The 70719-nt window shown below is 50.0% G+C and overlaps 1 protein-coding gene across 1 annotated transcript; it reads left to right on the forward strand.

Annotated features, from left to right (window-relative positions):
- The first annotated feature begins 17769 nt into the window (after nucleotides 1–17769).
- TBX4 (T-box transcription factor 4) lies at nucleotides 17770–54834 on the forward strand. Its single transcript, XM_044430501.1, has 8 exons — nucleotides 17770–17925; nucleotides 20950–21044; nucleotides 35301–35420; nucleotides 36196–36343; nucleotides 44835–44987; nucleotides 49810–49898; nucleotides 50381–50622; nucleotides 53903–54834. Exons 1-8 carry the CDS (start codon nucleotides 17770–17772, stop codon nucleotides 54520–54522), a joined length of 1623 nt encoding a protein of 540 aa, XP_044286436.1. The 3' UTR covers nucleotides 54523–54834.
- Nucleotides 54835–70719: the final 15885 nt, after the last annotated feature.

The raw sequence follows: 70719 nt of genomic DNA on the forward strand, positions 1-70719 counted from the left end.
GAGGCAGAGGGCAACTGAGCACTGTTGAAGATGGAAATGCTGTCCTAGGAGGCTCTTTTATGACCTGGCAAGTATTACTTTACATACGGGTGCCCCTAAAACAGACTAACATGAAATTATTTTATGCAGTTGTGTGTAAACATGCAAATCACTTTATAAGATTGGTTTTTTGGACAGCTGATGTTGGTCAGGGAGGTCCAAAGATGGAGGAGACTAGCGTTGCCGTGGTTCAAGCATTGCAGATTCCATTATGCCGCCGTGGGCAAGTCCTTGAGGGCGGGCCTCAGTTTTCCTATCTGTAAAAGGGATGCGTTTTCCCCACAGGTGCTGTGATATTTCTGATCTCTCTGGAAAACTGTTTTTGAGCAAGTTCTGTGTAGTAACAGACAGCAGAGCTGAGAATAGAGCGTGGAAAAGGGGCAGCTGGAATGACCCAGGTTGGGATGGCTTTCCTAGAAAGGAGGGCTGGAAGAAAAGTGTCTTAATTTAGATAAAAGAGAACTAATAGTGAAATCTAATGCCTGTTTGCTGAGACGAAATTCCCACTGGGTTCCATAAACTTATTCCAAGTGGCATCCATGATAGAATTTCCTAGAAGTATGAGCTGCTTGTTTCCTGCACTTTCTTTTAATAATACTTGGCCTTAGGCTCATCCAGTGGAAATAATTAGTCCAGGACTGACAAAAATCTTTCCTTGCCCACACCATAGTAATTAACTTACGGGATTCACACCCACACCATAGTCATGATGGCCCCAAGCGAAGCCAGCAGTTAGTGAGTTCGGATGAGACCAATTCTTGGTGGAGGAAAGCTGGTGGTCGTGAGCGTGGAATAGAGCCTCCATGTCTCCGTGCAGTCTACCTCTCTCATACCAGGTGCGGTGGGCGAAGAGGGGGGAAGCATTCCCCAAGTCCTGTGGTTGGCCACTCTGGAAAAACCGTCCGCCAGGCCCTTCGCGATAAGCACCTCGTTCCAGATGTCTGCCTTTAAGCAGGACACTGCTAGGCCCGTGACAGCCAGCTGGCAGGCGAAGCCACACCTGGCGAATGGCTGCCTCCCGCGCTCTCCTTCAAGGAGCTTTCCCCGCCGGGGCAGCCGCCGCGTCCGAAAAGGGGAGAAGCCCCCCTCTGGCTTGCCTCTTGGGGGCTCCTTCCCTGGGGGGGAGGCGAGAGGCCGCCTGCCCAGGCCCACGGCGGGCGACCTGGCCCCGCGCCTGCCCGCACGGCCTGCTCGCCCGCTCGCTCCAGAGCCAGGCCTAGGCCTTGGCGCGCCCTGCAGTGGTTCAGCCAGGATTATAAGCGTGTGACCTGGGCGGATCCTTCTCCGCCGCACTTTCCAGATGTACTTTAATTTAAACCATGGATGTGAACCTCCAGCCGCCCTCCCTTGCTCCAAGCAGAGCCCAAGCACTGGGAGAGTCTCGGCCAGGGGCTTTGGGGGGGGGTCTCTCAGTCCTTGGTTAGTCCCCAGGTTTTCTGGGCAGGGAGGGGGCGGCCAGTTTGGGGAAGGGGGCTCCAGGCTGGGGGAGAGATGGGCGCGAGAGCGCCAGATTTTGGAGGATCCTATGGCGAGGAGCTGGGAGAGCCCTGGAGACTGACAGCCGCGACGTCAGCGCCGGAGGGGGAGGGCAAGGAAGACTCCAAACCGAATCTGTCTCCTTTATTTAATGGAACATTTTAAAGAGGAGATCCGAAGGCTGCTTCGCCTAATCTGTGGGAGCAGAACAGCGCTAGACGAGGTGTCGCTTACTCCTGAGGTTGCCTCCTTGCCTGCCCGTTGGGAGGATCCGGCACGGAAATCAAATCGGACGGCGTTACCATTTGTGCTCTGGGGTTTTGTTTTGGGTTTTGGTTTTTGGTTTTAATTTTTAAATAGATAGATTTTTACCTGATCCTTTTTGTTTTCGTTTTATTTTTATTTTTTGCCAAGGATTTGGGAAACGAGGGGGCCTTTTACAAGGATGCTGGGTCCCCTTGGATGCTTTTGATGAGGCAGAAAAGGACAGCGGCAAGAGCTCCAAACTTTTCATTCCAGCTTTGAGCCTCAGGCGGTTACTGTAAGTCAAGAACCCCCCCCCCACAAACTCTAAACTCTTGCAAAGCAAAGACCCCCAGCCAGGCTAAAAGGGGATGGATGGACGGAGAGGGGAGGCAGCAGCCAGATCAGACGTGTTTCCAGAAGTTGTGAGATGGGGTGGGAGGACCAGCTGGAAGGACTAGGATTTTCGTCTCAAGCCAGCCAAGAAAGAGGGAAGGGCGCTCAGGTTATGTTCAGAAAACGGAGCACTGCCTGATGGCCAGGTTGCATTTCCGTTCCTGTGTAATCGTGTGTGTTTGCTTCCAACTTGCTTTAAATTTCTGTCACCCTTCCTTCCTTTTTCCAAAAAGAGAAAGAGAGAGAGAAGACCTACAAGCAGCTTACTGCCTCCCTCGCTAATTTGGGGGTGTATGAGCGGCTTCATGCAAGTATTATGTTTTAGGAAGCAGAGACTGTGGGTGTTACTTGGGGGAGGAGAGATTGCAACTCCCATGGCTTCTATAAAAGCGGGTTTTACCCACATGGGTCAAAGGCCTTAATCCTCCATGTTTGGGAAGGTTGGGGATTGCGGGGCTTTGGGGATGACATCTGTGTACATTTCTGGGGGAAAGAAAACGGTGCGGGGGGGACCCTTGATTCACAGGGCGGAGGGTTTTGTTTCGGTTTGTTTTGGAACATCCGAGCTGCATGGTGTTGTTTTTTTCACCCGCATAAACAGCTCCTTATAGGATTTCAGTCTGGACTGCACATAAAGCCTCACCCGCATTCCTGGACTGGCTTTATTGGGAATAAGCCCCTCTGAACTGCAGTGGCTTACTTCTGAGTAGACACATAGAGGCTTGTGCTGTTAATTTCAAAAAATCCCATATCCCTTCTGCTTCACAAACACAAACTTCGTACCCCGGCACAGCAAAATCCAAATTTGGCATGGGGAGGGGGACATTTTCTTCTTCCAAATAATTTTTAACAGCTTTTTGGACCTGCCCCCTGGCATAAACTCTTTCCCTCTTTTAATAAACTCACCTCCTTGAAGTGAAATATGCCTTCCAGCTCTGTCCTTAGGTATTTTGACCTTGAAGTAAGGCCTCTTGAGTTCAGTAAACTTGGAGGGCAGTCCCACACTGATCTACTCGGAAGTAAGCATGGCAATTCAGTTCAGTGGGGTGACTCACAGGGAGGCAGGTATGAAGGATTGGGGACTTAACTGCCTGACCAGGTTTGCAGTGGAATGTGTTACTTTGTGCAACAGAAAAAGGGCCCCAGAGGGTGTCTTTATATCTGTTTTAAGTGAAACTTCGGAGGGCGTTTTTTGATTAAACAATTTCAGGGTCTTTTAAAAAAGTCAAACTTACTGCAAAAGAGGTAGACTTTGGGAGAAGGGAACACAGACTAACCAAAAGAGGGGACCAAAACAAATACGCTGAACAAAATTCTGGATGTAAGGCAGGACAAAAACATCTATTTTCTCTCTGCAACAACCTACAGCACGTGTCACCAGACTGCTTTGGTGATAACCAGAATGTGTGTTGTGCTTCAGACCTTCCTCTCCAACCAGAGGCCGGGCACCGTCCTGGCCTTCGAGGTAGCCGCTCTGCACATTCTGCAGAATTGCTCCCAGCCCATTTTTTAAGGTTTTCTTCCAAAAACGCCTCCTCCTCCCTACACTTCTTTCCCCGTTTGCTTTACTTAGAATGCGGCACTCTGTTTTCCAGCCCTCTCTGGATAACCTGTACGACACCTTCTCAGGCACTAAACGTATGAAACGGACAAGTATGTTTCCCAATCTCTCTTGGTCTTGGGCGCATTGCAGGTGCCCATTGGAGGTGAATTTGTGAAAATACTGTGCTCTTTTGGTGTGTGCGAGTAAAGGAACTAGGACGAATTAGGACTGCGTGTGCATAGAATTGGGCCTCGCCGCCTCTGCCTTTGAACTTCAGACACCACCGCCTCTGGACCGCTTTGCATCAGGATGTAGGCAGAAAAGTGCGTAGCAGAGAACAGTTGTTCAAGGATTATTTTTTAACGCATCAGGTATCTGAGGGAGAGCAAGAGAGATTCGAGGCAAGCAGAATTTCCCCCCGGAATGTAAAAGTGTGGCTTGGGCGAATGGACCAGCCTGAAATTATATTTTAGACTTCGCATGTGAGGCTGCTGGGGAGGCAAAAGAAACAGCAAACAAAACACGGCTTTGAACTGCTCCGACGTTGTTTCTCGTTCCTTTGGCAGACTCAGAAACACAACTGAGAGGTGTGTGCTTGCATTTTGGTTACTAAAACCCAGGAAAGCAATCCCTCAACTGTTGGGGGAAGTCTACGGTCCAGAAGCATAGATGGGCAGGCCATGTTGGTGAGGTTGGGGGAACGTGTGCGTGGGGAAGGGAAAAGCTCTGGACTCAACGGCTTATTCCCATTCAGTGTGATTAATGAATATTAATATTTGCAATCTTAGTGTCGTCTTCTTATCCAAAAGACCCTCTGCTACAGTAAGGTCAATGCCACTGTTCATCATCAAGAGCCTCTTCCCGGAGGCCCTCTCTAGTTTCTCCGGTGCTTGTCCTTTCAGGGAACGTAAGTGGCATGAAGTTACTCCTATTTTACAGATGGGGACACTGAGGCTTCTGGCAAGGCTGCCACAGCCGGATTCATTTGCTGAGCTTTTTTTTTTTTTTTTTTCCTTTTGGAAATGGGGTGTTTTTAGGATCTGCAATGTTTTGTGCACTTAACGTGGGAGCAAGCTCTCTCGAAATGAGGGGGTTACCTCTGAGTCAACAGGATAGGCTCCGTCTCCCCCCCCCCTCAACCTGCATGGCCACAATTTGGGAATAAACAGATTAACTTGCGGGCAAACAGCTACCTTCCCTCTCACAAATTAGGAAGTTCAGCTCCCCTGTAGGAAAAACTTTTATTAGTGATAGATGCCTAACTTTGTAATTTTAGGTGACTTTTAAGTACATGATATGAGAAACCAAGGTTACTGTTTTCCTTTGAAATTCTGCTGATATTTTAAATACCTATTTCATTTTGCCTTTCTCCTGGATTTTTTTTTCCAAGTCTGTTTTGACTTCAGATTCCCTACTTGAAAATGTTTGCTAAGAAACAAGCCCTTGGACTTCCATTTTTTGCAGCTTTGCTTAGACCCATGTTCCACTGATCTGATTGCAGTGGGTTTGCTCTTGAGTAAATGCTGCAGCTTAAGAGAGGCATCCTTTCAGGGTCTACTTAGAAATAAGTCCCTCTGAGTTTCCCAGGTAATACAGGCAGGTAAGCGGGCACCAGATTGCAGGCTGAGAAATCCCGTGTGTCACAGAGAAGCCCCATTGGGTCTAATGGGATTTACTCTTTGGCAAATTTGTAGATTAAGTATTCACTTCCAGCAGGGTCTAGAAGTTTGCTTTTACAAGGTGGATTGGTTTTGCTTCCCTCTTTCTTTCCATCACCCGCCCAAAAAGCAATTATTAAAATGGCTTGGATGAATTGATCCTATAATTTCAAATACGTAATTAAATGCAGAACCACTCTTGTGTGTGGAAATGTCTCTGCGTGCATTATACCGATTCCTATTAAAATCACCTTTAAAATCCTAATTTGGGGTGGGGTAAACTTGCAGGGTCTGTTGTCACCTCTGGGACCCTCAAAGGAAGCGCTGCCTGGATTTCTTTCATTTTTTTTCTTTTCTTTTCTCATTTTTAAAATGGGGTTTTAAAAGAGAAAATACTGATTTCAGAACTGCCGCCCTGGGTCACATTGCAAAACCAGCTCTCCCAGTGCCCTGAAATTGAGGTGCTGGGGGTTGAAGCCACCTTGGGCTGGCCGCAGCCAAGGGGGCTGGTACCCCAATCTGAAATATTTTTTTTTACAAACTCAGGGGTGAACTCTGCATTTTCTACCTCCACATGGCAGAAGACTCTGTGCGCATCCTAGAGCTCGAAGGAAGGGTACCTTGAGTCCTGGGGCCATGAGTTAGTTCGGCAGTGGCGCTCTTAAAAATGACTGTATTTGCAGTAATACATTGATGGGAATTTCAGGACAGTTGGACTAAGACCCAGGGAATTTTGGATGTAGGATTTCAGATTTTATTCCACATTGATGTAGAACATCCCTAGGAGGATTGAGTTACAACTGAGCACTTTCAAGACCGTTCAGTTCTATGGGAGAATGAGGCTGAAATTCTCTAGTCACGTCCCCCAAACTTGGTGGTGTTTATGTCTCCGTCGGTGTGCCAAGATTGGGCCTTGAAGCATCCTAAACCTTAGCAGGACTTAGAGGTGTGGGAGGGTTGGGATCATATTTTTATTTTGCCTAGCTGCATATTTGATATAGCGATGCGGTGGCGCAGTGGGCTGAGCCGCTGGGCTGGTTGATCGAAAGGTCGCCGGTTCGAATCCGCAGATGGGGTGAGCTCCCGCTCTCCGTCCCAGCTCCTGCCAGCCTTTCAGTTTGAAAGCATGCAAATGCAGGTAGATGAAAAGGTGCCACTTCGGTGGGCAGGTAACAGTGTTCCGCGCACTTCAGTGTTTAGTCCTGCCAGCCACATGGCCACGGAGACTGTCTGCGGACAAACGCTGGCTCCCTTGGCCAGGAACTGGAGAAGAGCACCGCCCCCGAGAGTCAGGCATGACTGGACTTTAATGTCATGGGGAAACCTTTACATTTGATATTGAAGAAGCAAAGGTGGCTGTATTGAAGAACATGTGATTGTAATTTCTGCAGCACAATGGAAGTATTTGTGGCACTCCGCATGTACATCCATACGCAAAAACAACTCTGCAGATCACTCTACTGAGCAACATGTAGAGTTGTTTTAACCACGGGAATCTTTTCTTAATTGCCTGTCCAAGTTGCTAGGCCTCATTGTGTGCATTGCTGTATGGGAGAGATCACACACGCCAGGACTCTGACTTCCTAATTCAAGTGACAATCCTAAACATTCAGTCAAAGTTAAATTCTCTTTCCCCCATCGCTTCCCTCAAAGCAGATTCTGCAGGACTGAATTCAAAGTAGGCATCGATTTGGATGCTACAGTTTTGTACACAGACTGTGTGATTTTGCATGTGTACTGCAAATTCATGGGTGTTGAATGGGAGGTGAAGCCTAGCTCGTATTCAGAGGAGGGCTTACTCCTGATTAAATGGCATTTTGTATGCAACTCTTATTTTAAAATATTGTTTGATAGGGGATTTGGGGACTTATGGGTCCTGTTAATACACTATCTTTGACTGATGGGAGGCATAGAAATGTTGTTATTAGTGGTGCCGTCACTGTTATTTCCTATTACGGTTTCTTCTTGGTTTCTTCTTGCCGTCTTCATTGCTCCTTCTCAAAGCATTTGGACATCTGAGGCCTCTTAAAACGTTTGAAATGGGTAGACTCTGCACCGTGCATGCAAATTTGGAAGAGGACGGAGGTGGCCCTTTGCTTGAAAGGCAGGCAGATTGTTATTTTGGTGCTAGTGAACTTGTAACGCCAGAAAACAACACCGAGAAGAGCAGATGGCTTGCAAACAGGGATTTATTTCCCAGAAGGGCAAAGGAGAGTGTGAGGGTCCGTGGTCAGCCAAGGGGGATGTGGAGGGCCTTAAACCGTGGAGGCAGGGAGGCGCCCCCAAGATCATTTGGGGGCACCACCCCATTATCCCATGCGGGCAGAAAAATCCGTACAATTCCCCTTTCTTCCCAGGATGACTAGCTGGGCAACCTTGGAAGTCACAGGACTCTTTTCTCCCCCTGCCTGAATGGAGGCCCAAATCTGGCCCATGTTGATGCTGCTGAAAACCAGGGGTGGCTTTTCCAAGAGGGTGTTTGTTTTCTATCTTGGTCGGTCCCCGTTGCTGGTTTATTTGCAACTTTGGGGGTGGGGTGCCTCTCCTGTTAGCCCTCCGCGCGGCAAAGACCCAACCAAACTTTCCCTTCGGTCCCCCCTCCCCTCCCTTAAACTCACATTATATAATTTGCCACGCTGCTGCGAGAGTTCAGCTAACTTGCAATTAAATTTGGGAGGCCACTGTGTACTTATTTCCAAAATACTCCCACGCGGGATTTGAATGGAGTCCGGCCCATGTGCCTCTAGGTGTGTTTCCTCAGAAGTAAGCCTCACAGGCTGATATTACTTCCAGGTCAATCGCATGCCCGCTTTCCTTCAGAGTAAAGGGAAAAAAGCAGGGTGGGAGCTAATTTTCCTTCTAAACACGAAGGAAGCCCTTCGTGAAAAAGTTCAGGAATTTTAAAATCCATATGCACTTGAAACTAAAATATGCAGAAATGTGTTTCTTTTGTTTCAGTAACGTGCATGAACCGGTTTAAATTCCTGATCCAAAAGTTAAACTGAAGCTTTGGATGGGTGTATCGTCTCCAGTGCGGTTTGAAGGGGCTTTGAACCCTGGTTTTCTTTTGAAAAGGGCGGAATCGCCCTCACTAGGTCTGGAATGCACAGGCCTTCTGTGTTTTGGCTTTTCGGGGATGCTCAGATCCACGGTGTCTGAGCACCTGGGAGGGTTTTTGGATCGGGCTCAGTGAGTGGCAGCGGAGGGGTCCCATGGCCATGCGTGGCCCCCGGCACCCGATTCACACGGAAGAGGCAGCAGCACATGGATTTCAGTGCGGCTGCCTGGGCTGAAGGAAACGCTCCTTCTCACTAGTAGGAGCAGAACTTGGCAGCGGAAAGGCCGAGTGGGTTTTTCCCCGGAAAAGGTTCTGGAAAACAGTCCAACCGGAGCACATGGACAATGCCAATTCCAGACACCAGCCTCCGTGAGTTCAAGGGGGCGTGTGTGGAAACCAGTAGGACACGATCCATGCAAGTTTACTTAGCCTGGCTTGCTCCCAGGTAGGCAGGCCCAGAGGTGCAGGCAAAATTAAACATTCCAGCGGCAAGTGAGTGTGTCTGAGTGTGTCGGCTGGCCTGAGCCCCTGCTGCTACTCTAAAGTAGACCTCCCATGGCAGTCAGTGGGGCGTATACTCAAGGCCTCCTAGGATGGCACAACCTGATCCTACACGGAGATCCTTTCTCTGGTGTTCTGTGCTGTTTACTCTCAGGAAATGGCATAAAGGGGAGCACTAAGCTGCTTTTATTCCTATAAATCTTGCTATTATCCAAGAGTTGGAATCTGGTTAAAAAGGATATCGCAGGCATGACTTTCCTGGAAAATCAAATCCTGCAGAAATGAGAATGGCTTGCTTCAGGGAAAGCTCAGCTTTCCCCCTAGCCTTCCAGCTGGGTTGGACTACAGCTCCCATCCTCCCCAGATGGCTGAGCCACCTCACTCGGGAGTGAGCCTCCATTGAAGAATCTTATCCTAAACTTCCAGCTAGTTAATCGGGTCATGATCTTCCTGGTTAGAGCACAGGCAAAGCTGTGCTTGAGCGTTAAGACCAGCCCCACATTGAAATGAATGTCAAATTCCAGTTTTGTGACTGGAAACAAACGAAAGGGGGTGGGAGTGTATTTTGAGGGCTGGAGGACCAGTTAGAGGGGGATCCTGCAACATGGACTATCCAGCACCCACCCCAGATTGTCTCGCTCAGTGGCAAGAAGACAACTCGAATGGATTTCCGGATAGTCAGTTTCCAAACCGAAGTGTATGGCCAGTACTCAGCTGGGCTTCCTTCTGAGTAAAAGCATATAACCAACTGCTCAATGGCGCTAATTCTTTGGTAGAAGGAGTTGGCACCCCACACAGAGTCGGGGGAGAAGGCCACCCCTTTTGGGGACTGTTTTTGATGTTGATTGGTAAGCCAACTCACACCTTACTCTCAGCAAGGCGAGGTATAAGCGCCCGCCGTGAAATAGAAAAATGCTAACTTCCAACTCCTGTTGCAAGAACTCCGGAGTTAAGCAGTATTAAGAGAATCTGAAGACTTTTTTGTGGTGTGGGGCCAGGACTCACGGCAGAGCCTCTGTGTGTTGCGTTAAGGCTGCTTGGGGCAAACGCTTTGTGTGCAACTTTTCAGGAAATTGACCAGCCCGAGCCGAGCCGGCTTGGCTGAGCCAGCCGCCTTCGCCGAAAGAGTCAATTTCACGGCGGCCTGGGGAAGCGTGAAGTGGGGCCTCACTGCCAGTCCTCCTCCCCCTCCCTCGCTTCATCTTTATTGCTTTTTTCCCAGTGTCTGTCCAAGTTAAGAGAACACTGATGCTTTTATCTTAACTGAAGCGCACGGTTCAGATGTTTACACAGAGCATCGTCTTGGTCTGCCGTCTTAGTACTTGACCCAAGCTAAAAATGGATCCTAGATAAGAAATTTGAGGGCAGAGAAGACAATATTGCCCTGGCAGGAAGGACTTAACCCCCCCCCCCCGCCCATCTTCCCAGGGTCAGCCTTAACTCCAATAAAATGATTTAATGAAGGGGGGGGTGTACCTCACATTCTTTTTCTTAAAGGCGGGGAAAATGCCCTCCCCCCCTCTTCAGTTTCCATATCCAACAGGGTTTACTCCAGAGCAAGTGACTTGCTAGGTGAGATCCTCTAAATGTTTATTGGGAGCCGAGCTGAGTTTACACAGAGTTCAAGAGGACTTGCTCCACAGGTAAACACACCTGGGGCCACAGTTGTAGGGTGTGTATTTTGTGTCTTGGTGTCGCAAAAGGTACTCTGAGCGAGCAGATTTGGGATCGGAAGGCAGGGGGGCTTGTGCAGAAGTGAGAGAATTAGTTCAGGTTTGTAACGAGATCGTTGCTGGAGTTCGTGTGTGGGGCAGGCTCCCAAGGTTTGTACAGTTCCCACAGGCAGGCCTAATTTTAAAAATACATTGTATTGGGAAAGCTCAAAGTCGTGTGCCAGTGGATTTAAACTTTGAGAAGGGGCTCGGGGATTGCATTGGACCCTCATTCCAGTTCCTGAATCTGGTGTTTGTTTACTCTGAAGAAAGACCCCCGAAGTTCAGCGGGATTCCCAAGGAAGCCTGCCTAGGGGTTTAGCATCGTAAGGATGTGATCTTACCGGCGAGACTGAACTAGGCAGCTTCCAAATGTTCAAGTCCTATCTGAAAACAGTATTGCTCCCTTATTATTGGAACATTTCCCCAGCTAAATAGTGTCTGAATAAGAAAAGGCAAAGGAAATTGGAAGACGTAAAGAAAGGCATGAGATTGTGTTGCCCAGACTTAAGTATTTAGAACAGGTTATAATCCTAAATGTCCCTTCCTGCACGCTTCAAAAAATTAAAACTGAGCAAGAGAATTTTAAGAATAAGATGGAGAAACATTTTGAAAGAACAGCTAAAGAAAAGTATATATTTCGAAATAATAATAAAATAAATATTTTGAAAGAAAGAACCACAGGAAGTTTGTTCTGTTCCAAAAAGAAAGGTGGAAGAAACTAATGACAATTTCGTAATGTATACAATGAAAACTGTGTTCAAGCAGCAGCGAAGAGGGGCAGAAAGAGACATCGGCATACTCTAGGCAGCAAGGAAATTGTTAGTCATCATCCTCTCCTTTGAAACCATTTATTTGGGAGTAAGTTGCATTGGTTTAAATGCATCAACTCCTAAAAAGTTGCAGTCTTATGGGAGCTCACTTGTGAACCGAGTGTGCCGCTTCCGCCTATGTGTTTATTCAGAAATATTTCTAGCTTCCACGGAGCTGTAAATTTCACCAGTTTATTTCTAGATCAGACTTTCCTAGGATCAGGCGCTGGATGATCTTAGGAACCTGTGCTGCAAACCTGGGCGCATTTGCTAGGGTCTCAGTCCCCCCAGATAGAGAAGGATTTACTCTAGAGCAAGGTGTAAGTGCATTGGACTGTGTGGCTTGCGTTAGAAAGCAGCGCCCAAGCCTCAGTGGGGTTTTTAAGGTCGTTCTGAACAGACCCAGGCAGGGGTCCAGCTACATTCAGAGTCCTTAAACCAGAATGTGTAACGGCTCTGGTTTGAATTCCTCCCTAGTCGCCCTTTCCCTGTAGCGGGACCTGGACCTGCTCCGCTCCTGCTCCTTTTGGCCCAGCTGCAACTTCCAGCAGCTCTGCATCCTTTTTGCTGCAGCTCTGAATCTGGAAGATTGTCCCAGTGTGTGGATTTGTACACATCACAACCTGCCGCAACGCCGCAGAAATAAAAAAAAAAATGCTTTTTGGGATTATGCCGTGTGTTACAGTTGAAGTCTGCCTGTGGTTGGGACAGCATTTGGTGGTGGAAGAAGATATTTTTGTTTAAAAAAAAAAAGCCCCTCAAACCCAAGGAAGAATTTTCCCTACTCATGGAAATCAGGTGGAAAGGGGGAGTTAAGGGGAAGATATTATTATTACTTAATATTTTCATTTAGAGTATTTTTATTCCAACCTTCCCTTTCAGCAGCCTTCCCCAAGCAGAGTTTTGGGACTACAACTCCAAGCATCCCCGAACATTAGCCCTGCTGGTGGTGCTTACGAGAGCTGACGTTGAAAAATCTGAGGGTACCAGATTTGAAAACGCTACAGAAATTATAAACATGCATGCACATTTTTAAAGAAACCAGCGCAACATAACATCAACAATAAATCACAGAGATCAAGGGCAGAAAACAGCCAGAATCCACCAACTTAAAATGCCTGAGGAAATAACAAGGTTTTGACCTGGTGCCCCAAACCGTACTTTGGTTTGTCCAGTCACACCACCAAGAGGAGGAGGTCTCTACCAAGAAGCTCCCCCCCCCCATTGAGAAGAGAGTCCCCTGAGCACGTTAAGGCACCAACAGGGTGTTTAGAGAACCCCAGGAGGTATTGAAAGTTGCCTCTTCTTTGGATGCTTGGAGGTAGAGGAATATGAATGCTAATTAGGAGGGGAGGGGAGGGATAGTTCAGTTCCTATTTTAATGCAAACTTAAATTTGCACCTTTGAACCCGATATGCATCACACAACTGGGTTATCTTGTGGAATTTGCACTTCTCTGAATTTTGCTGGGGAGTTCCTCAACTAAAAAATAGAATAATGAGTGTATGATGAGAAATGATATTTAAAATGCCTGATTATAGGTGAATTGCCAGCAAAAGACACCAGTTAGTCAAAAACAGATACCTAAATGCATGTATTATGGGAAATGGGCACAAAAATGTGAAACCATTTTCTTGCAAACATAATCATTTTTTCCATCGAAGTCTGAGATGCATTGAATTTAATCGGGGGGGAAATGAGAAACTGGAACTGACGGATTTCTGTCCTTGGTGCTATCCAAAGGCTAGGATATTTCCTGCTTTGGATGGAGGGAACAGCGGGAAAACATGGCAGAGCTGTGAGTTTGAACAACATCTGGACACCTCCCCCCCTTCAGTAAAAGTTGTGCTCTTGAAAGCCCTAATCTGGAGAGCGCCTTCAAGAGCAGAAAGGACCAGATAAGGAGTTGGGTTTGCTTGAGTAAATAGACAATTGACATTTATTCCTGAAAATGGAAATGTTGGTTGAAGAAAGATGGGTCATTGTGTCATTTCACTTCCGCCGGCCTTTGACTTTTAGAAATCTCAAGTTCTTTTCATCCCATGTGTGAAGGAATTTGTGAATTTTGGTAAACTCTTAGTTAGAATTCTGAAGTCAGGATGTGTGTTCAGGGAGTCACAGTGACATCCCGTTGTTCGGAGTGCCCCAAAATAGATTTCGAGGGAATTCTGTCCCTCGGTGTCCATGATATGTTTGAAAGACCTGAAGGGTGGCTATGAAAGGACCTTGCAGGAACTTGCTAAATGGAGACTTTCAAGCCACTCCCTGGCTCTTCATCCGGTCCTACCTCGCAGGCTTGTTGTGGGGATAAAATAGAGGAGACCAGGCAAGATACAAATGTGTTTTGTCGCAGTGTTGCATGCATGCAGGGCTGTGGAGGCCTGTGGTTTTTACCCATTAGATAGTTTAGCCACTTCTGTGGCACAAGATCAGACCGAGCAAGTCCCCAGCTGGCTCTGGCCAAAAAGAATGTGGAAAGATTGGGAACCAAACGCGGAGGGAGCCCGGGTGAATGAGGTCATGCTCTTTGGAGCCATGCTCCAGCATGCATGGACTAGGGCCCCACAACCAGGGTGTGCGCGTGCGTGGTCTCCCATTCCCCGTCACTTACTCACAGGTCTCATGACGCTGTGCTGTTCTGCGGCCTGGGCTGGGTGCGCAGAGCGAGACCGTTCTGGGGAGAGAGCAGCAAGGGGCTGGGGAAGCGTGCCTGGGTTGCGGAGCAGCCCCGGAAGATGCCGGATGCCCTCCAGGGCAGGGGAGGGGGCCGTTCATCCCCCACGGGCAGGAAGAGTTAGCTGGCCGCCCAGCTGGCTCGACCTCGGGCAGCCAAGCATCCGTGGCCTCTCTTGCTTTGGAGGGGCTCGGCCCCTGCCTGTGATGCCAGCTCAGGCCTGCGGACGGTTTCTTCAGGACTTGTCCGCTTGCCAGCGGGCTCCCTCCGCAACGGATCTTCCTCTGGGTTGACCCACCCCAAGCAGTGGTCTCTGCAGCGCACGCTCGCATGTGTCTGCTGGGGCTGATGGGCACTGCAGTCCGGTGACGTCTGGGGGAGATGCGCCAGTTTTGTTAAATCTCTCGTTTCACCGGCTGCCGTGCTGTCCTTCGCTCTTTGGCGGAATCAGGTTTTGGAAAATCGGCTGCGACAAGTTGTAGCGATGGCCCCCAATTTGGAAGGTTTTAAAAGGGGGCGGGATGGAGGAGGACGCTTCCTGGCCTGGGAACAGCAGTTGCTGGGGAACATGGGCAAGGGTGTGTGGTGGGATTCCTCTCCCGCTCTTGGAAGCCCGTGGGCAGCTGGTTTGCCTCTGTGGGCAGAAAGCTGGACTAGGTGGACGGTTTGTCTGATGCAAATGGGCTTTTTTATGTGCTTAAATCAGAGTTCAGTCCTATTGGTGCTCATTTGCATTAATTAATGTGCCTTATTACAAAGCCCTCCCCCACCAGTCCCCGAAGTCCACAGAATCCCTGTGATGGAGGGACGTGCTCCATGGGGGAATTTATAGTTTAGATTCACAGACATGATTCCCCTTAGCCATGGTAGCAAAATGGAGATTCCTCACACAGGAGCAGTATATCTTAGAATTAGCAGCTGCCGGAGACACAGCAGCGAATGTCCGCTTATGGGCATCTCACTGTATATTGTTAAGCAATGCAGGACTGGATAGCCCATTGCTCTGGGTCCTCCCTCTGACCCGTTACCTGATTTGGCCTTGCCTCTTCAGCAAGAAAACAGTATTCCATCTGGCTTCAGGGAGGTGAGTTCCTTTGAACCATCCTTCAGGGTCACCGCGTGTGATGGTAGAACAGCAGATGTGTTTTGCACGTTTTCACCATTGCTCACGTCCCTCTGCCGACACACTTTGGCCCCAGGCGGTGGGCCCATCTTCCGGTGAATCAGAGCGCTTGAGAAATCCGACGCAGTTTTGCACCGGAATTTACGGTCTGTGCTTCCTGGAACTGAATGCAGACGTGACCAAAACTGCAGCTGAACCACATACATTTCTTAGCTTGTGAAGGGATATGCAGAACAAAAACGAAAACGCAAAAAAAGTGTATGTTCTAATTTAAGTGATGGAAGAGAAATGTGTGCTTTTTAGAAGTGTGTACAGCTGCGGCGCATGTTTGAAAAAAACGCGTATAACGTTTGTGTGGAATGCAGAAGTCAGCACTCACAGTCTGATACGGACGAAGGTGGGGTACAGCTTCCAAGTAGAAGGCCGAAAATCTCAGTCAACTGCCCACCGGCTACTCATGAGTCAGCGGCAGTTTGGGAGGGAAGATGAGGAACATGGGCAATGGCCGGACGTCCAGTCCAGTCCAGTTTTGCCACCCGGAGTCTTTTCTAGTGCTAGGTGGACATGGCCCTTAGAACATCTTGCGTACCAAGCAAGGTGCCCTTCCAGCCAACGCTGGCCCTGGGTGTGTAAGGCCACCCCTTCTCACGGCATCCAGCGATGGATCCCACGGACGAATGTCCCACGAAGAACGCGTTCGTACAGGCCGAGCCATTGCTCCAGCTCACTTCGGCTTGCGGGCCACCCTTTCCGACCATGACAGTTGATCTGTTTGGCTGAAGTGACGTATCCAAATCTGTGAATGAGTGTGTGTTTGTGTATGAATGGTATTTGTTATTATTTAACCTGCACCTCTTCCTTGTGCTAAAGCAGCCCTGGGAGGTGGATCGCGTTGCAAACAAAACGGCCCGTGAGCTTAGGCTATTATTTTTCACAAGAGTACAGGCTAGAAGAGAAAGATAAGTAGTCCAAGAGAAAGATAAGTAGTCCAAGTTTTACTCATTCTTGGATTGGAGCTGGATCTCCAGAGCAAGTGGTTAAAAAGACATGCCAAGCTCCAGACTCTCCTGGAAGGAATTAAATTTATTTTGTGCATTCTTTGCAAGCCACTGCCAGATGGGAGCCTGCAACTGTCCGCAGCCGTGCCCGGGAAGCAGCTCCCATTCGCACAGCCTTTTCTTAACCCACGGAGGCTGGCACACGACCCTAAAAGTCAGGTGAAGCTGATGAGCACCTGCGAGACCATGAAACGGTTGCAAGTTGTGCGGGCCAGATTCGCGGACGGACGTGATGCACCTGCGGCCCTTGACAAAAAAACAAGGAGTAACTAATTTTGTGTTGGTCCAGCCAATGGTGCTGGGTGAGTTTTGAAGTGCTAGCACTGATCTGTCGCAGTCCCCCTCGCTGCGCCTCCAAGCCCAGTCCAAATGTGCAGGCAGTCCCTTGGTCTATTTTGATAGGAAGTTTTATCTGCCAGGGACTGGCTGTTTGTAAAGCTCATTAATTAAGCTTCTGAGGTGGCCTATTGAGTAGTCGTTGCGCTGAGTCCGCATTTGCTCTGTGGTGTTTTCCCCTTGTGAAAAAACAGGACCATCTTGGCTCCCTCCACTGGGTCTTTCCAAAATTCTTCTCCACTCAAGGCAGGCTCCATCTTGAGGAAAGTGCATTTGGTGCTGGCAAGAGTAGTGTGGGAATGAGATATTCTCCATGTTGGAGAAGATACTCGAGGAGGGACAAGAAAAGACGGGACTGGAGGGGAACACAACTGCCGAAGAAAGCTCCTATCAGATTTACGCCAGATGAGTTTGGCATTATTATTATTATTAGAACATTAGAACATTAGGCATGGCTTCCATACAAGACCCTTAGGAATTAATTGTACTTCTGCAGTGGCTGGCTGAGGTTTCTGTGTCCCCCTTCATACACAGGTTCCCTCTCTAGGAGTCACAACAGGTTTAAAACCAGATCGGACTCGTAGCTTAGAGACCTGTTTGGATGTGGTTGTTTACTGGAACCATCCTAGGACAATTTGGTGCCTGAAAGTACAGAGTTTTTTCAGAGTTAGCTTCATATTAGGAAAACTGCTTGCAAAATTGTATTCAGAAATGCACATATTATGAGATGTGGCTGTAAAAAACATATGCATTTTTATGCAGTTCTTTTACCAAATTCCCCAAGTTTGAAACTATCTGAATGTAAGATTGGAAACATTCTCAGAGTCTGAGAAAGGTAGGAATTTACGGTGGGTGCAGGGACTGAAACAGAGAAATCACAGGAGATATATTGTTCCAGCTGTACTTTTAATGCCACAGGCCGCTTTGTTGGTTTGCTGGACCAACTCGCCTTCTGGAATGGAATTCACATGTTGCTTTCGCAGGTTTGGAGAGGCAGGGAAGGGTTGGAAAGCTTAGTGCAATCCCCATTCTTGGCCTCGCTGTCCTCCGTAGGGGGACGGCTGTTGGGACTGTGCGGATCCTTCTTGGCTTGTCCAGTCCAGAAGGGAGTACATTGCATTTTCTTGCTTCTTTAAGGAGATGCTCCAGGAGAAAAGCCTCTCGGAAGGCGAAGACGGGTTTGCCGCCCCCCAGGCCCCTGGCCATGCCGAAACCGCAGCCAGCTCTCCAGTCCTCGGCGTAGCGGGAGTCAGCACTGCACCCCTAAACAGTCCACAGGTTCCTGATCCAGAGCAGGTAGGTGTCCTGTTTACACATGCCAGTTTGAGCTGGACTGGGGAGAGACAGCCTAGGAACATCAGTAGCCAGTCCCCCAGGTAATTATTTTGCAGCTTGCTTGTGCACAATTTGGAGGTAAGGAAGGGGTGATTTTCTGGCGGGGCTTTGATGGAGCCGGTTTGTTGCTGGAGGGAGGAAGGTTGGCCAGGGAGTGGGGCTAAGTCCCCTTCTTCTCCATCCAAAAAGGGCTCGTGTGGGGCCTGGAAAGCCACTTGACTGGGAAACGCTGTAGTCGCGGGACACAGTCCTGCTTTTTCCCTTCCAGAAGCAGGCCCTTGTGTGCTAGGTCCTAAACCAGAGCTGTGGGCTCGATGCTCTTGAATATTTCATTTTCTGTTCCATCCCTTTCACTTCTGCACTGGCCCACCACCAAAGCTTGCTTGGTGGCTTACAAAAATGGCAGAGCGCTGATAAAAAATGCATCATTGCAGCATGCAAAATTTAAAAACCATTCAGACACCGGAAAGCGGTTGAAATTAGATTGGAGACCCTAGTAGACAAGAACAAGAGGGCTGTCTTAAGCTGACGGCAAAAAGATGGCCGTGCTTGGCCCGTGAAAGCCCTTTCCGTCACCACCACCCTCTGAAGTTCCCTCGGAGAAGAGCCTCGGACTGGCCCTGGCGTACGGTAGCAGGTTTTTGGCAGAAGTGTTCTGTCGGATAGCAACACTTTATGCAGAGGAGCCCAAATTTAATGTTCGTAAGACCGGTGAGGAAGGCCTTGCCATCTCCCGGTCCCACCACCCAGCGATGTTTCGGTGGCTTCCTCCGTGTTGTCCTTGTGTTCTTCGGCACTAGAAGCCTGAAATGCCTCTCGAGACGGACTTGGGAGTGGCAGTAAAAGCGTCCAGCTAGAATGTGCTGGGGTTTCCTTCTATTTTTGTCCTCTCCCCTGTCCATGTGGCCCTAGGAGCTGTGCTGGAATTGGGCCCTCCGAGTTCTTCTTCACCCCTGCAGTAAAGGCTGCGTTCCGCTTTCCGTGGTAGCGTGTGCGTGTGCGACTTAGTCGGCTGAGTCGGGTTCTACTGGTCCGCAGGCAGGGGTCCGTGAGGCCGGGGGGGCACTCCGCCTGGCGGCTCCCTTGCACAGCCCTGCAGTGTTTGATTGCAAACATCTTCTAATACTGTCTGCTGAAAACAGCTTTCTAGAACACACTTTCCCCATATCATATATCATATGCTTGGAACGTTGTTTTCCTGAATATACAAACTTTGGCCCACAAGATGCAGAAACTCCGTTGCAAAGCGGAAACTTAGCATGATTTCCAGTTCACGTACCAGATCAAAAGTGCAAAATGAGTTAGGAGAGTAATTTTTCTCCAGTCCCGAACTTGCAGCGTCCCTGATTGTTGGCTATGCTGGATGGGGCTTACGGGAGTTGTAATCAAAACCTGGAGGGTGTGACTGCACCACCTTGTCTTCCACTGTGCCAGAAGAGTGACCTATCTCTTTAATTTAAATTTAGGAGGTCCGTGAAAATTGGCTTAAGACAGGTCCCATCTTCCTTGGTTTGCTTTTTAACATAGTGGCTCATTCCACTAATCTTGTGAGAAGAACCCAGTTCTGACCACACAGTAGTTTTATGTGCCAAATTATTTCAATAGCACTATGACTTTTTTTTAAAAAAAATGAGAGTTATAGATCCTGCCATTTTTATACAATAATTAAATATAATTATGCACCTTTATGCCAAAATAGGGGGGATGGTTGTAAATTACCTTGCAAATCCATCATGCCTTCTGATTGGCTAAACCTGTTTAGTAAGTGTGTTTTTATAAAGTGCTGACAACTTTCCAGTATCAGAATTATAACTGGTCATATAATAAGGAAACTGAGATGTGAAGCTGGGGATTGGCTGCATTGGCCGTTGAAGCTTTTTTTTATAAAAAAAAAACCAGTCCTATTATAAACGCAACATGCATTTAAGTAATAACAATTATGCCTCAGGCCTTTGCCTCAATTTTTTCTTCTGTTTGCCCCCGTGATTGATAGACAATCGGGGAGGAGAGAAGCAATGACAAATTGCTAGCAGCAGGAGGAGGGAACGTGGCCCGAGGCCCAAGAAAATTCATCTTTGAGTGAAAGCGAGAGCAGTGAGGGATGCCGGGGCTCAGGAGACTTCGGGCCAGCCACAGACTACCTTGCAGGGTTGTTGTGAGAATCTGCTTGAGAGCAGGAAGGAGAATTATTTATTTATTCTTAATTATTTATTGATTTTAACAACTTTGGCCAGGATGTCTCCAACTGTATTTTATTGTACTAATGATATTTATTTATTTGTAAGCCACCCCGAGGCTTAGGCGAATGGGGCAGCATATAAGTCTGCTAAATAAATACATAAATAAGTTATGTAAACTGCCTTGACTCCCTCGGAAGGAAAAAAGGTGGGATATAAATACAATGAATGGATGGATGCAAAGCAGCCGCATGAAATAGAAAAATCAATCAGATGGTTTCGTGAGCCATGAGCAATATGTGTAGCTTCAGGTGAGCTCTCGACCTCAGAGTCTCCACCTGCTGTGTGGGTTTCACATAAGAAATATTCAGAATATTTAAATGAGATGCATATAATATTCCTTCAGAACCCGGTATGGTCCTGAGGAGGATCTCCTGGTAGATCGTAGGGTGAGTTGCAGCCGGTCAGCCCAGGGTTCTAGATCGGGGTGCAAGAGTGATGAGAGAAAAATTGGCAGGAGTCCCCGGGCTGCACCCCGCTCAGCCCGTATGCAAATCCGGCCCTCCCAGATGGTCTCTAAACTATACGCACATCAGCATGTCCACACCTGGGCATTTTTGCCCCATGGTTGAACTGAGGTGTCCTCAGTGCCTAGAACCGGCCCGATCAACCGCTAGATTTCTGGGCCTCTCATCACAGGCTGAATCGGCTCCCCCTTCATGGCTGTTGGCCTCTGGCTCTGGTGTCACCGGCTCAGCAGGCGCTTCCGTGGTCTAACGCTCTTTTTGTTGTTTCCCGGCTGCTGAAGACGATCGAGAACATCAAGGTGTGCCTGCACGAGAAAGAACTATGGAAGAAGTTTCACGAGGCCGGCACTGAAATGATCATAACGAAAGCTGGGAGGTATGTTTTGAAATCCTGTTACCTTCACACGCGTCTTTCTGGAAGCAAGTTTTAATGCTGGTGTATCCTGCCTCGTGTCATTTGAAGAGGACCCTACGGCAGGGATGGCATGTCTGGCTAATTTTTGCCGCCGGGTCAGGTTTTGAAGTCAAGCTTGTTCCACCACGTTTCTATACCAGGTTCTGGTTCTTCACCTTTTAAAAGAGGACGTTATATCTTTGTGGGCAGTTTTGTTACTGTTCATGTTTTCGAAGGCACTTGATATTGCTGAAATTCTGCTCTGCACACATTCTTCAAATATATGCATTCAATGGGCATTTTCCTTGAGGCCAACTGGCTTGGGACGCATGCAGAAAAGTGGATTTCGGAGCAAATTGTTCTGCCTTGGCCTTGCAGAACGGCTCAGGGTGTGCAAATTGGGTAAAGCCATAAAAAAAACAACCCCAAACCTTGTTGGAGCCTATTCATGATCCATCCTAAGCTCAAGAAATTCTCACCTGCAGACCAAGCTCAGTGCTTGGCTAACAGGGACACAGACTGGCGGAATTTAGTCTGGTCAGAGCTGGGCCTGTTGCGTCGAAGAGCGGCAGGCTGTTGAAGCGAGAGCTAGAGCACCAGATCTGCCTCCGCTTCAGCTGGAAGGGTGGGCCAGCCAGGGATGGCAAAGGCTCTTCTCAGGCTGGTTGGATGAATAACCTCCTCCCGAGCCAGGCTGCCTTTGCTGTCCTCTTGCCTGCAAGGAGCTTCGTGCTTCTGTGCAAGCACGAGTCCCCGCCTTCAGAAATCTTGCGAGATGGACCAGAAGCTTTCCTTCTCCCTGCGAAATCCCTCGGGTGCTTCAGCTGGGAAGGACTGTGCAAATTCTCACTCGATTTGTCTGGGGAATGAGCCCTGGGCCAGCCACTGCGGATCAGTGGCCGGTAGAAATCGGTGTTGGGGAGCGGCAGGGCTAGCTTAAGCAAAGGAACTTACACTGCCTCCTTCGGGGCTCTTCTGGACTGAGCCCGGGACAACCGGGGCGGGGGGTGTTGTGTGGTCCTGGGGCCAGAGAGTCCCAATCTTCTGGCTCTGGGCTCTTGTGAGATCTTGGCACATGGATGGGCCGGCCCGGGGCGGGATCCTAGCACCACCCCAGGGCTGGGAAGATCCAGGTTCCAATTCGCGATGAGCTGCGAAGCTGACGGACCCTCTGTGTCTGTCTGTCTGTCTGTCACCTGCCTCACAAAGTTAGAAACAGAGAAACAGCGCCAGTCAGAAGGGGTCTCCCGGGCCATCTAGTCTGACCTCCGGCACCAGCCGGCTCCGCTCACGACAAGTGGCTTGTAAACTCTTTGGGGGACAGCAAGCAGGGACTGCAGGCTGGCTCTCTCTTCTCATTTTGTGTTTGGAGGTTGGATGGTTTCTGCAAGAGAAGGAGACACTTGGCTGAGTTTAAAGATGGCGCGAGGGAAGCCTCTTGCTGCCATGAGGTACGGAATCAGTAGCAATCGGCTAAAACAAGATGCTTCTGCCAAGGCCTCTCGCCCCTTCCCTTCCCTTCCCTTCCCTTCCCTTCCCTTCCCTTCCCTTCCCTTCCCCATTTGAACATGGCAGGAGGAGACCAGATCTATAAATTACCACAGATTTATTGCTGGCCTCTGCTTACTATGTTCATGTCCCGCTTCGGCCCGATTGGCGGGAGACGTTGAAAAAGCAGCATCGAGTCCCTGCAGCAACTGGCATGGGTCTCATTGCCAAGAGCGTGTGATTTATAAAGTGGAAACATCTTCAAAATGTGCTTGCTATCTTTCCAGCATTTGGCTGTTTTTGTTACAGGAGGAGGGAAAAAAGGGAGATTATTTCCTATTAAGAGGCTCATCAAAAGATAACATTTTTAAAAAGTTTATGTTCACCAAGTTCCCTGAACTTTGCGTAAAATGGCTCGACTACTTAGTAGATAAAATATAGTGTGTTGAAGTAAACAATCCCTTGAACATTACAGAGCATAAAACTGCATGTTCTTTACTTCCAGGGTTTTTTGTTTTGTGATGACTTGAGTTTGGCATCGAGAATATCTGTGCTTTTGTTTTTGGAAAGGTTGCATTCGCTTTAGCCCTCAAACAGACGCTGCCGCCAAGCTTCCCAGGAATAGCATTCTGCACAAGACTTCTTAAAGTCTTCTTTAAGAACCCTCTGGCTGATCGGGACCGTTGGCCTGGCCACCTGTGTGTACCCCCTTCCACAAGGTGCCCCCAAGACTTTGCAGGCACACTCCAAACCAAGAACACAACCCACACCATGAGAATCACACACTCCTGAGACTGGCGTCCTGCGATGCCGGTTCCCGAGTGCTGGTGCCACGCACTGTCGTCGTGGCCTCGACGGGAAAATTTGCTTCCCAGTGGCTTCCGTGTCTCAGATTTTATCATCCCAGCTCAGAGACGCTTCGTGCTGAAGCGTTGCGGGGGTCATCCCGTTTTGAGATTGTCGCTTCCAGGCTGTATTTTCTGTTGTGTGTATTTTGCTTCAACACTCGTTCCATTTGTTACATTTCTGGGCTGCCCACGGTCTGAAACTCTCTGGCTGGTTTGCAGAGATCAAGACCCTAACAGTGTGGTGTAGCGTAGAGTCGTATAAACATGCAACACCATGACGGACACACACTGATCAGAAAAGTGATGTAAAGCAATCCACAAGACCAAGTCAAGGCTTGATTTAAAACTTCATCATATGCTGCCTTATGCTTGGGAGAAGTGGAAAGACTTAACTTAGCACCAATAAAATAAGATAAAGTAAAATTAATAAAATAAAATAAAATAAAAGGTTCAGTGATCCCAAGATGTTTGTAGGGGACGTCCTTTGAAGAATGCAGAACTCAAATAACCCCAACATGCAACCACTGAATTCTAAGATCTGAAGAAATTTTGAAAACTCCAAACCCATCTGGGCCACACCTGAGCGTGTTCCAACTACGGATCGAACATTTAGGTAATTCATGGGTTAATTGCTTAAAAAAGCAAAGCTTTGATTGAGTGAAGGGTCTTTCCTTTCCATCACCTGCTGCCTGTTTTTGCTGGGCTGATCCTGAAACTGGGACTGAAGCTTTCACATGGCAAGGCGAGGCTTAAGCCATGGAGCTTCCGCCCACCCTGAAATCACAGTTCCGAATGTTTATTTATTAGATTTGTACCCCGTCTTTTTTTGTTTTTTAAACACAGAACTCCAAGCGGCTTACAAAGTTCTCCTCTGCCTGCTCCCAGGCTTATTCTCACAGCAACCCCCTGTGAGGCAGGTTGGGCCGTGAGTCTGTGCCTGGGCGGAAGTCACCCAGTTTTGGATGGGTGGGGAGGGGAAATGTTTTCTCGGGCGTTCCCCCCGCCCCACACTGTTGGTGGGCTAACAGCCACGGACCGCCTCCCCAGCGCCAGGTCCCCTCTCACAGCATCCCTTAAGACCTCTTGCTTTAGGAGACAGCCCGTCAGCATCAAGAATAACGCCGGCTCTGTCTTTTATGAGAGCAATTAAAGCCGGTTATGAAACAGAGTGCCGTCGTTAACCATGATCCCACTTCTGCAATATTTATATGGCTCTTCTTGAGATTTACTTTTGAATAAATTGGAATCTAATTTTAGCTCTGTTATGGTTTGGGCTCCCTTGAAGTGGGGGATATGGATGGGTCATTTTCAGCAGTGCCTGGAAGACCGGCTGGCTCGGCTTCCTTCACTGGGGTAGCAGAATCGAACCCGTTGTTTAATCTCGTGTGTCGCAGTCTGGGTAACCGTCTTCCCAGCGGGTGTGCGAGAGAAGGGGGTGGAAAGGCCGGCCGATCTATATATGAAATGCATTCCCAAGAATACAAATTCCCCAGTGCACATACCCTTGCGGTTGTGCCACCAGATAAATCTCCATCTGTCCTCAAGGTTCAAGGTTGCCTGTGCTTGGCGAAAGTGGGTTTGGAGCTGAAAAATGAACTCGGGCCGAGAACTCCGATTGAACCTGTATTGTTTGTTATTCTGGGGGGACGGATCTGGCCTGCCCGGTCTGATCCCACACTTCAAAGGGGACGGCTCTTTCTTTGTGTATAGAACGTCATGGCGGCGCGGCGTGGGTGATAAGGGAACTTGGGGATGGAAGCCACGCCGCCCTGGGAACGAGAGACCTCGGTGGGAAAGGCTTTGATCTCTTCCAAGGATCTTCTGAAGGCCAAATACTTTTTCTCTTGCTTTTTAAAAAACCCAGGCTTCATCCGACTCCGCCTTCCACTGGCTAGGCTGCGGTATATTCTGGGCTTTTCAGTGCATGTGTGGGTGAAGAAGCCCACCTACATTCTCCATTCCCCAAGTTTGGATGGCATTGGGCAGATGAAGCCCATATTAGACCACAGCGCTCATGCTGTTGAAAAGCCGCTCCTTCCCTGCCTTTGGGATCCTTCCCAAGTTTTCCCAGCCTTGTTTTAAGGACTAGAAGCTTGAGTCTTTTTTTAAAAAAATGGGAACTGATTCCAGGATGTTGATCTCGACATTCAGCGCTGCCCTTTAGGCATAGTACTACGTATTGATTTGCTGAAGGTTTCCCAAAGTGACTTATGTGTAATCAGTAAAGCAAAACACTCCCTGCTCACAGGTGTACAATCTAGAAGGTCATGGCATGCAAGGAAAGTGGATAGGGAGGGAGGAGGAAAGCACAGGCAGTGGAAAGGCCCTTCTTCCCTCAGGACAGAACTGGACACATTCCCAGATAAATAGCTTTCGTTGGGGCAAGCAACCCTGGTTTTGTGGTGCAAGGCCTGTTCCTGGAGACTTTTAGCACTTGGAATTCAGTATGGAGAGGTTGTTTGCGTGCGACCCTAAAATACATTGAGCGAGAGAAACATTACATTTTGGGAGCTCGCTCTTTGAGACCTTGCGGTTGACTACAGAGACCCGTAAGGTGCCACAAGAGTATCTTTTTGGTCGAAACCTCCGCTCTTGCCGCAGGAAACCTGCATTTGACTGGGTCAGGCTGTGACTCCATGCAGACAAGGGTAGAGTATGGGTTGACGCTGCCTCGTGGGGGTGGCGGTTGAAATGTGGATTCTTTTGCTGTCCGGCCCTAGCTGAGAGAGAGGCCGTGGTGAGTAACTCACAGGAGACAGCTCAGCAGCAAACCATGGGCTCCTTTCAAGTTGTTCTTGGTTAATGGTTCCTACAGGAGCAAACACCTCGTGCATCTTGGGTGCCCCCAAGGCTGTAGCCCAGGTTTGACGCCCAGGGAAGGCTAACGGTCTCTGAGCTCGGGCAGACTGCCCGGGAAGGAGATCTTGGGGTTGTGGTGGGCAGCTCAGTGATGTGGCCCACTGTGCATCCGTCATGAAAAAGGCACGCTCTGTATTAGCAGAATTAGGGAAGCGATCGAAAATAAAACTGCCGCGATCCCCTTGGCCTGGTTGTACAATTCTGCGGTTCAGTCACGCTTGTATAGATCTGATTGCCGCACCCCAAAAGTATGGAGAAGTAGATGGAAAAGGGAAGCTGAAACGATCAAGGGATTGAAAGAAGTCCCCTCTCGGAACGCATGTGAAATATTCGGGATTGTGTAGCTTTTAAAAAAGTGGTGATCAAGGGAAGAGCTGACAGAGATGGACAAAATTATGCACGGTGTAGAAAGACAGGTTTTTCTTCCTCCTGGCTGAAACTGGACCTCACAGGGGTCATCCCGTGAGGCTGGTTGCTGGAAGGGCAGATAAAAGGAAGTTCTTTTCCGCACAGTGCAGCGTCAAACTGTGGGATTGGCTTCCACGGAACGGAGCGATGGCCGTCATCCTGGCAGACGTTACGACGAGATCGGGCGAAAATTCTTGGAGGGCGACGCTCTCCATGGCTGGCCGTATGCTGCCACTGGTATCCGCCCCACACGCGCCAAGGCTGGGAGGGCGCAGTTGCGGTCTCGGCCTTGTTATGGGCTTCCTGTTGGGACGGCTGAACGGCCACGGCGTGAGAAGGATCCGGGCCTCGGCGGATTCTGGCTCTCATGGGGACTGCAGAAGAACGCCACAGCGCTACTTATCCGCTGGAATGGAGATTCTCTCACCAAAGGGGCTTCCTCCCGGCTCAGCCAGGCCTGCACCGCTCCAGTGCCATGTTTGGACAGCGCGAACGTGGCCCCTTCCCTTGACTGCCTCTTGGTTTTGAAACCTCCGTACCCTCAGATATCCTGCCCGAGGCATAGCTCTGCAGCTCGCCTGGTGGAGGTTTTTGGCCGGCCACGGTGGGAATCCAGAACCTGAACTTTCCAGGTCCGGGTCTGGCTAACTTGACTCTTGTCTCTTTTTGGGGTCCCTCCTTCTCTTGGTTGTTTGATTTGAACCTTGCCTTTCTGCAGAGGAAAGGGAAAGGGCAAGCAAAGCGACTTAAAGCAATGAAAGGGAATGTTAAAGTCGAAAGCTCAGTGAGAGTAGAAAAAGGATGTCGAGGCCTGGCTTTGGGCATCTCTTTGCCAGGGAGACCTGCTCCGACGAAATCGCCTTTTCTTGCCAGTGGGAGGCGGGAGGGAGAGGGAGCCAAGGGGCCTCCTTGCAAGGGGCTCACGGCACGGTTGCTGCTGCGGCCGCCGACTCCTTGTGGACACGGGCAGGTTGTCCGAGATGTGGCTGGCACCCTTCTGGGTAGCCCGAGTGGGCCAGCAGATCCTTCCCCCTTGCGCCTCCGATGTTTTGGCTTTGGGGGCTTCGTGCCAGTAAGCAGCGAACGTGGCCAGGAACTGTGGGACGACTACAAGAAATTGTGTTTTTTTTTTAGAAAGCCGATTAAATAACTAGAAATCCCCTAAGTGGCTTCTCTTCTAACAGTTCATTTAAAAGCCATTTGTGACTATCCAAATGTGTCCGGGACAAACTGAACCGAGGAGGGAGCACTTCATTATCAGAGCGAACAAGTCACTCGCACTTCATCGCTTAGCTATTTTAACCCTGCCCCTTTCTTCCTGCTCTTCTGGCTTGCTTTGTACTTGGGCCACCAGCGGAGCCGGGCTGAGCAAGGAGCTGCCAGGGAGTCCGTGGTGTGGAAAGACAGGCCAGAAACATCCGTGTCTTGTCCAGGACTGGGAGCTCTGCTCAGAATCAGAGACTCCAGCAGGATGAGTCCCGCCTGTTCTTCGGACTGACAGTCGTGTGTCCTTCATCCTGCAAGACTTCCTGGGTTAAGAGGTCTGCAGCGCTTCCCCGCTCACCCCCAGGGAAGACTTCCCCAACCTGGTGCCCTTTGGATACATTCGACTACAACTGCATGCTCCTTGCTGGGAATTGCAGTCCGAAAGAGCCCCCTGTTGTGGGAGACTGCTCTAAAGGTTAGGGGCCTCCCCCCCCCCCTTTCTAAAAAGATGAAATGCTTCTGCCAAGGCTGCATTGCTGGTTGGGGCAACTCTGAGCTACACCGTCATTTTCAGCATTGGGGAAGCTTTTGTGTCGGTTTGGTTGTGCTGAACATGGTTTTGGTGGCTCAGATTGTTTTGCATATAGCAGGACTGGGTTGTTTTGTTCTACTGCGGTTTTGCACTTTTATGAGTTGCTGGAGCCGCTCAGAAAGCTTCAGCTCTTGGCCGTGGCGAGAATGGAAAGGGTAATGTGTGCCATTTCTCCCTTCGATCCCGTGGCTCTTGCCGTCAGCCTCGCCTGCGATGGGGAGGCAGCCCAGAGAGGTCCTCCAAAATGGAGCTCAGGCTTTCGGCTGAAACGAGTTTCTCGCCGAATCCCATGGAATTGCTTGATTGGAGAGGCTGCGGCTGCAGTACCAAAGGCCACCGCTGGCCACCACCCTCCCGGGCAGGGAGGCGTTGCGAAGCGGGAGAGCATCCAGAGCGAGCCCACCGGGTTGGCCAGGGGTCTGGAAGCCATGCTGCGCAGGGGAGGCGTGGAAGAGCCGGTGCGTGCGGCCTGGAGAAGAGACGAGGAGGGGGAGATGGCAGACTGCCATGGCTGGCGCCGAGGGTGGGCATAACGGGGTCCCAGGCAAGGGTTCCCTGAGCCCGTCCCTCGTCTTCACCATCGCAGCCCTCGCCTTCCGCAGGGCCCAGAGTGGAGGGGAGGAAGGGGCAGCCGGTGGCCGTGGCCGGGAGGGAGGAGGCCGGCTCATGGAGGGGTGTCCTGCCCAAGAGCTCTGTGAACTTGGAGGTGGCCTCGCCTTTTCGAAGAGCGGGAAGGGGCCTGCCCATCCACAGCCGCTCAGAGGCGATGGGGCTCCTTGGCCTTCCCAGGAGGCTGAGCGCCGAGGACGAGGGAGGCAGCGCCTGCGCAGTCCCCTGATGCCCGGCTCATACGCTGGAGAGGACGTGGCCTCTGCCCGATCCATCGCGCTTCATACGCGGGAATCTCTGCAGGCACCAGTGGGATGGTGGAAAGGGAAACGCTTCTGGAATTAAGCCTCGGCGTTGGAGCCGGCTGTCCCCGGAAACCCATCTGCGTGCCGTTACTTGGCAAGCGATGCAGCTCATCTCTGGCACTGGCGAAGGCCAGAGGCCTTCTCTCTTCCCAGCTGGTGTTCTTAGGAAGTGCGTTTAGTGTTTTTGGTTCTCTCTTCGTGGCCTGTGGTTTTGTGTCTCCTTTGCAAGCTCCTGGGCCTGTTCCAAGTACTGCTTAAACAGGTACGGGGGTGGGCGGACGCCAGATCTCCGCATGTTTTAGACTTCAACTCTTGCATTCCCAATCAATCACCTTACTAGGGGACTTCTGGGAGAGGAAGTCCAAAATACCTGGAAATGTGCTGTCTACCTACACCTGAGGTAGGGTTCTAAATCCTAAATCTGGCACAACTTCGAGTTCAGTACTGCTGTCTCTGTTTTTTTTAGCCAGATGGATGAAGGTGACCAGGCAGAAATTTGTTCTCCAAGTTATTACCGGGTTGCCAGCTTTTAATATTTTGGGGCATAGCTAAAATCTGAAAAGATGGACTGTCTACATGAGACCAGAGCTGACCTAGATTTACCCAGAATCCTTTGCAGGCACACCACGCTTCTGCAGTGGTTTTTCTGTACCGAATTCACTCCCTTTACTTGCCTCGATCCCATTTTTTATGTTGTTGGATGTGAACGGTCGTGACCTCAGTGCGGAAGCAAGTCCTACTTTCCTAGGATGCCGAGTGCCGCCTGGAAAGCTTTGGGCATGAGGTTCTCTCCATGCTGACATTTCGGGGGATTGGTGCATAAGAGTGGTCACCCTCCCCTGCTAATGAAGAAAGGTTCGGGCCTCCGGAAGGTCCGTGGACTTGGGGCTGCCTCTTTGTCCTCTCCAAAGAAAGGTTTTCTTCCGTGATTTCTCAGATTCTTCTTCGTAAGGCCAACGCACGCTGGCCCTCTCGCCTCTCCACACGTTAGGCAGGTTTCTGTGAGAAATGAGGTGCCGTCTCTTGCCCACACCAGTTCTCTTTATCTCCGAAACAGGATTTTTGTCATGCTTCTAGGAGGTCAAAGATGTGGGCTGTCTTTGGGTCTGGCTCCTTTGTCGTCTTTTTTCTCCTTCGTGAGTGGATTAGTGGTCCGTTGGCTAGTGAGTCCTTCAGCGCTTCCTCAGATTCCCAAATGCGCTTCTTGTGGGCCCCAAAAGGCCGGGATTGCCTGCTCAGGGTATCTAGGGTACATTCCTATTTACATATTTCTTATAATCGCATCATGGTTTTCCCCCTATCTCCTCTCTGTTTTATCATCCTCATAATAACCCTGTGAGAGGTAGGTTAGGCTGAAAGTCGGTGACTGGCCCATCATCCCCCACTGAGCCTCATGGCCCAGAGAGCTTGAACCCCGAACTCCAGTTGCTGTGCGTGTTTAGACAGAAAAACAGTTTTGCAACTTTTTCTGGTCCCAAGCTCTGCAGGTGGACTCTTTCCGGTCCCTACCAATTTTGCCAGTATAAGGAGGTTTCCACCAGCACTAGAGAAAACCCCAACAACTAAACAAGTAGGTTATTAAAGGGGTACTTTTATGCACGGGATCGCTAATGTCTGCTTTGGAGCTTTACAAGCCCTCAAGGGCTTCCTTCTCCACTGGCCGAGCCTCTAAGTCCAGGTTAGCTTTGGGGGAGCCATCTCGCTGTGAGCCCCAAGTTCGTTCTGTGGTATTTGTGACTGCTTGGATCATTTATCCAACCTGGTCCAGTCAGGGCACCTCACTGTAGATGGGATGATACTCAGGAAGGAACGAAACAGCTGTTTATCAAAGACTATAAACAGTTTCCTGAATACCGTGAAGAAATATGGAAGCTGAATATAAACAAGTGAAAGAGAGTTACCTTCCTTCTCTCTGTGGCTGCTTTGGCTGACCCCTTCTACTTCTTTGGCCTCCAAATTTGCCTGCGTGAGCAACTTATCCATTTCTCTCCCCAGGTCAAAAGAGGGAAAAAAATGCCAGTAATTTTGTAAGTTTTCCCTCTCCCACTGCTTCAGAGGGTGGTGGTACACATGGGCTGTTACCTAGGACATGGAGGAATGAAGCTGCTTCAGGAAGGCAAACAGATATCTTCTCACAGCAAAAACAGCTGTTATCTAGAGAATTACTTGGGAAGGCAACTCCAAAGCAATTATTTCCGGAGTTCTTCCTAAAACGCTGGTGTGGCTCCAAGTATCTGCCGTGGCTTTTGGACACCTAGGAAGGCTCACTGCATTACCTGTTGAACTGTTTAACCTCCTTACCTCCTCCTTTGGGTTGGGCCCAGAAAATACACCTGTCTCCGGCTAGGTCTTGACATTACAGAACTAATTCGTTCCCACTCCAGATCTTCATTTGAAGTAGCAACTTGCAATTTGGTATAATAGAGCTAAATTACCTATAAATGGTATTTGGATATAGCAGTTATTTTTGTACCATCCAATAGCTGAAACGCTCAGAGTGGTTCACAAGAATTTAAAATGCAGAATACAGTACAAGAATTTAATTTAAAAAATAGGTAAGGCTACCGTGTAAATTAAAAGTGGTGGAGGTTGACTGAGCTGTAGCAACGGTACAAAGATCTGCAGAGCAGCACAGGATTTAACATCCAGTACGAGATTTTTAAAGCATAGTTTTTAGTTTTTAGTTTTTTTTTTTTTTAACATTTTTATGCTGCCCCATTTGCCGAAGCCTCGGGGCGGCTTACAACAAATAAGTTAAATAACATTTTAAAATATATACATTAAAATAAATTACAAATATACAATATCAAATAAGCCGCCCTGGCCAGAAAAATTCAATAATATTAACATTTAAAATGCTGCTTGAATAAAAAGGTCTTCGCCTGGCGCCGAAAAACAAATAACGACGGCGCCAGGCGGACCTCTCTGGGGAGCGCATTCCATAACTTAGGCACCACCACTGAGAAAGCCCTCCTCCGAGTAACCACCCTCCTAATTTCCTTCACTGAGGGCTCCCGGAGAAGGGCCTCTCCTGCCGATCTCAGGGGGCGGCTGGGCATATATGGATGTAAGCGCTCCTTCAGGTAGCCAGGACCCAAGCTGTTAAGGGCTTTATAGGTCATCACCAACACCTTGAATTGGGCCCGGACTTCAATGGGAAGCCAGTGAAGCCGACGGAGAACTGGAGTCATGTGAACATAACGCCCAGTCCCCGTCAGCAGCCTGGCAGCTCTATTTTGAACCAACTGAAGTATCCGGACTGTCTTCAAGGGTAGCCCCACGTAGAGCACATTACAGAAGTCAAGACGGGAAGTCACCAGCGCATTGAAGGTTGCTAGGAATATATAGCAAGAAGGGGATCAAGCAGCAACCTGGATGGCGGAATTTCTCTCAGCCAGAGACGGTCTCAAGGGGTGGGGTGGGCAGGGCTGAAGGCCAAGTAGATGGAGGCGAACTCCCAAAAGCACCAGCCTGCGTGACCAGGAGATGCTCGCTGCCGGTAGCAAAGGCTTCCCAGCTTGCAGGAATGGAGAGGAAGCGGTGCAGAAGCTGGGGACCTACCCCCTGGCGGGCAGTTTTGGGGAAGATGCAGGGAGAATCGTGGCATAGGCAGAGGAATGCCCAGGGCAGGGGTCGGGAAATGATGCCGTGGTGTCTTTCTTAAATTAAATTAGGATTCCTTGCCGCTTGTACTTGTGAAGTCGGCTTGTATGCATCCACCGCCTTCCATGTATTCTCCACTTACTCAGCGGCTCCAAAGTTTGCCCGTCTGGGTGCATCCCAAATGAGGCTTGTCTCATCGGGGCGGAGAAACGCCCTGCAAATTCCGTGTCGACCCAGCTTTATCTGTCTCCCTGCTCTATTGCGATCCACGCCGCTTTTCTTTTCTTTTCTTTTCTTGACGGCGTTAGCCTCAGCTTTCCACTGGAAAGCCCTGTATTTCATTGTTTGCTGTAAGAAAATTGAATGGGCAGTCCCTGGCATGTCGTTTGTTCGATGCTAACGAGCAGCAGTGAAGGCCCATGATGAAATACCAGTGCGCAGCCAGAAGATTTAAAAAAACCCTCCATACCTAGTGCCTTTTCCTGGAAAAGGGTGCAGAAAATTGGCAGGGTACAAAGATCCGTTAATCCATCTCAATTCCGTGCGCCAAATGCTACCAAAGGAAGGGGGCTGCTGCTTGCGCAACACCTTAGATCAGATGCGCGTTCCAATTTGTTATCTTTAAAAGAATTTCGGCTGTATATATAAGGGTACGGCTTCAGTTCCCTTTATTTATTTTAGAGGGCTTTTCTAAAGAACATTATAAACTCTGACTTGTCTACCCTATATGAAATCCATATGCTAAAGCTTAATTTTAAATGCCATTAAAAAGCACTTAACGTTTACAGTATCTCAGTTCTCGGCTCCCTTCTCGTGCTGCAGTTTGGAAAGCATTTGGGGAGCAAGAGGGAAAACGCGGGCTCCAAAATATCCTTGCAGATGCTTCCCATGTCGGGCTTAAATTAACCTTCCCAATGTACTTTGCTTTTGGGAAGTAGATTTTTAATATTGAAAACAGCCAAACAAAAATAGCGGTTCGGTTGGGCTCTTTCTGTACCGTTTCTCCTTCTTTCGTTCCCTCTCGACGTTTGAATTAGGCTGCGTGTTTGCGAAATGGAAATATGTTACTGTATTTATACAGGTGCTTTACCTGGGCCCAAGGTTAAGAGAAGTGTACAGCTTATGAATGGAAATCAAAGATGGGCATTTTGGTAAACCGACCCCTTTTGAACCTAACTTAATGGCCTGGTAAACACCTGGAATTTTTGCGGGGTGTTTAAAGAGCCTTCTTCTTGGAAGGGCTTCTAAAAGGAGCCCATTTTATGGCCTGCAGCTCCAGTGGTCACAAAATGGCTGCTCACATGACAGCAGCCGCTCACCCCGCAGTCCGGAGGCGAGGTCCCTCTCCATATTTTTTATTCATATAAATCGCTCTTTAGGAGGGCGAACAGAAAAGCAGGCCAGCAGAAGTAGTGCTTTTTTGAGGGGGGGTTGCAGGAGGGTTGAGAAAGATGGTGGGCTTGTTCCTTCCTTCGTTCTGAGGTGCGAAACAGAGGAAACGGCGAAACCCCGAGGGGGAAACCACCCCCATTTCTGCCCAGCTTAGAGGAAGTTAGAGCCACTCCTTACACTCCAAAACTGCTCTGCAGGGATGGCTTCGGACAGCTGAATGCCAGAATTTGCAGAAGTGCAAGGAAATAAAGGGAGGGATTTCCAACAACCCGGTGGGCACGGAATACCGACGGTTGGGAGGGGCCACTCTGCAAACGGGGCTGGCAAGCGACGGAATGGAGTCGCCTGGGGAAGGGTCTGGCTGGCTGCAGCCATGCCTTAGCGCCGTTCGCTCCCCATGGGCTCTGATTCGCCACTGCGGGAAGAGACCCGGTAGACCTTTGGTCTAAGCCAACAGCTTGCTTCTTACGGTACGGTTTGTATGATGTTTTCTTGTGTTTTCGTCTTGTGTTATGAGCCGCCCAGAGGTGCCGTGGCCCAACTGATCGGCATACAAATGTTTTAAATAAATAAACTTGATGCCGTAGACACTCTCCTCTTGGCAATATATTCCATAAATCCATTGGGCAAAGGGCAAATCTCCAGCGTACGGTACCTGCCCTTCAGCATCGCTGCTCATTTCCACGTATCCCTATGGTGCCCCGTCACGTTGGAGGCGGTTCTGCAGAGGATGTGTTGTACTCCCTTTCAGATGTGGCGGCTTCATGTTTGGTATTTATATATGAAGAGCTTCTTGCAGGACGGGGGGTCTGTTCTGACCTGTCCGTACGCCTTCTGCCCAGCCGGTTCTGGGAAATGACTTGAGCATCGTCTGCTCACGGCCAAGCATGGCTACATACTAAGCATCTGTCTCCGTGTTTCCCCTTAGGAGGATGTTTCCGAGCTACAAAGTGAAAGTCACCGGCATGAACCCCAAGACCAAGTACATCCTGTTGATTGATATTGTCCCGGCGGATGACCATCGGTACAAGTTCTGTGACAACAAATGGTATGTGACGAATGATGCGCTTGAGTTGATCTGGTGCGGCTCGAGTTCCAAAGAGCCGTGCGCAGTGTGGACGTCAGTCTCTGGACCTAATGGTGTTTCAGGGCCACCTCATTAGACTGGGATTGTGATTATGTTTTGAAGAAAGCTGGCTGTGCCCCAGATCTGTGTGCCACCAGCCCGTAATTGGGTACCGCGACCCACGACGAAAAGAACAGCACCGTTTCTTCAACAGACGCGTGTTTCTCTCCTCCGCCTCCTGCCTGCTGCTTAAGTGGGCTTGGTGAGCAGGCGCTGGGTTGAAGCAGGCTGTCTGTGAAGAGTGCCAAATCTGGGATAATGCTGGCACTGCTCCGGAGTCTCTGAGTTACTGGGCAAAATCAGTTTTAGTGGCAGGGCTGGTCCTTGGGACTTGAGGCCTTGGACTGTTGAAAGGGGCCTCCAATGTCTTCCCGTCCAACTTGAGGTGCTGGGTTCAACCTGATCCCTCCCATCTCAGCACAGAATCGGACCCAATGAGTTCGAATTTCTCAGAATCTGGCACCAGCTTTTCCCAAGTAGCTTGGAGTCTGGAGAGCTGCATTCCTTCTTTTAAAAAAACCTCTCTGTAATTTTAGGCAAATTGGCTCAAAGAAAAATGCAGAGGACATCCAAAAGCATGCACCTGTAATATGGGGAAACAGTGGAAATCTGCATTTGGGGGCGGGTTTGGGAGGATGTAGGGACCCCTGGACCGAAAGCTCCAGGCTAAACTTTCCTATATTTGCTCTGCTCACAGGATGGTGGCCGGAAAGGCGGAACCTGCCATGCCTGGCCGATTATATGTCCACCCAGACTCACCGGCCACCGGGGCCCATTGGATGCGCCAGCTGGTGTCATTTCAGAAGCTGAAGTTGACCAACAACCATCTGGATCCCTTTGGACATGTAAGAGCCATGTCTAGATGTTGTTGTTGTTGTTTGCACTGTCAAAAGATGCCACTTTCCTTAACGGCAGGCAGGAGTGACCTTTAAAGCAAAACCCAGTTTCTGCTTCCTTGGTATGCGTGTGGCTGCAAGTGTGAAGGTTTCTTTAACACCACATTCCTCGGGGGGGTCCCATTGTGCAGTGTTTGCATTCTGGAGTGTTTCACAAGCTGGTCCACCTCTTGCGCTGCTCAGGGCATGATATGGGGTGGAGATGTGGGTTTTCTTAGTCGCGTGTGCCTGTAGCTGTTGTGGCTGGAAGAGGACAGGATCCAGGATCCGTTCCATGGGATCTGTTCCTGCTGCAAGGTGTTTGTGTGAGGGAAACCTGCAGAGGGCTCAGCTTTGCGTCCCTGAATGCACTGTGAGCCTGTGAGGGAGCTGAAGGAACTGCAACTTTTCCGGATAGTCGGGGGTGTTGTGAACATCGCGATGGTCGGTTTTAGGCGCGAACAACATGTATTCGTGATCGTGGCTTCAGCGTCCTAAAGGGCAGTTCGGCCTTGCCCTGGGAAAATTAGGCAGCCGTTGCATGGAAAAGCGTTTCAGGTTTGGGAAGCTGGAGCAAGAAGAAGCAGGAATACTGGGATGGCTTTTCAGGCTCGAGGTCACGTGTCCTTGTTTGGCCCACCCACCCACCCACCGGGGAAGCAGTGGCGGGGGAAGGATCCTCTGCTGTCCGGGATAAGTGGAAGGCCCTCTTGAGGTCTTCTGGCCCCCCAGCGGGCCACCAGGGCTGCCCCAGCTCAAAGACAGCTCCCCCCACCTGAGGCTGCCCCACGGCTCCTCCTGTAGACACACGGGCCGGGAAGAACCTCGTGCTGGGGCCCACTGAGGAATGGGGACATCAGTGGAAGGACTGGGTAATGACGGGATGAAGAACTTGCCCCCATCCATGGGGGGCAGTGTGTGTGTGAGCCCCCTGCATCCTGGGGGGGTGATTTAAAAGCCACTCGGGACTGCTCGGCTTAGTATTACAGTGTGGGGTGCCCATGATCCTGAGGAAGAGGGGAGGCAGAGCTCAGGGACCCCTGCTGTGGCTGATGGTTACTTGAGTAACCTGCAAGCAACACCCATGCATTGCAACTCGCAAGATTAAGACATTTTGGATTACTTTACGTTCAGCACGTTAAGGGAAGCCGGCGGCTCTCCAGTGGCAGATGCTTCAAGAGGCAGTTATCAGCCTCTAAATTTCAGACATCCTTTTGAGCCATTACTGCTTAAAAGCAAAATCCCTCCTCTTAGGGTAAGACATTAATTTATGTATTTCAAAATCTTACATGCAGAGATAATAAGCCTGACAAAAAAACCCTGATTTATGTGGGTGTCCAGAGGGTGGTTAAGGATATAGCAAGCTTAAGTGTTTTGACAGATTTTGGCTTCTATTTTTTTTCTGTGTCTATTTTTTCTCTTCCTTCCTTTCTTTGGAAGAGGAAAAGGGAAAACCTTTTTTGAAATGTACATGAGTCAGAAATGCTGACACAACCTTAATGTATCCATTAATAATGCCAGGTTTATTTAAGCTGGTATAGATCCAAGCATTGCTGAAAAGCGAGACGCTATTCTTTAAAATGTCACTGGATGGGAATTTCAATTAATACAATTCCACAAATATTGCCTGTAAAGACGGGCTAGCCGTAAAAATACTGCCCTGCAAAACAGGTTTGTACTTGTGGTAAATCAAGGGAAGGCATTTGTAATGTAATTTATCAGAAGTGTGATTATTTTCATTACGAGAGCTCTTTGTGAAAGGGATTCCAGTGTCAGCAAAGGAGCAGAAATGTTTCAGAGAGGCTTTGCCTAATCCAGGGACAGGGCGGCCTGTACACTTCCAGGGCCTCGACTGGAGAAAACTCCCAAAGCTCGGCTTTCCAATACGCGAGGGAGCCGAGGATTCCCGAACGTTCAGCCAAGTTGGGCAGCGCTGAGATCAGGAACTGCTGGCAAGCAGGTGGACGGCTTGGAATAGACCAGCAAGAGTTTCCAGCTCCTGGTTTTCGAACAGCAGCAAAAAGGCTTTCCGGCCATTAGACCAGTGATGGCGGACCTTTGAGAGGCCCAGTGCCCAAACTGCGACCCAAAGCCCACTTATTCATCGCCAAGTGCCAACACTGCAATAAAAACTGGAAACTGAGGTTTTAGATTAGAAAAAACACCTCACAGCCAGTCCAGTATCCTTGGCGGCACACTGACTGGCCATGCGGAAGCTTGTGAGTGGCTTGTGAGTGGCGCCACTACTTTCTGAGCATGCGCATGGCCCCTGTGTGCCCTGTTATCCGATGCTCGAATGCAGGGGCAATGCTGGCGCGACTTGGCTTGCATGCCGACATAGAGGGCTGTGTGTGCTCACTGTGGCATGCATGCCGTAGGTTCGCCACCACTGGCCTAACCCTAATATAGGGGTACACTTCCCCTGATAAGAGGGCGATTTTGAAAAACCCTTCCTAGAGTAGCTTTTTCTGCGCAGCTCATCATTTCTGCCCATCCTAAACACATTCCAACCATCAAAACCGTGCCAGGACACCCCCTTTTCCTAACCCTAACCCTATCCTGGGGCCCACCCTAACCCTAATATAGGGGTATACTTCCCCTGGTAAGAGGGCGATTTTGAAAAACCCTTCCTAGAGTAGCTTTTTCTGCGCAGCTCATCATTTCTGCCCATTCTACACACATTCCAGCCATCAGAATCATGCCAGGACACCCCCTTTTCCTAACCCTAACCCTACCCTGCTGCACACCCCAACCCTAATATAGGGGTATACTTCCCCTGATATGAGGGCGATTTTGAAAAGGCCTTCCTTGAGTAGCTTTTTCTGTGCAGCTCATCATTTCTGCCCATTCTAAACAGCTTCCAACCATCAAAATTATACCAGGACCCCTCATTTTTCTAACCCTAACCCAGTGATGGCGAACCTTTCAGATACCGAGTGCCCAAACTGCAACTCAAAACCCACTTATTTATCGCCAAGTGCCAACACTGCAATAAAACCTGAAAACTGAGGTTTTAGTTTAGAAAAAACACCTCACAGCCAGTCCAAGCAAATATCTTGCCAGCAGCCTGCAAGACCTCCAGTGGTCCGGAAGGCACCTGGCTCCATCCCTCTGGACCACCGATTCTGTCCTGGCTCCAGTGGGAGGAGCCTTGGGGTTCTGGTGAAAAGTCCCAGGTTGATTCCATGCGACAGGTACCTGCCCTTCTCCTGCTGTTGCCCCAGGTTCACTGTCCACCTGCAGGGTAACTGATGTGCTGTCATGCTATGGAAAGACTCTGCCTTTTGCAGGACAGGTGCCCTGAGATTTATTTTTATTTATTTATTTGGAATTTTTGTATGCTGTCCCTTTCGCATAAGCCTCGGGATGGCTTCCAACACCATAAATAAACAATCTTACAAATAAGTACATATAAAATCTGGATACATCCTGGCTAAAAAATTTAAAACCAATAAATAATATTAACAATTATTAAAATATCATTTAAATAAAAAGGTCTTGGCCTGGTGCCGAAAAACAAATTACGACGGCGCCAGGCGGACCTCTCTGGGGAGCGTGTTCCATAAGTTAGTATGCCTGCCTGCCTCTCAAAGGGCAGCATTTGAAAGGGAGCAAATCTGTCGGGTTTCCCTACAGTTGCATTGACTGCAGTCCCCATCATCCCCAGCCAGCCTGGCCATTTTCCTGCCACAGCCGCATCATGATATCCTTGCCAGGATCATACCCTGACTGTTGACAGTGGGGAGAGAGCAGGCACAATAGTCTGCGGCTAACGGTCCTTAGTCGAAGGAATGAGAGAACTGGTCCAGTTCATCTCAGAAGCAGCTCACTTTGCCCCTTTTTCACAGCTTTGTTCCCAGTGTATTTACTTCTTGATGACTGGTAGGCCGCACACACAAACGCTGTGCCTTTCTGTCTCCATCCAGTTCTGCACAATTCATCCCCCACGTACAGGAGGCTCTCCATCCCTCGGCGGCCGTGAAATCGCTCTACTGCCGCAGGGAGGGACGGAGGTGCAAAACTCCGCAGGTTCATTGGGGCAGCTTAAAGAGCAGCGCAGTTTGCACCCTCCGCAAATCTCCCGCCAAGTGGCTCCAACCCAAAACTTCCGAAAGTTTTACAGGTCACAGTTGTACCTTTCGGAGTTTCTGTAAAATCTCCTTTTGGGCTGGAACATCGCTTTCTCTCCATAATGTTGACTCTAGGCAGGCAACTCCGACGGCTGTTTTCCTTTCCCCCGCTTTGCTTCTAAAAGCCCTTATTGTGTTTTGAAGAAAGCACAATGCAAGGGGCAGGCTTGAGGTCGCCTCCTTCAAAGTGGATTAAGGAGCTAAACCCAAGTGGGACCCGGGCGCCTACACTCTCCCCACCGAAATGCTTTGGAACTCCCAGTTTTTGACTACCATTTGCATGTTACAAGAAGCAGGAGAATGGGGCAGTGGAAGTGCAAAATTATAATGTATTTTTACAGTCCATTTGGTGTGGGGGGATGTGGTTTATAGCATTTAATGTGGTGGAGGGTGTGTTTATGGGGGAGTTTAGACAAGGAATAGAAATTTAGCGATGCGATCGCGAAGGAAACTCTGCTCGGAAGCTGAGCATGGCAATATCTGATGGTGCAGGCAAACCCAAAGCCCTGCTTGGAAGTTTCCTGGTGGCGTTCGGCAGGGCGGTGCGGGAAACAGAACCCTGTGGCAGGTGGACCTGATTCAGCAAAGTGGTTCTTATTTAGTACGATAGTTAGAGATGGGACCTGGATGCCCAGAGAGCTGTCTGGGTGAATGGGCGCCACAGAAATAAAGTAAGTCCACGTCCAGGTTCAGGAACCTCTAAGCGAGGCTAAGGAAGAAATCGGGCTTGGATTTCAGGCTTACCCAGGTGGGACCGATATGTGAACTGAAGCAGTCAGACTTCAACTGTTGGCGGTTGTGTGAATATTGTGAGGCAGTTGTCCAGTTTAGAAAACGAGGTACGAAAGGTGCGTATCACGGAGAAGTACACACAAGAATGTGACACAACGTAGAGAAATGCATTGTATTGGGGGACATTGCTTGCAAAACGATGTATATTAGAGAAGAGTGTTTTAAGAGGCTTATGTTAGGAAACTACATGTGAAAACATACAAATGTATTGCAGAGTTACGTGGAATTGGGAAGAAATGAATTTAGGATTGGAAAAACGAGAAACAGTTCAGCCAGAATAGACAGATGGATCCTTCGCTCCCTTCCTCTGTGTATCAGCAGCAAGGGATGGAGCCAATGGGTCAAAATGCTGGAATACATTTAACTTTTAGGTCAGATTCTTCCCGGTGAATCTGCAGCTGATATCCTAGGGATATATTGTCCCCAGACATACACCTTCTGGGTCACAATAGAGTTACTGTTTTTATTTAGTATATTTACCCACCACGCAATAATAAAACACGGTCTGGTGAGTTTCCAGTCGAGGTTCAGGCCAAATAAAACTAAAAACCTCACCTGAAATAGAAGCAGAATAAGACGCAGTGTCGCAACCAAGTGAATGGGTAACGAGGGCGAAACAGCTAAAAGGCTCTCAGCAATTTTTTCGGGCTGGAAGGCCTGGGGTGTGTATTAATCTAGCCACAGGGATCCCTCTGCCTTCCATAATTTGGCGCGGTGGGCGAGGAATCCCTTGGGAGAGGCCCAGTAGCCACTGGTGAGAGGGACTCTTAAACCAGTTTACGTCTGTGGTGTGCAGAAATCCACAGTTACAGACCTGCGTCTGCTCACCGTCGGCCCTTTTATCGTTCCTCACATTCTTTTCCTCCTCCTCCCCCATCATTAGTAGTGGGATTTCGGCTCCCTGTGGGTAGGACCCACTTTCCTTTGGGGCTTAAGCTTACTCTGGAAAGTATTGTTCGCCTTTTTTTTTTTTTGGATTTATATCCTGCCTTTTTCCTACAAAGGGCTCAAGGCAGCTTACATCATTCTCCTCCTGCATCTTATCCTCACAACAACAGCCCTGTGAGGTAGGTTGGGCTGAGAGTCTGTGACTGGCCCAAAGTCACCCAGTTGGTTCCATGGCCGAGCGGGGACTAGAACCCAGTCCCCTGCTCTTAACCACTACGCCACACTGCCTTGATGGTGACACATAAACCCTTCCCTCTAAGAGCAGATTCGGGTGGTGGGTGCCAGCAGAAATGGAGCTAAAATGAGGCCCGTGAAAAACACGAGACAAACGGGCCACACAGAACCGTTTTTAGCACCCAAAGGGTGAGGGTGCTTAGTGCTGAGGAGTAAGAATGGCAAAGGACTAAAATGGCAGGTCGGGGAAATAAAGGGGCTTGTCAGAACTTTAGCACATCAGAGAAGTGGGAGCACCTATGTAAAAAAAGGGGAGACACGGGAGCAATTTGCTGTCGGTCAAGAGGGCCATCCGGCGTGAATCTCTCGTTTCAGTGTCTGGACTTTCAGAAACAGAACAGAGTTACAATTAATTGCCACAGTTCACGCTTTCAGAGTCAGTTTTAACGTGGCCAAGTCCTGGCTTCCGTGGGCTGTTTGCAGCGATTTCCAGGGGATGGATTCTCCTGACACCGAGGGGCAAGCCGAGAGAAAGGTGTCTCAGGACCAGCCGCAGCACCGTCGCCTGCACCCTGCCGCCAGCCAGCCGCCAAAGAGTTAAAAGAAGCCCTGCTTGAGGCTGATAAAATGCCAGCTTCTCATTTCTCCTGCCGAGAAGGCGGGGTGGGGTGGGGGGAGACCCTGATCTGGAAAATGTCATCAATAAAAACTGCATTTAAAGAGTAAATGATGCACCCGGGCTACCGTGGGCAGTTGGACGCAGTCGGATGAAAAGGCCCTTTAAAGCACCGATCCCGCTCAAACGGCGCTGCCTTTTGCATCTAGGAAAGAAAGGGCTTGAGGCCGGCCAGCCTCCCAGCCGCGGTATTTAGGGGTGTGAGCGTGGCCGGACAGAAAGGGAAGAGCAGGCTGGAAGGGTTGCCGGATTGGGCCCCGCCAGTGTCCGAGGATTCGTCCCTGCACACACACCCAAAACAAAACGCTGAGTGCGAAATCTAGGCGGTCCGTCCGGTCAGAATGTGCACCATCTAGTTTTTCCCAGACCACGACTTCCATTATCCTCATTCGGCATGGCCACTGGGAGAAGCTTACTTGTGGGCTCTTATCCACGCTGCGCGCTTGTCTACGTGACCCCCTGCAAGCCGACGCTGCCCCATTTCTGGGTTATTCTGCCAGATGATAATTCGCAATTCAGTTTTTCCCTCCAGCAAAGCGTACTTACTAGTCGGTGCCAATTTCCCTCAAAGCATGCATTTTTGTATAGGTTTTTATCCTATTGTTCAAGCTAAGAAATGCATCAGATCGTTCACAAGGGCGCCTTTGACAGGACTTCCTGCACTGTGCTTCCGCAGCTCCAGTGCCCCGGATTTTAAGCTGCCTCCACCAAAATGTTTCCACTGGAGTTACCGCATCCAAGCGGTGGTCACTAAACACTTGAGCAGCTTATATGTGCAAAGCAATAGACTGGTCGGGAAAATTAATTCTGTTCATATTGTAATGCACATGTGCGTAATTAGTACTTGCAGGCCAATCCATGAACTGACCTTCAAAATTTGCATTTTTCAGAATTTTAAAGCCGGGTTGTCCAACCAAAAACTGTGCCTGTTAGTGACAAGAAAGATACGACTATATTGTATTGAGGAAAGGGTTTGCAAAAGAGTGTGTAGAAAGCCAAACGGAGTATGAATTTTCATGCTTTTTTATAAGAAAAATCTCAGAATGAACTGAATTTCTATTGGGAAAATGTCCACTACAGAGGGGAGGAATTGTTTGCTCCCCTTTGTGTGGCCAGAAGCTAATGCGCAAGCTTTTACTCATGCGCATGCATCACGCATGGAGAACTTGACTGGATCGAAGGGTGGAATATATGTGTTCTGGAGAGAAAGGGTCCTTCGCACTGGCTGGAAACACCTTCTGCCAGATAAGCTTCCAAGGTATACAAAGCGGAACATTTCTTGCAGCATCCATTTCCAAAGTTGTATTTTAAAACGGTATTACTATCACCAGTTACAGCAACAGCAATGCTTTGCATCCAGTCTGAAGCGTTCCCAACCGCTGGCTTGAATTCCAGCACTTGGAGAGTCCATTCTCTCCCTAGGCAGTTGGTTCCGTTGTCTCACTGCTGTGTCGGAAACTGTGTGTGTGTGTTCAACAAAAATCAGTTGTCCTGAGACTGAAGCGGTTGTTTTGTGTCTTGGTTGATGGAGACAGGTTGCAGCTCCTTTTCTGAGGGACCGTTCCTATAGGTACTTGGAAAACCTCCATCTTGACCTACCAGAGTCGAACATAACACTGTTCTGTCACTCTTTCCTTGTAGTGACTAGTTTCTAGTCTGCTGATAAATTTTGTTTTCTCTGAACGTGTTCCAGTTTGTTTGCATCTGTCTTTAAACATAGGTGTGTCTTTCCTTCTCGCAGATTATTCTCAACTCGATGCACAAATACCAGCCAAGACTACACATTGTCAAAGCGGATGAAAACAATGCGTTTGGCTCCAAGAACACGGCTTTCTGCACCCACGTATTTCCAGAAACTTCCTTCATATCCGTGACGTCGTACCAGAATCACAAGGTATGTGGCATTCTGCATCCTGTGCCTATTTTGTTATTTTAATTTAGGGATGATCAGAAGGCATAAGTCACGATTCTACCGGGTAAACGGCTCCTCAGAGAAGCCTACAAAATAGGCTAGATTTGGTCCTTGCCATCTGTTAAAAGCAGTGATGGCTCACTTTGCCTAGCTTGAACTATAACTCATAATTGGGCAAAAAATTGTGAGTTTTCTACACCTCCCTCCAGTGCCCTCCAACTAAGCCATGGTGCCCATCTACACATCTTGTAGCTGTTGCATTGAGAAATTAATTATGCATTGTCCAAAGAAGCGCCTTCCTTTTTTCTGCCCTGCAGCTATTCTAACACACCGGGTGACCCAGTATTCTCCTGGGATGCCCAAATTCCACACCGGTCCTGCCCGTTTATGTGTCTGTCTTCACAAAATCAGGATTCTAGGTACCAGAGTGACATGTGCCACTTGCAGGCTTTTCAGGGTTTGAAATTAAAGGCGCCACCACACTCGGAACGGTCATGGAAAGGGTTTCCCTGGGTGTGGGAAGCGCCATGATCCAAGGAGCTAAAAGGGTTGAAAGTCAGCTTCAGTGAGTGACCCAGGATTCTGGTATGGTGAGAAACGCTGCACGATCCCACGGTGCTGGAAAGCGGGGCCAGCCGCAAGGAGCTGGCTTGGCAGTAGTCTTAGGAGTGGCCAGAGCTGAGCATGTCTTCCCAGAAATCCCAGAAGGAGAGCCATGGTAAGTCTGTTGGGGCAAAAGCGGCAGTGAGCCTTGCGGGGCCACCAAGGTGACCACATCTGCCCTGGTGCAAGTTTTCACCCTTCCAGTTGGGCGCTAGAGCTGTTGGCCCTGCTGGGGTGGGTCGTGTGCACCCCCACAAGGTGTGTGTCTCAAGATGCCACAAGCTCTCGCCATCCGTCTCTCAAGGGGTGAGCTCTGGGCAGCTTTGCCCAGCCAGAGGTGCCGGGCGACATCTTCCTGGGGATTCTGGGAGCTGTAGTCCAGCACCTCTGGAGAGTAATTTCTGGGGAACTTTGTGGTCCGAAGTGGCTGTTAGCGAAGTGGAAAGCCCTGCAGGGACGGCAGGTGCCAGAAGCTCTGGGCGCTCTGCGTGGGGGGACGGATCGCTCACGAGGCTGCAGGACGGCCCTTCACCTGATCTAGAAAGGCGGCCGTTCCGTTTGGCAAGGTGGTGATCTATTGGAGGTAGGCTGTGAATCAACACACACACACAGGTCCTGCTTGATTTTGCCAAAGCCCAGAGGATACGGCTTGGGAGAGGAAGGAAAGCGGACTGGGCTTTAAGTTTTTTCAAAACGAATCTTGGCAGTCGCGGTGGCGAGCCCGGTAACTAATGAATCAAAGACCATAAACTCTCGGATGTCATTCAAAACAGCAAGCAAACGTAATAATGACTGGTAAAGCCGAGCCATAAATCCACAGTGAAAAGTAATTACAGTATATGTATTTAGAGAGACATACAAGGAATGTTACTATAAAAGCAGAGCTAAGGGCCTGACTTGTGGTCAGAACGAGGAGGAAAAAGGGATTTTTGGAGTGGGCGTGAGAGAGAGAATTGGAGGGGTGAGAATACACAGGACAGGTTTCAGCTCTTGTCTTGTACTGGATTTACACACGTTTCTGTGAAGGTTCGGTCTGATTGGATGCATGTGACAAACCTGGGGTCTGGACTGACAGCACTATCAAGAATTTATGAACCGAATCACAGTCTGTGTGGGGATAAGTGAACCTCAGGCTTGTGAGAGCAATTTTGGGGACGGTAGGATTGGACCCTAAGATCTACCAACGAAATGCAAAACGCTGGCTCAGGGACTCTGCCATACATGTAGGATTAAGGACGAGGCCTTCAGCCCTATTTGCAGCCTGTGAATTTGTTTTCAGTACTGAAACCCTTGGAATCCTTTCTCCCCACCGGCCCTCAACAATTCCGGGTTTTGCTCCAAGTGTTACTGGTTTCACTGGCCTACTTTAAGGATAGGTATTCCTTTTATTTGCACTGTTAAACAACTGGGAGTCGGAAACTCTCGCCCATCTGCGCTTGGCTCTGCCTCCTGCTGGCCAGCTGCAAAATGAACGGGCACACAGGTTTGTGGCGGGCATCTTGGGGAAAAGTGCCTGCAGAACCGCACGCGATTCGCTTCACAGAAGAAAATATGGGAACTGCCGGGACTGTCTCCCCACAAACTGCTGCTCTTGGTATAAAAGCAAAGGTGGGTTTCCTTCCGTGCGTCGGCAAGCACAACCTTCTAGCACAGATTTCATGCAGGAAGTGGCGGAGGGGGGATACATAAAGAGGAAGGGAAACCGGATGGCGTACAGAAAGGCAGGAGTACCAAGGAACATTCATTCCTGCATGGTCTTTAACTTGTGTAACCCATGGCAAAGTTGTCAGACGTAAAATGAAGCTATCCAGAAGCGGCTTTGTCTTGAGGGCCTTTATTGAGAGAGATCACCTTGAGGTCCCACTTAAAATGTCAGTATTATGGAGAGGGTCATATTTCTACACAAATGACCCAGAGACATGCTGGTTTCTCAGCGCTCGGCTTCAAAGCTCCCTTCTCTGCATCTCTGTTTGCAAACGGGGAAGTTTGTCGACTTTGGGGCTGAGGGAGTCTTGATTTCATTTCATAATTAACTACTGTTTTGGTAGCATGAGCAGCATTGACAAAATGAAACGGAGGGGGGAAAAGCTTGGCAAAATTGTGGCTTTTTGTTGATAGCGTTGTTGATTTTAGTGAGTTTTTAAACTACCTTTCACGACAAATGATCCTCCCGAGGCAATTCATAATGGCCAGGTAAACAATAGAATAAAATTTCACAAAAACAGCAGCGTTAGAATATTGAAATAACAGCAGTGCACCAACATTAAAATAGCAGCAGCTGATAAAAGGTTTGGCACCGAAAAGCCTTTGGAAGCCGACTGGAATGACTCCAAAAGGCCAGCAAGAGGACGACGAAACGTGTTTCCTTGGGATGATACTACGGGGTTCCCCTGGCATGGCCTTGTCCCTTGGACAAGTACCTGTGAGCATGTAGGAGGTACTTAGCCTGGCCCAACCATTCGGGCTTCAGACATTCCTACCTGCGCTATCAGGTGTGCTCAGGTGCGGAAAGCTGGGCAGTGATGCTTGAGCTGATGGAGAACAAGGCCCTGGACAGACAGAGAGGTCTCCAACTGGGAGGTGGAATCCAGGTCTCTCAGGCTGGGATTCTGCTCTGTGCTTCCCCGTGGGGCTTTGACTTGGGCCCTCGCAAGGCCCGCTCCTTGATACCACAGTCAAGATGGCAGATTTGGTGTCACGCCTGGCCCTGCCCGGAGATGTTCTCCGTTGGCCATGGCATCCGTTGGCTGTTTGCCTCGTTTGCCCCCCGCGATTGGCAAACTCCATTTATGCAGGGAAGCTGCAGGGCTGGCCTAGCACGGCCCCCGCTGATTTAATGCCCTTCGTTACGCATTGCTGTGTCGTGCTTGCATGCATTTCCACGCAGATGGGGGGACCAGAAGGTGAGGTTAAAATTTGTACAGCCACATCCCCCCCTCGCTATCTTTCCATCTATTCTGCCCCCACCTGGAAAACAATATTGTTGGATGAAATTTAAGGGGCAGAAGAGAACGAGCTCATCAGATGAGCACTGTCTGTTTGGCAAGGCGAAAGGCAGCTGCAGGAGAGAGGTGTCCGTGAGGAGCAGGCGGCTGCCCAAACGGGGACCAGCAAAGCTTCGCGAGGCAAGACGGGCCGTGCGAGGCTTCGTGTCCTTGCCCCCCGTGCTTCCACCACAGGCGCGACGCAGCCGAGCGAGCTCATGGATACCGGCGGTTGCTTTTTGCTTTCTCTTCCGCCCGACCTGTCCAGTCGCACAGTCCTGTGCCTCAGCAGTAGCACTGTGCGGTGTTTCTGCACACAGCAGGTTTGCTCTTCAGTAGGTGGAAGCGTTTGACTTAGAAATGTTTGAGAATAGAAGTGCTGCCATCGCCCATCTTTAAGCAGAGCTGCTAAAATTCCTGCTCGTGCGGTCGTGTATGCTTGTGCCGGGCCTTTGACTTCTCCACAATTCGATGTGTTACAGCCTGCAATCAAAGGGGATTTGATTGGCATTGTTCCTGCTGCAACAGAATGCTCGGAATGTACGCTGGGCCTGTTGGCATATCCCCCCAAGACATTCTGCTGCTTCGGATCGGTGCGGGATTAGTTTTGGCTGGCAGGGCATGAAACCTGTGCAGAGGTCTTGAGTTAAGCTAGACTGGGCCGTGGCTGTTCATTCACCCTTTTCGAAGCGGCTCATCCAAATGGCTGAGTGTATTATTTTGACATCAGGCATGCTGGCATTACCGAGCCACAAGCAAGCCGCTGATTCCTAAGGCGCGTGTTCAAATAAAAACCAGCTCTGCGGAAAGCCAGCCAGAGACACGCCCTGCAAATCTTGGTTGCAGAGTTCAAGTTGCAGGCGTAAGCATTATGGCCTCAGCATGGTTAACCAGAGGCTCTGGCGAGGCTTCTTGCGTATTCCACCCAGAGCGCCGGGGCACGTTGGCCAGAGGAGCCCCGAGTGAGAAACGCAAGTGCCTGTTCTTGGAGCGCACTTGTTTGGGGTGGAGGACCATGCCTGACAAAGGGGCAGGAAGCGAAGGGGATCAAGGGAGGGGGAAGCAAAGGGGTTTGGTGACCCACGTGCCTGAATCGGCCCAGGGCTCCTTCAGAGGCTGCCAGAGCCCCGTTGCAGAAGTAGGGCTGTCCCTCAAAAACTAAGAGGGGCCTGACGACACCCTCCGGACTCACCCACTTTGTCTCCTCCTCTTGCAAGATAACCCAGCTGAAGATCGAGAACAACCCCTTCGCCAAGGGCTTCCGGGGCAGCGACGACAGCGACCTGCGTGTGGCGCGGCTGCAAAGGTGGGCATGCGCAGTGCGGGGGGCCGGCCCCAGCCCCCTTCGGCTGCTTTGCAGCTGCTGCCTCTGACGGGTGGCGTTTATTTTATGCCTGGGAAGCAGCTGGCACGGGGCACGTTCCTCTCCGCCAGCAGGATCCCTTCCTTTGCCGTTTTGGGAATGGAGGAACCCCACCCAGGGGTCCTTCTGTTGGCTCCGGCACCCTCCCTCTTGCTGGTGACCTCTCCCGACTGCCCCAAAATGCCTGTGGGAGGCACAGTGGGATGGCACAGGGCTTGCTGGGTGGGCACAGGCAGCAGTGACACGGGCAGACTTGTCTTCGGGACCCCAGAGAAGTAGCTGAGAAGTACCCCCCCCCCCAGTTCCCTGCCACTTTCGTTTCTGCTTTGGGCTGACTTCTGAGGGATGAATTTTCAAAGGCACCCCTGCAACCCACTGTCGCCTGCCCTTCCACCACTCCGTAACCAGTTCCTCTCTGCCTGCAGCAAGGAGTACCCAGTGATCTCCAAGACCATCATGCGGCAGAGGCTGGTGCCGACGCACGGGCAGCTCTCGGCCAAGGCGGACGTCAGCCCGCTGCACAGCAGCCACCAGGGCCTCCAGCACTACCAGTACGAGAACGGCACCCACGTGCAGTTCGCCGGCTCGGAGGCACAGGAGCTGCCCCTCAACACCTTCACAGCTCAACGGGAGTCGGGGCTCTTCTACCACTGCCTGAAGCGGCGAGGTAAGGGCGCCCGGCGGGCAGGCGAGCACCGGGAAGGGAGCCCCGAGTAGCAGGGGGGCTTCCGGCCACGTCCCAAAGGGTCTTGTACAAGGCCTTGGGGCCTACAGGGATGGCAGCCTGAGTGGGAACTTCTCTCCTTCCTTTTGAAAATTGCTTTGGCCTTGCTCTGTGTAACTAGCAGCTCAAGAGTGACGATTTATTTATATTGTATGAATGGGGGCTTCATGCCACGTTTTTAGGCGGGCCAGTCTGGTAAGTACACACCCACGTTAGTTGTGAAAGGTTGCCACCCCAAGCTTACCTGCTAGGAAATAATCCCTACCGAACGCCCTGGAGTGTTCTTTTGGGCAAGCAGGGCTGGGATTGTACTGCTGGAGCCTTGTCAGGGAGAGGAGAGGAAACGGGGGACAGCAGAGCTTGGAAGGACAAGCGCAAGCGAATCACTCGATGCATCATCATCATCATCATCATCATCATCATCATCATTATTATTATTATTATTATTATAACATTTCTATGCCGCCCCTTGCCGAAACCTCGGGGCGGCTTACAACATGATAAAATACATTGAAATACAATAGTACTTAATAAATTACCATTAAATATAAAAATACAAAAAAATACATTGATTTACAAATACAAAATTAAAATTATCTGTATAAGATAAAAATATAGGAGGAGAAAGAGAAGGAAGAAGAAGTTGCCCCGGCCAGATCATATGTTTTAACAATTGAAATGATGTTTAAATAAAAAGGTCTTTACCATGCTTAGCAGACACACATTTTAATGAATATAATTTATTTATTATAAATTGTATTTAATGAATATAATTTATATTTCTGATAGACATTCTCTGGGGGACTCAGTATATTAAGCAGGGTTTTTCAGCTCAGGAAACCCTTCCGCGGCAGATGCTCCATGCAGAACGGAGACCTTTCTCTGCGCTCGGAGCAGTTCTTTGCCAGTTGCCAGAACACGCCCTTCGCTTTATCTTGCGAGGTTTCTGTGGCTTTTTGACACGAGGTCCTGGCTTATGTAGAGACACTGGGGAGTCAGGGAGCGCTCACAGTTAAGTCACTCGGGGACTCCTTGAACTTGGCAAAAGCCACACTGCAAAAGCGTCGCAGGCAGCTGGCGATCGAGATGGATGGGAAGGAATCGGGATGACTCAAAGGAGTAGGCGAAGCCACTGGCGCTTTCTGTGGGTAAAGCAAAGCCAAGCTCGATCGTCTCAGTTGGACACTGGCAACACCCTTTTTATTAGTAAGGAATATCTTTCTGAAAGAGTGATAAATGCTGTAACCATGTTAATGGGAAGGAAGGAAAAAGTGATCCTGCAGCTTTTCAAACTGCTTAATCCAGGCAGAGCAGCGAACGGCCTGATCTTACAGAGAATTAGGTAAGTCTAAGTCCCTTGAAATCAAGCCTTAGCCACACCTAGTTCTGCGGAGAGCAAGATATAAGACCAAGAGGCTGGAATAGTGTTTGTTGAGCTGGTGGTGGGAGGGGAGTAGTGATATCCCCAGTTTTAAAATGTTTGCAAGGATCCCAGAAAAGACAGTTTGGACGGCTGTTCACCACATCTCTTGTGGGTCAGAGAGGAAGCAGGAGGTCTCAACCAGAACTGAAGCGGTAGAGCGTCTCCTTCCAAAGAAGTCTTCCTCTCTGGCCATTTCATGCACAAGGGGTGTTCTAGCGGGCACACTCGGTCTACTCCGAGCCTGCAGAAAAGGCCTGCTGTCGCGGCCATCTAGCATCAGCTTTCCCCAACCTGGGTCCCTCTGCAGGTGTCCGACCACACTTCCCATGATCCTCAGCCGCCATCCCTCAGCCCACTTTAGACGGCTGTACTTAGAATTGTGCTGCAGGGGTCAGGTAAGGCTCGTCAGGATGGTGGGGTCTGCTCAGCACGTACCTGCCATTCCGTGCGATCACAGCCCTCTCCCTGTCTCTGGAAGGCACAGACACCCCTCTGGAATGACCGCCGCTCATCCGTTGATGGCCACAGAAATTGTACAGCTCTGTTATTTTAGCATGGCCACTGTTGTTGTTGCAGTAGTTTTTGTCGTCAGAAGTTTGCAAGTGACAAACTTGCAAAATAAATTTGTGACGTGTGTGAGGTGACAATACTGCACAGAGGGCCATTTGTGGGCCGTTTCCCGGGTCCCATTAGCGAAAGTCAGCTGAAAATCAGCATTAAAGGGGGGAAAGCAGCTGGTGCTGGTGCAGTTTTATCTTTGTTAGCTTCCAATGTCCCTATATTTTTGCTTTTGTTTTTTGAAGGGTCAGGGAACTCCATTAACCACAGCAGTCAACGCTCTAGGAAGGAGCCACAGGAAGGTGGGAGGTGGAATTAGTATCGCCCTTTCCTGGACTAGTTGGCGATTTGGGGAAGTGTTGAAAAGGTGAAGGACAGTAAGGAATGTCACAGCACAGCACTTCAAAAAGAGAGGACTGCATTGCGAAGTGAGAGATGGCGGCCCTGAGCCTGCCCCCTTCTTGTTACCCCGTTTCCTTGCTCCCTTTGATAGCTGCAATCAGAGGGAAACAAGATACTATCCATATTTGACAGCCATTACGGGTTTACTTGGAAAAGACCAAGAAATCGTGGTAATTATGAGCACAGCCGTGCGATTTTTAGGGGCTGAAGACTTTAAAATCTTTCTGAGGTGTTGGAGGGTGGGGGGTAGGAGGAGGGAGGCAAGATGGGCCCAGGATATGTGCCAGGGACCATGAGAAGACTAAGCAGGGAAGAAGGGGGGGGAGAGTCCACGGAGGGCCTGGCGGGCAGTGCTTCAGAGCGTCTTCGCTTAGTGTGACCTGAGACCTGGTCTAATGTGTCGCCTTCACCTCCGAAAGTCTTTGGGTGATGCTGGAAGGTACCTTAGTGGCCATGAGGAAGAAAGTAAGGCTGCTTACCTTCCCGAATGTCCTTTGCGTGGCCGTCGGTGCATTCATGCAGGCCCTGTGCGTGTGCGTGTTGCACAGCGACCACAAAGAAGACCCTCTCTATCCATACCTGGAATTAAACCATGCCGTCCGTACGGCTTGCCCGGCTTGCTTCCAGACATTCCCCAGGGGCCGCAAGGGCTAGCAACGTAACATAATGGTTTGCGTTGGGAGAGAACTGGGGGTTTGCTGGGAGCCCACAGTCACCCTGAATGCCTGCCGTTCCCGTTTTCCAAAGTGCTGATGCAGCGATTGCAGCTGGAGACGCCTCGGGCGAATGAGGCCGCCCGCCCTGTCTTAACGCACCTCTCGGTTTTGTCCCCGGCTACAGAGGGTGCCCGGCACCTGGAGCTCCCCTGCAAGCGCTCCTATCTCGAGGCGTCCTCGTCCGTGGGGGAAGAGCACTATTTCCGCTCGCCGCCGCCGTACGAGCAGCCGATGCTGAGCCCCTCCTACTGCGGGGACGTGGCGCCGCGGGAGGCCTGCATGTACTCGGGCTCGGGCGCCGAGATCGCCAGCGTCTCCTCGGTGGAGGACCTGCCGCCGCCCCCGCCGCTCAGCTGCAACATGTGGACTTCCGTTGCGCCGTACACCAGCTACAGCGTCCAGACGATGGAGACGGTGCCGTACCAGCCGTTCCCCGCGCACTTCACCGCCACAACCATGATGCCTCGCCTGCCCACCATCGCCAACCAGAGCTCCCAGCCCCCGGCCAGCAGCCCCTTCACGGTGTACAACCAGCTCTCGCAGTCTCAGGTCCGGGAGAGGGTCCCCGCGTCCTCCTTCCCGCGGGAGAGGGTGCACCCGGCCGTGTGCGAGAGGAAGGTCCCGTCCCCCCACATAAGCTCCGCCAACGAGTTTTTGTACTCCCAGACCTTCTCGCTGTCCAGGGAATCGACTTTACAGTACCACTCCGGCATGGGGACCGTGGACAACTGGGCGGATGGATGACTGGCTGCGGGGCGAGGGACACACTGGCCGAGGCCGGACTCGCCGCCTGGGGCCAGGCCGACTCCGTGTTAATCCCTGTGGGTTACTTGCACTTCCCCGGCGCCCACGGAAACCGGCGATTCCCTGGGCCTTTGCGTCGCCGAAAAGCTCGCTCGCCCGCTTTCCGTTGGACCCCAAGGTGGGAGGGGGGGACAGTCCAGTTCCGTGCACAGGCCCCTGGGCTCAATGGCTTGGATCCACCCGCTGCTTTTGTCCCGTCTCCTGTTGGTCCCCCAAACAACCCGAAAACAAGCAAGCCAGCCCTGCACCAGAACCTCCCCCATTTCGTTCAAGCAGGGCACCCTGCTATGTCCTGGCATTGTGTAGATGTCTTACAGGGAACAAAGTCACACTGCGAGGGTGGGCCCCAGCCACAGTTGGGCCAAAGCTGGCCCTGATGGAGGAGGAGACGGAAGGGGCCTCTCGCGATGCCCCCGTTTCGATTCAGTGCCAACAGCTCCCTCTTGGCAAACCGAAGCGCAGGATTCTTCTCTGAGAAGCAGCCCGGGGCAGCTCTGAGCCTTGCACGGAGGCGGAGGGCGGGCTCACTCTGGGAAGGGAAAAAAGGACATTTTTCAGATTGTGTCTGTGGGGAGCAGAAGCTATTAAGAACCAAGTACTTCCCTGCACACAGACACAACACGGGGTGGGGGAAGCAGTTGGCTCCATCGAGAAACAGAACCCCCATTTCTAGCTGCAAACGGAGAATGACAGGAGGAGGAACTTTCTGGGGTCACCCCCCGCCTGACTCTGTGAAAATAGTTTGACAAGGTTGACTAACGTGTCCTGTGACTTGCACCCACAGGGACATCCATGGAATAGAATTAGAATGAAGAACGCCAAGTGTTTCCCTGCAGGGGGGCATCTGCTGGGGCATAGGAACTGAGTTTGTAACGCTTGCTCGGGCTCCACCGTGGCTTCACGCAAGGAAGCATTGCAGATTTAGGTACTGGGCAACCCCCGATCCGGCGCGACACGAGCAGCCTGGCGCTCAGGCTTGCTGCCGCACATGGCACTGCTCCAAGAAGCCAAGTCTGGCTCACGGCTGCCCTGCATTCGCTCAAAATGCCGGAAGCAGCAAACTAGCCTAGCAGGGACCAAGTCCAGAAGCTACAGCACAAGCACAGTGGGGAAAGCATGTGGTGGCAGAGGGCAGAGGCAGGATTTCTGTGCATCCAGGCCAATACCGATCTCCTCCAGGGACGAGCGGGAAGCGACTCGCGGACGTCAGCTCGCCCTGAGCTACGCACCCGGGAGCTCGAGCGCCAGACATCCGTGGATCCACCCCGGCCTGTCAGGACCAGCTGAAGGGCTTCCCCTCCCTCCGCTCGCTGAGCCCCCCTTTTTGACCGGAGACGCCATGGCTTGGACGTGGGGCTTGCGCGCCCGGTGCCAGGAGGGCGGACACGGGGAGAGGAGAAGCCAAAAACCCTGCGCAAGGCGGGTTGGCACACACCCGATGCTCAGTCACTCGGACGGCTTCTCTCCGGCCCACGACAAGGCCTGCCGTGGTGGTTCCATGCCAGTGAGCGGGCTGGGGAGGCGAACGGCGGTCCTGCAGCGCAGCCTGTGCGGGTGGCCGGAATGGGCGTCCATAATCGGAACTGGGAAGTCGCTACCAAGTGTTCTTGCATGCTGACTAATTATTTATATATATATAATCTATCTATATATATAAAGTATATCTCTCTCTCACAAATGCAGGCCCACCATGTTCCATTCAGCTTTGCTTTTTGAAAAATGAAATACATATAATAAACTAATGAATGTTGCAAGGGACTTTTTTTTTAAAAAAATACAGCTATTTAAGATTTTTTTTAATTTACAACCTTTTGTGATGTAAAAACTAAGATACGGTTAGATGAAACATATATGCTACAGATAAATTTCTATTAGGATCCACGTTAGATAAAAGGCAGTGTGGCCTTTTTTGTTTTTTAAAGCTTTGTTACAATAGTATGGACATTTTATTTTACATATCAGAACATAAAAAAATTACTACCATGAACTGTCTCTTGGGTGACTTTCAATAACAAGCACACGCCTCCTTGGGCACCTTGCTAAGTGAACCTTTACGGAACTGCAAAAAAAATGAAATCCTTCCATTACAGGGATTTTAAGTGTTGGAGCATATTCAGTGCTTTTTCAAAGGGGAATCAATCTGTGGGCCATGGAACAAATGTAAAGAGACATTGCCTTCACCACCAACTAATATAAATGGCCCCAACATACATAAGATTAAGAAGAACTCTTCAGGTCAAACGGCCTATTTATTTTGACTGGTTGGAGCTCCACTTAAAATATGCTGCAATATTCCAAAGGCAACCACATTTTTAGAAGTAAAGGGCTTTTTGCTCTGGAAATGCCTATAGTCTAGTCAACTACAGTAACTGAAAAGTAAGCGGTTAAAATCAAAGTTTGCTGTATTTAATGGCCCAGTAGAGAGACATTCCCTAATTGAATAAATTCCTTCTGTTCTTGTTGTATTCTATGAGGGTGGAATCAAGTTGTGAAATGTGCATTTTAATCAGAGTATTGACCAACTAAAATATTAACAGTACTGGGGGAGGGAGTGAATTGTTTTAGGTATTTTGCTGTTTGGCTATTACGTGGGTAGAAAGGAAGGCAAAAACGTACAAGACGACTTTTCCTCCTAACAATGGATCCAGAACTGGGGCATGCTTAACTTAGTCTCACCAAAATTAATAAAAGTTTGCCTGCTCGTTAGTTCTTCTTTCCCCCTTCATGTGAACGGATCTTCCCTGGGCATGGCATGGGCTAAGTCCAACCCAGTGAGTGGAAGCTCTAAGCTCTCATTCAGGCAGCGCAAACATGCAACTTGATTTAAATTTAAATTTTACCTGCTCATTGGCTAAAGGCATCTGGTGATTCAATCTGGCCAACGGCATGTCTTAAGTGCCTGCCATGGGTGGCTACCACCATTGTGTAAAAGCGCTTTAAGTGGCTTCTGCCTTATTTCTGCATATACATAGTTTTCCATTCAAGGCCTCTAGGTGAGTAAAAGCAATTTTATTTGAGAGAGGGCCTCGTCTTGTGCGAAATTTATATTCTCAACTCTGGACTTTTTCTTGTCGGCATGTTACCCCCATTTACTCATTTCCTTTGGGTTCATTGGCACTTCTACCAATACAGGATTTGGCCCACTCTCTGTATAGGACAAATGTTATAGCAGATTTCTGAAGACCTATACGTCATGCTAAAATATTCCAGAAATTAAAGAAACAAAACTTAATCCATGGGCACCCCCCCCCTCCTGAAACAGATGGATTTGCTAGCATTGACAATCCTGGAGTTTGGGGCAAGCCAACATCTGGAATAAGAAAGGGTGCTTTTTGGCAAGGATATTTTCTTAGGAAGGAGGAGGGGGGAATCTACGTTCTGGAAAATATGGGCCGCTCCACATTACTTTTATTATGTCATTAAATAAGTCTTATAGCAGCTTGTAGTGAAAGAATGTCTCTTTTGAAGGGAAGAGCCTCCCCCAGGAGTGGGGGAAGGCGGGACGCTCTGGAAAGTGGAAAAGCCAATCCGGAGCCCCCGGCCTTATCTGGGCAGGAAGCGCGGGGCTCTTCACAGCTCCACCCCAGGGGCATTTCTAGTGGGGCATTTATTGTTCTTGGGCTGGAACCAGATGGAATTCGCCACAAGAGCCCGCATTTGTCGAGAGAGAGGCATCTTTGGTCAAGACACCTGGAACAATGACCTCAGTGCTACCAAGTCCAACAGAAACAAGTGGACGTTTTCCAGTTCAACATGGCTGCTTCTTGCTCCGAAGGAGGACGGCTTAAACTGGGATGAGGAGGCTAATTAAAATGAAGGTCAAAGGGGGAGGCTTGCTGGCCAAATCGCTGCAAAGGGCTTAGAGGTCACTGGAAACTATTCCAGCGCCAGGTGCTCTGCAGGATAGAGATGGCTTTTGTGTCTGTGAAACGACGCAGTGGGTTGCCATTAGAAGAACCGAATTGGCAGCACTCACCTTAGTGCGTCCTGGGCAGGCGTCCCGGTGCAGGCTGCCGCCTTCACGGTGGGGCAAAGCGTTCTGTGTGCGTGTGGCTGCAGGAGCCAGCCCGATGTCTTGCAAAGTGGTTGCGGGATCCAGGCCGAGGTCTGCAAAGCAATCAACGGAAGTGCATTTAATTGATTGTTAACAAATCACTATTAAGGCATCAGGGTGGCACGTGGGATTCTTCCCAGGACACTGTATATTCACAATGGCCCTTTGATTTAAACTTAGGCTGAGAAATAGCGACCGGCCTAAGCTTGCCCCGGGCATTTCTCAAGACAGCAAAGGGGGCGGGTGGGAGTTGCCCCCATCCCGTCTGGTAATGAAGCAGATGCCAAGTGCCTTCTGAAGGTGGCCCTGCGGCTCTTCTGGCCTGCAACTCCCATCAGTCCCAGCCAGCAGAGGTACTAGGATGGTGGACGCTGCAGGCCAAAACATCTGAAAGGTCACAGGTGGCTCACCTTGGGACTAAAGAAATGTGCCATCTGTTCTGCACGCCCAGGAGAAAGCACTTTTGGGGTTTAACATCCCTTCTCAGAATATTTTAACAGTTAGCTGAGCTTCTTCCTATCATTAGGGAGTTGATCTCCACTGATGAATGCAGCAAAATACCTTTATTTTTAAAGTTTCTGTACTACTCTGCTCTTGCCTGCATGATAATACCAAGACCAAGATAATACCAAGTGGTTGGCAGTCTCCTCCGAAATACTACAACGGCCTTTACCGGGAAGAGCAACAGTCCCCGAACTTGTGGTAGCTGAAATGTCACTCCGTCGAGCTGGCCAATTCACAGCTTGTGCTTTAACTTGACCTTTAGGTGCATAAAATGACTGTCAAGGTACCACCAGGAAGAGAATTCCAGACACCTGGGCCGTGACAATCTGTCCCAAGAAAGAGGACTGCTCCTGCTTAGCTCCAACAAAATGGGAACGTTCCTCTAGGACACCATCCCATCAGGCAGGGGCAGACAACACCCACCTTCCAGGGATTGCGGGACTACAGTTGCTAACCTCGCCCATCACTGGCCCTGCTGGGTTGGGCTGATGGGAACTGAAGTCCAACAACTCCTGGGGGGGCACAGATGGCTCGACTACGGGACAAACGCCCCTCAGGTGTTTGCCTGGTGCCTACCTTGTTATCTGTCCAGCACCAGGCAAAGACCATCCTGATCGACACAGATCAGAGGCCACGCTCTAGAGGATTGTGAATGGTTTTTATTGATTCCTGTGCTATTTGTTGGATTTTATTATTTGGAAAGTCTGCACTGCATTTTGCATTTTAACTGCTTTTATGGCGTTTGAGTCTTTCGACAGAAGATTGGTGGACTGAACATGCAATAAGCGACAATGACTACGAAGACGACACTGTGTTTTATATCCCATGTTTTTCCTCTTGCAAGAAACCCGAGGCGGCTCACAAGGTCCCTTTTACCCTCACAACAACCCTGTGAGGTGGACTGAGCTGAGGACAAGCGACTGGCCCGAAGTCAGCTGGCGAGCATCACGGCTGAGTGGGGACTAGAACTGGGACTTTCTAGGTCCTCAGTTCGCACTTTCATTACTACCCCGCTCTGGCTCTCAAATAAATGCTCACTGTGCTTCGAGCCGAGTGGAGGGAGAGCTGTTCCAGCTGTAAGCTTATTTGGTGCAGGTAATAGCTGCAACAGCTTCTCCCATGCACTGTATTATTATATATTCTATATTTCATTTCCATGCACAGTGGAAATTCTCACTGCAAAGACCCAATCTCAACGCGACTTAAGCACATTGCACAGAAATGCAGGACAGATATCACGGGAGGACGGAAAATCTCAAAACCCATATAAAGTATAGTCAACACAATAATGCGAACAAAAATGAGATACAAGCATAATCTAAAGCCAAAGTGATGCACAAAAACTGCCCCCGCCTCGTGGCTGCAAACCTCACAACTGGACTGCTGCAGGTGACCAAACAACCTAGGAAAATAAGGTCGCTTCTGCCTGTTGCCCAAAGGCTGACAGTGCTGACGCCGGACAGCCTTCCCCGGGGAGAGCATTCTATAAACAAGGGGTTATGACAGAGGAGGGCTTCAGCTTCCCACAATGCCTCAGAGCAATCCCAGCCGTGGTGCATTGTGGGAAACGGAGCCCTCAAACTCAGCTGCCCAAGAGTGGGGCGCCGGCTAAAGGGGGGCACCCACTACCAGTGGCGGGTGTCGCTGGGGCCCGGACAACTGCCCTGGGAGGCTGGGCTGAGGGCTCTGAAAACATAGCGGTGCCTTGAATCTACTCGGAAGCACGTGGGCCGCCGTCACGGCCGAGCCACAGGTGGGGAAGTAATGAGCACATGGCCTTCAACAGGACAAGTGTGTAGCGCCCTCAGAGCGGAGGTGTCGAGAGGAAGGCCGCACTGTCTTTGATGAAGAGCGAAGAGCCTTACTAATATCCAATTAGCTCGCTTTCATTGCACCCGACTTGTTGCTGAAGGGGATCGTACACACGGCAGAAATGTTTTACAACATCCCAAGTCCTTTTATAGACAAATTGTTAGCAGACCCATTAAAAAAATAAACCCAACGCTCCGGCGAGTTGCCTCGAGTAACGCAGCAAACGGCGACACACACACCAGTCCCTGATCTAAGAAAAAGGAAAACAAAACCCAACCAAACTCGTCAGTGTTGCTTCGTTTCAGCCAGGCCACTAAATGCTGAAGGGGTTCTCCGCGAGTCATAAGGAATCAATCAGGAGGCATCCTGAGAAAGCAATGAACTCGCGACGTGCATCAGAAAATAATGGAAACCAGCACACGGCTCCTCAGCCAGCGAGGAAGCAAAGGTGAGTGTTACCCGGAGCTGCAGCCAGCACAAAATGGACACCAGGACAGGTAGCGATTCATCTTAAACAGGTGACCCGGCACCGGGGCCCCTTCCCCTTAATGATTAAAACATCTTTCTCCAGGTCTTCTTCAAATGAAGCCTCAAAGATCAAGGAATCGAGAAAGCGAGCCGGGGGGTTGAAAATGTCATACGTTTAGCGAGAGGTACCCAGGCACATCCCCTCTTCCTGCCCTTTCAAGAAAAGCAGTCCATTTAAAGATTAGATAGCTGCCTTTCCTAGCCATTTATCTTTATGAAAGGGGGAAGACAGCTTGGAAGCTGGAAAAATCTTCCACTGGGATTTCTGTACAGTATCACTCAGACAAGATTTTACAACTGCCGGGACGCAGTTCTTTCCCCCAACAGAAAGACGCAGGCTGATGGCTGCTTCTCCTTCGTACATCGATCCCTTTTCGAAGAGCCGCGACGGGCAGAGACATTCGGGCCCCAGATACACGCCTGGACACATGCCATGACGCTCAGTCAGCGGGTGCAGCGGGCATCTTGAGTCACCCACACGGAGGAGCACGGAGCTCTGGTCTGGTCCAAAGGACCCCCAGGCATCCAGTGCAGAGGAGGGGAAAGGGCTTCCCCAAGCTACAGAGGCCCCCAGCTTGAAAGGAGCCGCTTGCTTTCCTGCTTCCTTCTGGATTTCACATCCCGATTTGTAAATCTAAGCCCTGCTTGTGTGTCCTCAAGCAATTGCACACCAGCCGCAAGGTGCTGAAGTCCTGCTTCAGCCTTGCAGGTCCCGGTTCCATCCCCTGGCAATTCCAGGTGGGGTCAGGAAAGAGCCCTGTCGGATATCCCGGACAGTCCCCGTTAGACCGTGTCCATCACACGATGCTCCCATGCGCCATTTCCATCATCGTTTCGGTGCTGGGTGTTTTGGACTGATTACTCGGGCTTTTTAACCCTGAGAAACTGCAGCGGCAGCCCTGAAGCCGAGGCTGGATGCACGTGAGACGGGGGCTGGATGGAGAGAGCACTTCCTATGCTCCAGACAGAGCTCTGTCAGCCCAGTCCAGCGCATAGCCCAGCACGAGCGAACATCTGGAACTCCTGCATGCTCGAGGGTCCCCCTTTCCCTTCGGCAGCAGGAGAGAAATGTAGCGTGGCACATGGCAAGCCGGGCCTGCTTGACGGCGCTCGTCCGCCAGGAGCAGCTCTGGACGCGCTCTGGTGGCGCCAAACCCGACACGCGGCCCCCGCAGCCGTTCCTGCTCCCACTCTGCGACATTGGGCTGGGAAGACAACCATGCAGTGCTGGCTCAGGATGATGCTGGGTTGTGGGGATGGGATGGGAGGGGAGGGCCCGGCAGGCTCCAGGCCACAGAAGTGCGGGAGGGCTTCGCCACCAGGCCGAGAGCCCCACCCCAACAGGGCACCCTGGAGCAAAGCCGGCATGGCCCCCGCTGCGGAAGCAGCCCTGGCGGGACACCGCCGGTCCGTGTGCGCGGTACCCTGGGGAGACACTCCAAGGGGTGGGTCAATCTAAGTACTATGCAGTGTACATATACCCAAAGTTTACATGCACACTCTATATGCGTGTGCAATTACACTGCATATTTAATATACCTGGGGCAGCTCCATGGGACCCTAAGCCTCTCTCTCTGCTTCAGAGTCCACAATAAATGTGTCCGTACCTCGACGGTGTCTTCTTTTTGCATTTAAAACTCCTCCTCTGGCCTATTTTTTCTCCCTGCCTTCAACACACCCCTTTTTTTAAACTAGGGAATTCCAATCAGGGGTTGTATGTAAAGAAAAATAATGTGATCACCCTTTAGATATTCACCGCAAGAGAGGAATCCAGAAACGCACTGAGCTTTCACTCATGAAATTCTAGCTGGATTCCATGTCGGCAGCCAGATGCTTCTGATGCTTGGTAGGATTACCGTGAAAGGGTTCTGTTATCCTGCAACCGCTTTCTGCCCCCAGAAGTCTTGGGCTCCCTGAAGGATCGTCTGCACCAGCCGAGAAGAGAGAACCCATAAACGGTTGAATCGGCCAGGGCGCCGCACCCTTTCATCTTTAGCGACCATGAAGGAGGGGATCTTTCTGGAGGAGCCCTGTTGACGTCTCTGTGCTCCTCGTGGGAGCGCAAGGCAGGGTTCCTGTGGGGCTGTTGGGATGGCACAGGGGGGCTGCCAAGGCTGCAAGGGGGCGGCCCGAAAAAGGGAGAGGATGCGGGACGAAGCCAGGGAAAAGATGCCCCAAAGGCAAGGATCAGCAGCCCCTGGCACCATGTGCCGCTCCCCCTGCAGTGTGGGGCAGCCCCGTGAGCAGGGGAGTGTTGCCCGGCTGTGGAACGGATGCCAGGCCTTCCTAGCGGCTCTGGGCTGGGGCTTTGTCCTAGCACCGAGAGGTCCCCCTGGATCGGGTCTGTCCTGCCCTCGCTCCCCGGGAGTGGGCGCCGCTCAGCGGGGAGAACGCTCTCTCTGCATGCAGAAGGCTTGGGCTCGATCCCCGGAATCTCCAGGCAGAGCTAGCAAAGCCCTCTGGAGGTCGGGAGGGCTGCAGCCGCCTGTTCGGGGCAACAGCACGGAGCAATGTGGGTCCGTGGTCTGGCTCCACAAGGCCGCTTCCAGGATCCCAGGTGCTGGTCCCCGGCAGCCCACACCCTGCCACTCAGGCACTGCCTCCCCCTCCGGCCATCCCCATCTTCTCAGCCCTCCCGTCTTACAGCCCCGGGGGCCGAAGTTCTGGAAGGGAAGCGTGGGACACTTGAGGGTTCTGCCGTCACCGTGCCCAACGCGTCTGGGGAGGAGACGGGACACCGGGGCGATCCTGTTTACGCGTCCAGCCGCACCTGGGAATGGCTTCCCTCCCCCTGAACGCTCCAAGCAGCTTCTGCTCTTGCTAACAAGCGGTGGTGGTGGTGAGTTGCACAAGGGGGGAATTATATCATTCATAACGGCCAACGAACACAACACCCAACTCGTCCGTGCCTTTGGGCATCGCAGACTCCCAAGCAACAATAAAACAGCCACCGCACCAGTAAGGGCGACGACGAAAATACACAAATATAAAAGCACTGCGAAATTTAAAGAGCCGGCAGGAACGTTAATAATCAGGTGGTGACAATGGAACGCTCGGGCCTCGGCGCAACCGAAAGGTGATTTAGGATCATCGTCTGCCTTCCTCATCCTCATCCCCATCCCCATCCCCATCCAGGCATCCTCAGCCTTTCATGAAGTCAATTTCCTGAAGGCCTGTGGCCGTCGCACGGAACAATCCAGCCACAGTGCCGCTCTTAAGTTGTTGATCCTTTAATTTCCTCCACCCAGTTCCTGCAGGCAACGCAGGGCCACGTTTTATGCTGTTCCCTCGCACTAATCACTTGTGGCAGACGGAGTGGAAAAAGGCATCATTCTCCACCTTGCTACCAATTTGGACGCAATAATAAGTACTAATAGGAATGAACTGCTAGCCAGGTTTTGAGCGCTGATGGCCTGGATAGCTTTGGATTTTTTTTTTTTTTTTTGGTTTTGTTTTCCTTTTCTTTCTTTCTTTTTTTAGCAATCTACCTTTCAGTTCAAAGCCGTGACCCGGGGCTTCTATGGATGCAATGTTGCTCCGTGCCTGCAAGATCAGGACATAATAATAATAATAAATAATGTGCAGCTGTGTGCAGTTGAACACATCTGCCGGGCTCCAGGTTGGGGAACAGGCCCAGAACTGTATTTCAATTTAAAATGGTTTGTCTGTAGCCTTCCAGGGCAGTGTACAATATTAAAAAAAAAAAAAAGCATTCAAAATAAGAAGACTCCGAAAGGTCGGAATGCCCCTCTGTAAGGTTCGCGCTCAGCTCGCAGAGCTTTAAGCCAAAAGATGGTGGATTCTGCCCCCCTTTGCCTCTAGCCCTGCCCACCCCTGGCAAGTGGCCCCCAAAGCTTCCCCGAAAGGGAGTGGCTGCCGGGGACCCGGGCTGCTCCCGCGGAGCAATCGTGGCCGCCTTGCTGTGGCTTGCCCTGCTCAACTTCTGGGTGCGACCCTCAGCCGCATGGCGGCCACGGCAGAGGCGCTGGGAGCATCGAAATGCTCACCCTGGCCGACAAAGCAGCCGTTCCTTCGCAGTGCCGCCTGGCGTTTCTGCATTGGTTTCTTTTAGAAGTCATTTGGGACTTGCTGCGGGTTTGCAAAGAGCCCCGACAGCCAAGAAGCTCGCCGAAAATGCTGAAGCAGAGCAGCGGTTAAGAGTGTGGGCTGGGACTCGCGTCCCCACTCAGCCACGGAGCTCACAGGCGCTCAGCCACTCCTGCCTCAGAGGGTTGTTGTTGGGAGCTAAACGTGAAGAGGAGGGCTGTGCGAGCTGCCTCGGGCTGCTTGCGAGGAGAGAAAAGGTGGGATATAGATATAAGAAATAAAAACAGAATTCAATACGCCAGAGGTCAGTAATCTCCCTGGGCAGCCTTGGCCATTCAAGACGGCCAGCGAAGCGGTGGTTAAAGCCTTGGCTGGGGCTTGCTGATTTGGGTTCTAGTCCTCAAGCTCACAGCCGAGCTCACTTGACGGAATTATTGTTGTGGAAAGAAAATCGAGAGTCTGAGTAGGAAAATGCCTTGGGCAGGCCGGTGAAAAAAGGGCAGGCTATAACTGGGACAATAAGCGCAGGATATCACAAATAGCTGAGGAGAGCTTGACAACCCGAAAGGGACTCCACATTAGGAACAAGGAAGATGGGCTACACAGGATCAGGTACGGAAAAAAGCGCTGCTTGCCTCAGTGTTGCCCACGCCGAGCACCAGCCGCTCACCCGTGCCCGGCCCAGCCAGTTTCCCCCAATCTCCTGCCAGCTGATCGCTTGGAGGGGAGATGCCACCGGCTGAACCTGCGATCGGCCACTGGGCTCCAGTTCCCCAAACACCTGCAAGCCGCCTTCTCCCGGGTCGGGTCACGGGGCCAGCACGCTCAGTCCTCCCACGCCCTTCGCAGGTCAATGGCAGGGGCTGAACCAGAGGAGCAATCGCCCAGACAGCTTCTGCTGGTGGGTGGGATAAAAACCAAATAAAAGCACCTAAAGGATATTCTTCATGCACGGAAACCCAAGTCTAGATAGGAAGCTTACAGTAAGGCTGTAGAAAACCCCCCCACTTCTCAGCCTAATCTACCTTTCCGGACTCTTTTTATTCTTACGCTGGCCTCCTCTTTGTTTCACTCCTTATCAAGTCACGTTTTCACATCTATCTGGGCAACAATGAAGAATATAAACTTAGTTCTTGTTTTAAAAGAAAGGGAAGATTATCAGGACTTGAAGAAGAGCCGGCAGGTGATGAGAGAGTGCCTCAAAGCACGTCAAGCGACAGGCAGACAGCAATTCTGCCAGCCCGTCTTCTACAGTGTCCATCGACCTGGCAGAAAGACTAGCAAATCCAGCCGTGGTCGATTTACGTGCTGCTACTTTCTCCCTTAGACAATCAGATTTAGACTGGCCTGATTGTCGCAAGACAATCGCTACACAGAAATCAGCTCTGGACTTGGGCATACGATCCTAATTATTTGAAGGCCGTTTGCTTTCATAGCATACTTTTTAGAAAATGTGTTTGAGTCAATGGCATTTTAATGGCTTATTACACTGCGCTTTTACAGCAGCCGTCTGCTTGGTCTTGCTGCACGGGAGGCTGCAGAATTTTTACCTTTCATACTTGCCAAAGAAGATTTCCCCAGTGTCTCTATAACGCCTTCCACCATTTCCTTTTAAAAGGCAAGTTTTAAACATACACACCACAAAAGAGAGAAAGACGTGTACAGACATACTGTGGAACCTAAGAATTAACTTTGCTAAATCTATCTGGCCTAACATCGCTTTTCTAGCATAGACTAGGCAGTTGCCAGAAGCTTCAGAAAGCTTAAAAGCAAGACACGAACATGGCTACCTCCGAGGTTTGCCTCTGGCACCTGGGATTTAGGGGCAGACTCCTACAAGCCAAGGGGACTGCAGGTGGCGCAGTGGTTTAAACTGCTGTGCTGGTTGATCGAAAGGTCGCCGGTTCAAATCTGCACAATGGGGTGAGTTCCTGTTGCTCCGTCCCAGCTCCTGCCCACCTTGCGGTTCCAAAGCATGCAAATGCAAGTAGGTAAAAAGGTACCACTTCGGTGGGCAGGTAACAGCGTTCCGTGCACTTCGGTGTTTAGTCCTGCCGGCCACATGGCCACGGAGACTGTCTGTGGACAAACGCTGGCTCCCTCGGCCAGGAAACGGAGATGAGCGCCGCCCCCTAGAGTCAGGCATGACCGGACTTAATGTCAAGGGGAAGCATTAACCTTTACCTTTTACCTACAAGCCAAAAGCTCCCATCATGGAGAACCGCCTGGTGAGCTGGTGCAGAATGCAGCCTTCTCAACCCGCAAATGCTTTGAGTGAACTGCATGGCTTTCCCGTGCACTATGGGACCAGGTTTAAGGTTCCGGTACCCCCTGATCATCGAGGTCATCCAGTGGGATGCTCTTGCATCCACAAGGACTGATGGCTTGACTGGAGTCCACCTGGAGAAAACCCACCCGTGCTCTTTGCATGTGGGTGTTCCGCCAGCAATACGACAGTCCCTCTTTCAATACTTGAAGATGCTCATTATTATTATTATTATTATTTTAATCTCCTGCTCTCACGATTAAACATATCCAGCTCCTTTAACCTTTCCTTTATGGCTTGGTTTCTGAATCACTCACCAGTTCTGTTGTCCTTCTCTGGACAACACCTTTGAAGTGGGTATGAACATGCAACACTTAAAAAGTCTCGGTGCATCTTTTAGACAGAGAAGAGTAGTAACATGTAAGTTCCCATGTTAGCTGGGAAACGTTGGCAGCTGCAGCCATTTCCTCTGTCTGAACATGTGTCAGATGGGGCCACAACAGCCTCCAATTTAAAATAATGTTGCACAGAGTGAATGGATCAAACCAAACTGACGAAAAGGCCTGCAGAGATCCAAATAACAGCCAGAGTAGGAACTGGTTTTGCGAAGTAAAACACTCAAACTTAAAAATTTGCACTTCTGACAGTCAACAGTCCACTAACTGAATTTGAAAATATGTACTTTTGGAACCAGGAGCTGCTGGCAGGGTGTGTGTGTGTGTGTGTGTGTGTGTGTGTACAGGACTTTCCGGTTGTTGTGGTAGAACTCTCCAAAAACATGAAAAGAAAAATTCTAAATTTCCCATGCAAGGATAAAAGCAACTTTTTGTTTCTCCAACGGACTAGTTGTCATAAAACAAGAAATTATTCCAAGATCCTAACCAAGGTTCAATGTCCAGCATTTGGTGGACGCGGAGTAAATGGCAAACAACTGAAGGAGCCAAACTAACTGGGGAGGAGCAGAAGATATAACAGTAGATTTATTTTATTGATAACAATGATTATATTGCTTTTTCCATAAAACCGGGCTTTAAAAGCTCTGCAGTAAAGTGGCCGTGGAGTAGCTGTCAGAACAGAAATTATCTTGTCTTCATCTTTCTAATAACTATAAGAAGCCCTAGTAATAATTATTTGAGATTTATAACCTAACCCAAGGGAGACAGACTGCAGCTGACAAGATTAAATGCAATCAATACTACAGAATCACTAAAACATCTAATAAAATTCATCAATAAAACTAGCAAAACAATGCATCAGTGGTGAAACCAACAGCAACGGAAGCCATAAAGCGCCAAGCCTTCGGCGTTCCGTCTTGAGAAAATCAGAGGCCCCTCCGAAACCGCTATTATACAAGCATCTTCCTGCTTCCTAAAAAGGCAACGCAGAGCAGCTCTGTGTTAACACAACCCAACACAAAGCAAGGGTGCCACCACGGAAAAGGCCCCGTGCCACATAGGGACGGCTGTCAGAGAAAAGCGGCACCTGCCTGCAATAATCCACGGGCAGGCTCATGCCAAATATTTTCAATGAACTTTTAAGAGTTTGCTTTGTAAGTTCGGTGATGATGCACAGTATCTGGATGGGGACCTAAGAAATTCAAGCAAGCAAGTGCCTGCACCGAGGGCCAAACGAGCAGACAAAACTTTAGCGTCTCCAGACTTTGGAGTCCATTGCCAGAATTCACCGCAAACCTAAACCAGTTCCGAGTCAGAAAAACTAGCTGCCCCGAGAACTAAAGGTATGACCAGCAAGAGGATTAACTGCAGAAATTCCTTATCAGCACATACACAAAATGACAATTCCTAAGAGGAAGCATGGTTAAAAAAGTTTCAGCCTGGCTTAAATGGGAAACCTATAGATAGATGCCAATATCCACAAAACCACCTTTCTTATAATTTATTGCAAGATGCCACAACAATTCATCTGGTTGTACTTCCTGTCATTTGCATATTGCAACAGAAGCGCTTCCGCTGCCGAACCCTGGGTGCCGTTTTCAGATTTAAGAATTCTCTAACAGAAACGCAAAAGAAAGGAAAAGGAACAAGTATATTCAAGTTGCAGGAATTTCTCCAGTGTCTGGATGGATGTTTTGAGTTAACAGAGCTCTAAAAACCAGCAAAAACTCCGCATGCCAAAAATCAGGCAAGAAGTGTGTTTTTATGGCAGAGTTGTAAACCCACAAAATTAGTGGTTGAGAATGGAAATTCTGACACATTCTTGATATTAATAGCGGGAATAAGCCATGGCTTTTTTGACTGGCTGAGCCTGGCTCTTATGTCAACTCTGCTACAAGGTGGGTTTCTGTCCAGGGTGAACAGCTTGGACCTGCGTTGGGAACCCTCCACTCCAAGGACCTGGGGAGGTGGAGAGTGCAGCGCCGTCTACCCCTTAAGGAGAACGGGGGCAACAAGGTTCAGGAGCAGGGCAGGGGAGAGGCAGCGCGAGACTGTGGATAAAGACTCGGTCCAGGGACATTTGGCTTCGCTTTGTCCCGGTTTGGCCATAGAACTCACTGGGGAACTGGAGGCCTACCAATTATGAGGCCGCTATGAAATAGGATCTCAGCTGCTCGTAGCTACGAGCCATGATCCAACAATGGTGAGGGGTGATGGGGGTTGTAGTCCAATACATATGGAGAGCCTCAGGGTAGGGGGGATCAGGATCACCCAGGCAAGCTCTCCACGGAGGAAGGAGAAGATGGAAATATTACAGACAGACATTTTAGAAATTTAAAATATTTGCATTCTGTCCTACACGGACACCTCCACCCCATGTAACTCGTGATGCAAGGGCATTTATCTATATCCGTCATTACATTTTATTCTCGGACTTTTACTAAAAGGGGGTTAAAAAGCACAGGGAGAAGAAACAGGATAGCCTAGAGCAGTGATGGAGAACCTTTGACAGACTGAGTGCCCAAACTGCA

Source organism: Varanus komodoensis, unplaced genomic scaffold (genome assembly GCF_004798865.1).
Source record: "Varanus komodoensis strain SLA01 unplaced genomic scaffold, ASM479886v1 scaffold20_1, whole genome shotgun sequence".
In the NCBI taxonomy this organism is placed as follows: Eukaryota; Metazoa; Chordata; class Lepidosauria; order Squamata; family Varanidae; genus Varanus; species Varanus komodoensis.

Bases quoted from the DNA above. Each gene is read 5' to 3' on its own strand.
- TBX4 (XM_044430501.1), top strand. From the start codon at position 17,770: ATGCTCCAGGAGAAAAGCCTCTCGGAAGGCGAAGACGGGTTTGCCGCC. The intron at 17,926-20,949 runs GTAGGTGTCCTG...CGGCTGCTGAAG, and splicing joins AGGTTCCTGATCCAGAGCAG to ACGATCGAGAACATCAAGGT. The intron at 35,421-36,195 runs GTATGTGACGAA...CTCTGCTCACAG, and splicing joins AAGTTCTGTGACAACAAATG to GATGGTGGCCGGAAAGGCGG.